This window comes from Abramis brama, assembly GCF_963993115.1.
Source record: "Abramis brama genome assembly, chromosome: 15".
Lineage (NCBI taxonomy): Eukaryota > Metazoa > Chordata > Actinopteri > Cypriniformes > Leuciscidae > Abramis > Abramis brama.
In genome coordinates this window covers 7288160-7350501 of record NC_139977.1, presented here as the reverse complement: position 1 = coordinate 7350501, position 62342 = coordinate 7288160, and the positions used below count along the sequence as shown (strand labels likewise).

The window sequence follows — 62342 nt, the reverse complement described above, 5'->3', positions numbered from 1 at the left end:
ATCCACATATGAAATCACTCGCATATACTGATATACATACACAAAGCATGCATCCACGTTTTATTTATGCGCGAGTGTTTTATGGATGTGTATGCGCGCATCGAGTTTATATGTATGTGCGAGTGTTTATAGATGTATATGCATGGAAGTTTATATGTGCGAGTGTTTATAGGTGTATATGCATGGAAGTTTATATGTATGTGCGAGTGTTTATAGGTGTATATGCATGGAAGTCTATATGTATGTGCGAGTATTTATAGGTGTATGCGTGCGTCAAGTTTATATGTATATGCAAGTTATTCACAAGTGTATATGCATTCATGACTAACATAATATGTATTGGTATGGATTTCATATTAGTGTGCACGTGTATTTCATATATGTATTTTTGAACATCCAATAGTATACATGTATATGCGAGTAATTTATAGGTGTATATGCACGTGTGTTATGTATGTATTGATGAGCGAAGTTTGATTTAAATCCTACGTGGCGCCTCATAGCGCGTGCTGCTCCTGCACCGCATACACACTGCACACGGAGTATGTGTGAAACGGGCGTGAGGCTATACATGTGTTACTGTATTTGTTAATCTTTGTTAACGTTAGTTCACAGTGCATTAACTAATGTTTTTCAAATTTAAATGAATGTATTAGTAAATGTTGAAATGAACATTATTAACAAAGATTAATAAATGCTGTTAAAGTGCAGTTCATTATTAGTTGATGTTAACTAACGTAGTTAATTAATGTTAACTAACGAAAACTTATTGTAGTGTTACCATTATCTTTAAGTTCCCTTTGTCTTTTAGATGTTATTGTTTGAATATAATCAATTTGAGACAAATTGTATAACTTAATTAGGCTACCTGGTAGGATGATGCAAGGGCAAAACGGGCAACAGGACTTTGTAAGCAACTGGTTGGCCATTTCTCACACAGCTGGAAAAAGAAAAAATGCACTGAGTGAGGCACAAAAACGTTTGAATCTGCTATCACTCGCTGCAGTGTTTGTCACATAACACTCAACACAGTGTCATCTAGTGGCTTTCTTGAGTAACAGGCACAATCAATAAATATCTTGATGTGCTGCCTTCTTGACCAGGGCTCACTTGTAAAAGAGATTGTAATCTCAGTGTGATTTTCTTCCCTAAAATAAAGGTAAATAAATAATATCATACAAGTCCAACCTAAACCTACACCAAAACCATTTGCTTTATGCCTCAACACTTCATAGACATGAGTCACACAAGCTCCTCATTTCCACCAACAACACAACAATAATAAAAACAATACATACCAGATTGCAATAAAAATGTAATAATGTACATTTTTTACAACACATTCTGTCTCAACGATGGTTGATTTTGTTCATGATATGATATGCTGAAGTAACTTCGGATTCAGAAATTGATCGCTCTCTGGGTTCAAAGCAACCAGTGACTGCACAAGCTGTGTTGCGCTCACCAAAGCGATGGTTGATTTCTCCAAGAAGTGTGTCAAGTGCACTGTAATAAAGCCTTCGTAGCTCTGACTTGCCGTTGTTTCTTCAACGAAATACTGGTGTAAATTCTTATTTACTGTTTACTAACATCCAAAGCGGTGACCGCATCCCACAGCTCTGTGAACTTGGCCTCACAGCGAAGTTTACTCACACACTCAGTACCAGCACTCACGACCAGTTCCAACCCAGTCAACAGGTCCAGGTCCTCACTCTGCAAAAGCTTGTTAGGGCCATCCAGCAACACCAACACCTTCTTTACAAAGTGTGCGATAAACAAACGCAGGCTGAGAAATTCCCCTCAAAAGCCCAATGGCCTCCATCCTCACCTCAGCACCATATGTCCGCTCTGCGTTGACCTCCGAAAGCAAAGAAATGATCTTCTTATAAGACGTAATGAGATGAAAAATCTCTGACGGCTCTCTCTGCTGTTTTAATACATTTTTGAAGTGTTCAGTCCGACTTTTGCCAGTTCTTCCATCATTTTGCTTGTTGGCATCACCGGCATCCACTGTAGCTGTTGTGAGAAGACGTTCTGTTGTTTCATTTAATGCAGACACGAAGTGAATAACTATGGATATGTTCTCACATCCACTTAAAAAGTATATACCACGAATCGTCCACTTGTACAATGGCATTAGTCACAACGTTACTCATAATGGCTATCAGTTCATTTTGCATGTCCTTGTGTAGCTTGCATTACGGGGGATATGTTTCATTATTTCAGACAATGTAGGGTCTTTCTTAACAGTATAATTCAGAAGGGAGAGAAAAAGACCACTACCATCCTCTGCCATGTCATTAAAAGCATCGCAGGCTCCCTCTGAAAGGTAAATGAAGCTCTAGCATAAGTTCTGCCGGGAAGACTCAATTGTTACGTCACTTATTACCTTCTCATCTATCCAATCATATTCCTATATGGTATAAAAGATTGGTACTTACACACGTCTGAGTTCACAGATGCTGACGCTTCCATTCACCTCCATCCTCCCCACCACCTCCAAGACGGGTCTTTCCCTCCATCCTCCCCAACACCACCAGGATGGTCTCTTCCCTCCATCCACCCCACCACCACCAGGATGGTCCCTTCCTATACCTCGCAGGGGATCGGCTGCGCCCCTGCCTTCGTCTTCAGGCAGGATATGCAGATCCGGACCCTCGGATTGCAAGCTACAGACGAGGCCTACGCCAAAGAACTTGATTGCTTGTTGGGCTGTTAATAAATGTTAATTGTTAAAGTATTTATTCTCCCGAGTCTTTCTGGTAGAACTGATTTTCAGCGAGAAATCCCACAACATCAATGAGAGCAGACACGTAATAACGATTTCAGAATTAAAGAGTGCCAACGGGCCAAAGGGCCTAGCTCGACAGGAACACCCTTCCAGGCTGTCGGACCTGGACAAACAGCAGTTGCTGCAACTGTCCTGTTGGTTTCGGCTCTCCGATCCATCACCACTCCACCTTCATTCGACGCTGTACGAGCCTCTGCTGCTCAGACTCAACGACTCTCCACAGAACCACCGCTCGACATTGACCTCAGAGAGGGACAAAGCTGATGATGACATGATGCCCAGAGAAGAATCTGTGCAGTTCTCCAGGATCTGGAGCGGCCTGAGGCTGGAATATTTCCGACATGACATTGTTAGTAATGTTTCAGTAATAATTAATAATCAATGTCAGTGGTCAATTACAACTTGTTACTATAGTTACTCTAATTTAAATGTTTATTTCATATGCAAGAAATCAAATACATGTGATCACTTAGCTGGGAAAATTGGGGGATCAAATGGGTTACCTCGCACAAGTTACTTCTCATTCATTTAGTCAATCATTGTACAACGTCATAACACACCATAAACAAATGAAACACTAGAGCATCCTCTTTCAAACAGCAAAAAAAAAAAAACTGCAAAAAAACAAACAAAAAAAACAATGACAATGACAATGATAACAACAATAAAAAATAATAAAATTCAACTCTCCTCAGAAATACTTCTCCCAAAAAAATTGTAATAAAATAATAATTAAAAAAATAAATAACTTCAAACTCCTTATAAAATAAGAAAAGAACAATACAATAAAAGTGTCCTCAGAAATAATATGAACTCTTTATTTCAATCTCACCTGTTGAGCTCTTGTTTACAGAAGAATCCTACATGGCAATTATTTCGTGTGTGGGACGCAAGGGGGCGTTCATGGTCTTACATTTGATTTTACTCAAGCTTATGTCTGAATTTCACACATCGACATTGACTGAATATGGAAAGGAAAAGTTCATTTGCATTGCTATTAGCCTATAAGAGACATGAGGATTAGTTTTCTTTCGCGCTGTTTTTTTTATTATTTTATTTTATTTTTATTATTCATATATTGGTAGCGTAAGCATTTTCACCACTTAATTGTCCCGCACCGTCGCATTTTGAGAAAATGTCCCGCATTTGCATCAGTCTATTGTTTTTTTATTTTATTATTATCATATTAAGGAAACGTGCATGCGTCATTTTGCCTTTTTAAAAAAGCATTTTATTTATTCTTTTTGCGTAGTTTTTCACCTATATTTAATAGCACTTTGTCAGAAGTAAGGCAACTAAAACTTTGAATGTTTGCTAATTTTTTGGTGTTTTTGTATAAATATTTTATTATTTGTATTATTATTATTTTATGTTTTGTGGGGAGAATATTTATTGATTTATTTTTTAATTGATACTTCCTCATTTTGTAATTTAATTTGGTTTATTTTCTTGTAGTTTTTATTTTTTTTCTTTTTCTCTTTCTTTTTCTGAATTCAAATGTGATGTAATATTTATCAGTCCCTGAACCTCTGGCTTTCTTCTCTGGTTTATGATTTCTCACTCTTGTATTCTGTAAGTAAATGTTTAATAATAATAATACAAAATAAAATAAAAAAAATATATAAAAAAAACTTCGTCAGAAGTACAAATACAACAGCCGTTTTTTAAATCCTATCCAATGGTTGAAAAGAAAGGAGTAACCACGGTCACAAGTAGGTTGTGACGGCTGTCAATCAAAATGTGGAGCGGTGATTCATTCCATGAGTTTCCTGTCAGAAAACAAATGGATAATTCGGTCAATTAAAATTTTAATTTAACAGAAAATTTATCAACTTGTTGCCTGCTGTGTTTGTTTCAATTCACATCCTTTCTAAAAATATTTGTTTTTGGTTTAATATATTCTTAATATATAAGACTGTCAATGATCTAATTTCATGTTGTTTTATATTTTATTTGTTCATTGTTTATTTTGTTGGATTTTAGTCCTGTTTCAAAAATAGTTATCTGCATGATGCCTGCTGCATTTGGGCTCATGTAAAATAAAGACATGTGATGTTACATTGTGATGTAATGGTGTTTTCTGAAAGGGACTAAAGAACAAATAACTTTCATCAGCTGAAAGGCAGAATACAAATGCTTTTATTAAGTTAGACAGACATTATATAACAGTTTCAGGTTATGTTTTAGTGTTGGTAACATGTCCCACATCCCACACAAACTTATAATCGTCCCACATTTGGTTTGTTTGATGGTGGTCACCCTAATTGGTAGGCTACTAGGAAACACCACTGAACAACAAGCTGAAAATTCGTTGACTTATGACATTTTCAGTTCCATATGGAAACACAAAACTGTATTTCGAAATACCGCCAGCTAATTTTAAAATCCTATTACGGAGAAGGCTTTGCTCATTAATATTTCTCGAACCGTCATAGAGAATCCAGTCACATTACCTACTTAATATTCATGATCCACGCCTTCAATAACAGGATTCGCCAGAGAACTGGCGCCCGCCCACTGACGCTGTCTTTCAGCCAATTAATTTGGACCATTCGCGTTACGTAATTAATATTCATAATTTTAGCCTTCGCCGTAGTAGAAATCGCGTGCGGTTCCTCGCTACGTTCTGTCAGGGACAGTAACTACGCAAGTGCGCACTCTAAAGGGAAGCTGCAGTGTTCCAGCCCCCTCCTCATACTACTGTTTATGTGCTTTGTCGGCTGTGTCTTGCCTCTTGCGCAAACTCCGGACTTCGAGCCCGAATCTCAAGCTTTATCTTCAACTATCTCAAGCTTTCTTATCACGTCGTGTCGCTCTACTGACCCACCCCTTTCGGACCTTGAGCAGACCCAACGCGGTCCACACTATTTTCCCTTTTTTTTCTACCCCCACCCCCTCAAACTGTGAAACATGACATTAAATTCCAATAAAAACGAACCTGCTGTCACTCTGGAGCGTGTGAACAGTGCGCGCACGGCTCTCTCCGATCTCTATCTGGAACAGCTGCTGCAGAATAAACCCAAGTCTGACAAGGTAAGAGGATTCGCATTAAACAAACACGATCTAGAACGCGACTCATTTGCTTATTTCAGCATTTCCATTTGACAGTCGGATGTTGACCGTGTCTGTCGATAGTTTTTTATCAGTGTCACAGATATACGAGTTTCTTCTTGTGTACATGATGAGGGATGAAGGTGTGCTGGTTTAGACTGGTCTGGTGCAGCCCGGTTTGACATCACACACCGCTGCTCAGAACAACTTTCCTCTTCATACCATTAGATGTTTTGACCATTAGATGTTTTGACGATTTCAGCCTTGAAATAGTTCGCAAATTTTACATGACTCACATATACAGGCTTTGAATACATTATAGAATACATTATAGAATATTATTTTGCATGACGCATCGTGACGTCACGTTAATAGTGGCTGGGAAGTCCGATTCATTTCTGCGAATCGGTTCGTTCGAACACTATTAACCGATCTTTAAAAAAAAGTTACGGTGATTATTTTTAATGACGTTTTTCCAATACTTTTACGTGTTTATTTTTATTTATTTTTTCTGTTTAGCTATTAAGGCCTCTGGAGAATCGCTCAGACAGTCTGCTTTGTGAACAAATCTTTCATAAATCTTTCAGAACGTTTAGTGAACCGGTTCACCAATTCATTGAAAATAAATGATTCATTTACGCAATAGCTACTGGCAGCTGAGCTGTGTGCGCGTCGTTTCTCTCTGGAACAAATAAATTCATTTATACAAGTATGCAATTTAATGGTGGTGGGCATTTTTCTTCTCTGTGTCTGGAAACATATTCTCATGCTCTCAGATAATTTAAGACAGGCCTACTGTTTCTACTTTTTGTTGATGTCATACTCGAATCACCGGTCATATCAAATGACTAGTTTGCAAATAAATAAGGAATTTGTATTGCTTAAAGGTTGCTCTTTTATAGCTCACTACACCAAATAGAGTTCAGTTAAGTTTATCTATGAACTTTTTTTTTTCTGACACAAGTCTGTCAATTGTGGATATATTTTTATATAAGAGTATATAATTGAGTATAAGAGTTTTAATATTTAATGTAGATATAATATAAAAAATCCTGAGCAGTGGGTCTGGGGTCTTTTTTAAGGAGTAAATAGAACTCTGACACTTCAGGTAAAGTCTTAATTTAATGTTGTTCCTTTCTAGGTTAAACAATAGAGACAACAAAAGTGATCTCATTAATTATTCCTATGGCCTAGCAAAGATTATAATCACACCATATAACATTTATCTTAAAACACAATACTTTGACTGATAATTTAATCAATCATCATAGTAATGTCTCAGATTCACAAGTCAACTCATCATTATTACCAGTCTCTCTACTCTTTACTTTTATGAGTTAACGTCATTAACTGCTTTTCCTTTTATTATCAGCAGTGCTGGTGATTGTTCAAAAGAAGTTCATAGACCTGGGATTAGGGATGATCCGACTGTGATTTTTCTTGTTCGATTTCATTTCCTTTATGTATATATATATATATATATATATATATATGTATATATATATATGTTTTACAACCAAATGAGCTGATTCCAATACTAATTGCAGATTTTTTTCTTTCTTTAAGCAACAGGCAAGAAAGATTGCAAATGGTACATGAACATGAATTTGAAATTAAATTACAAATGAAATTTTATTTTATTATTATTGAGCAAAAAAAAAAAAAAAAGGTCTAACGTTATAGTAGCTTTGTAAAATTACATAAAACCAAAATAAAATAATTAAAAACATTATTAAATGCAATCAGAGGATGTCAATGTGATTTTAAGATACAATTAAATTCCAATCATACACAGAATAGCCTATATTGCCTTTATTCATGTCTTTTCTTTCAACAGCTTATGTAAGCTTTTTTTCTTTTCTTTTTTTTCCCCCAAAAACAAGCATTTCAACTTTGTCACAAGCTAGACATTTTCTTTTCTCATCCACCACGAGTCGAGCTGAACCAACATTCACGGTCTTGTGCTGGGTGCACAGTTACGTTCACAATTGTGCAGCAATTGACCAACTCTAGTTCGCTTCTTGGTATCTGCGTATGTTTAGCATCATCAACACATTTAAAATACTCATCGTGTTCTTCTGGATGATGGACTTCCAAATGTCAGATCAAATCAGATCAATGTGCGTAGGAATGTCTCAAAACGTCGGACACTACGAGCTAACGTTAGCTATTGCTAATAAACATGTTGCCCTCCTGGACAAACCGGTCTCTGATGTCCCAACAACTACGGGTTTGACCCGGCCTGCATCGGCGTTTTATAGACAAAAAACGCTTGACTTGTGTGTATGTGTGTGATGGGTAACTTAGGTTTAGGGGTCAGGTTAGTGTGTGTGTGTGAGAGAGAGAGATGGGTAGGTTTAGGGGTCGGGTTAGTGTGTGTGTGAGAGAGAGAGAGAGATGGGTAGGTTTAGGGGTCAGGTTAGTGTGTGTGTGTGAGAGAGAGAGATGGGTAGGGTTAGGGGTTGGGTTAGTGTGTGTGTGTGTGTGTGTGTGAGAGAGAGAGAGAGAGAGATGGGTAGTTTAGGGGTCGGGTTAGTGTGTGTGTGTGTGTGTGAGAGAGAGAGAGAGAGAGATGGGTAGGTTTACGGGTCAGGTTAGTGTGTGTGTGTGTGTGAGAGAGAGATGGGTAGGTTTAGGGGTCGGGTTAGTGTGTGTGTGTGAGTGAGAGATGGGTAGGTTTAGGGGTCGGGTTAGTGTGTGTGTGTGTGTGTGTGAGAGAGAGAGATGGGTAGGTTTAGGGGTCGGGTTAGTGTGTGTGTGTGTGTGTGTGTGTGTGTGTGTGAGAAAGAGAGAGATGGGTAGGTTTAGGGGTCGGGTTAGTGTGTGTGTGTGAGAGAGATGGGTAGGTTTAGGGGTCGGGTTAGTGTGTGTGTGTGTGTGTGTGAGTGAGAGAAATGGGTAGGTTTAGGGGTCGGGTTAGTGTGTGTGTGTGTGAGAGAGATGGGTAGGTTTAGGGGTGGGGTTAGTGTGTGTGTGTGTGTGTGTGTGTGTGTGTGTGTGAGAGAGAGAGAGATTGGTAGGTAAATAAATAAATCAAAATTAAATCTTGTTTACAATAATCATTCCTGTGAATATGTACATGTAGTGCAGTTACTGCTCCTGTATGCAAATTAACAATTCACCATTAAATGTGTTATTTTTAAAAGTGTTTTTTTTTTATATATATATACTTTTGAGTTTAACTTGGAGTGAGATTTGGGGAGATTAGGGGGGGTTAAAAAAAAAAAAAAACTTGCATCACAGTGTATTGTGATTGTCAAAACATTTTAGTAACTAAACTGAATTTTATTAGGTTTAGTGACAACATGTTACAATGTTTATATGGTACAATTTCTGGTAAGCTACGTTTTTTTTTTAAAACAAATTTCTTGAAACAAATTTCACGATTTCAATTCAATTCTTGTGATTTGATTTAATATTGACTCATTTGGATAAATATCAAATAGCCCTATCAGCTGGTAGTATTATTTAAAGTTAAAAATAACTCACATTAAATATAATGCGTTTTTTATTATAATAACAACTTTATTTAATGATATAAGTACAAATATAATAAATATGTAATATAGTACACATATTTAGCAAAATACTCTCTATAGCTCTTTTTCTAGCCAACTAACGTGCCTATATTATGGTCATTAAATGGCTTTCCTGAGGTAAATGTTATGTGACATAATTGTTCTCCAGCTGTTTTATTGACCCCTTTGTTTGATTGATTGATCGATATTATGTATGAAGAATATACATTTCGGTAAGCTGTACTGTTTCTTTCAACAGTGTTCATTCATGTGTATTTACTATTAGCTAGTAGAGATGATCGGGTCACGTGCCGCTAGGGATCTGTCGCGTCACAATTACAAACGCCAAAACGGTATTTATTGTTTGAATTTCGTAATAAAATTGACATAATCTGAGAGCTGAGATTTTTTTCATATCATAAGTAACCTGCTCTGTCTAGTCTGTCGGTCTCCGTGTCCTCTTTGCTTCGCGATTTTTCTGTGCGTGAGAAAATGGATGTGTGGCGTGAGAGCGTGTGAAAAGTGTCAATTGCGTGAGTCTCACGGTGAATGCGTGAGAGTTGGCAGCTCTGTATATTTTGGCTTAATTCTATTTGTTATTCAGATTTTACCTCAAATATTACATTTGAATTGGAACAACATAATGAGAAGTAATTGGGATGTTAATGCTACAGTAGAAGTCTTCTTGATAATCTTATCATGTTTACTGTCCCTAGATAGCAACTTCAGGTATATCACACATTTCAAACTGGTTTATTTTGTAGGCTACTTCAAGTGGTAATTCGGCATTTTTGGGTTTATATGATAAACAGGTTTGAAAGTGCAAAATTCCCTATGTTTTCCCTTTTTTTCAAAATGGGCACCTTTAGCATCATTTTTCTCAAAAACTGCAAGGTTGTGTGTGGAGAACTTTTTCCCAAGGAATCTCTATATATTTCTGATGTTAAATATAAAAAAAGTAGGTAGTGCCCCACTTGGTGGAACGAAACACTATTTCTAGGCCTCTTTTAGGCTACCAACAGCGGCCTAATTGTGTTAAGACTGTGACAGGTTTATTGGCAAAATCTACAGACTTTCAGCTGTTTGCAATGAACAAATTAAACAAAAGTAATTGAAATAGCTCAACACAACAAGTGGTTTCCCCAAATTCAAATGAAAATGCAAAATTATTCAACACCCTGAATAGAATCCCTCACAACAACACACATCTGCAAAAATTAGTAGCACCAGATGTGCTTGAGCTAGAACACATGAAATATCTGAACTGGAGACGCTGCGTCAAGCGCTGCGGGAACGCCCTGCGTGATTGCGTCGTGAAGCTCATGTGTAATCAGTCCAATGGAAAGACGAGACGTCATAGGCGGGTGGCCGGTTTACCGGTTTATTCCACGATCTCGACACCTCAGTGTGGAGATAGGGAGAACACGGCACTCCCCGACGAGGAGGCTGAGATATAGAGTTTTCCTTATATTTTCACTCTCATATATGTTCGGCTGGCCAGTAATATTTAACTTAGCAACAGCACTAGATAAAACCTCCTTTTATAAGCTCCTCTTCATTCAACAGAGTTATGAGCTGACTTATTTATTTATTGAAAACTCATAAACATCTGCCTTATTTATTTTTTCAACAACAAACACTAATACCAATTCCTCGGAACTGGAAATCACAGCATGAGTGCCTCATCCCGGGGAGGAGAAACCGCGGAGCGTGCTTCTCCCCGAGATAAAGCACTGGATCTAACAGGTGAAGGCAGAGATAGGGCTGGGTCCGTCTCAAACCCCGCTGTTAGAACCATTTGCAATCCCCAAGATGAGCGCGCCTCGGGGAGCGCGCACCTAACCGTCCTCCTCGAAGAACGGCCGGCGGGAGCGGAGTGTCCTTCGGACAGCTTCTCGCAATGCTCACAGTCAGCCCCCTCGAGAACTGACTGTTGGCATGCTCCACTCCCAAACAAGCAACGCAAAGCTGAAGTGTGTGTCCCCACCCGTGATATAACGTGGGCAGGGAACAACATAACGCTTGCTTGCTCTCTTTTGCCATAATATATATATATATTGCAACTTTGACAGACAACAATAAATATGACAAGGACAGAATACACAGATCGCTTGCTGAAGGCACAGAAGCTGTCACGGTCTGTCTCAGGGGTGCTTTATAGTTTCCTGGTCGATGATGTCACCCGCCTATGACGTCACGTCTTTCCATTGGACTGATTACACACGAGCTTCACGACGCAATCACGCAGGGCGTTCCCGCAGCGCTTGACGCAGCGCGAGTTCCCTTGAAAGGGAATCTCTGGTGGGATTTGAAGAAGGCGGTTACAGCACGCAAACCCAAGAATATTACTTAACTGGAGGCCATTGCTCATGTGGAATGGGCTAAGATTCCTCAGAAATGCTGCCAGAAGTGGTCATAACAGCAAAGCCTGTTCTACTAAAGCCTGAAGTACTAAAGATGCTTGCCATGAAGGGGTTGAATAATTTTGAGACTGCAGAAGACATTAAAAGTTGCATTTTCAGTTGAATTTGGGGAAACCACTTGTTGTGTTGAGCTATTTCAATTACTTTTGTTTCATTTGTTCATTGCAAACAACTAAAAGTCTGTAGATTTTGCCAATAAACCCGATAAATAAAATAAATAAATAATAACCTAATAAATAAATTAAATCTATATTTATGGGCTTTTTCAGTTATTTCTATGCAAATGGATGAAATAAGTTCACAGAACTTTGATTTGCTTGCATAATGAGACAACAGAAAAAGATGAGGAGAGCAGCCACATTTGTTTATGCAGTAATAGCCGCAAGACCCCGTTGAAAGCTGTGGGTTCACGCTAGAAGTCAGGACTGGTGGAAGAACATTGTGCTCGTTAAAATCATTCAAATCTGCTTTAAACAAGTTGGCAAATACCTTGTTTTTTAGATATATTGGTGTAGCGATAGATAGCCAATAAATATTTTTATGTAATAATCAGTATACAAAAATCGAGTGTTTACAATAAAGCCCGACTGTGTAATTTTATGTTAAATCCTAAATTGAAATCAAAACAATTTATTTTACGGTACAAAGATGGAAACCTTAAATATATTCTGATGCTGACTGTCCTGATTCAGTACTAATATTGGCCAATAACATTATGGCACCAGTATACTGTGAATTGTCATCAGAATATCACTTGTAAGTGGATCTTATGACTGAACCTGTAAGCTACCCTAGCATATACCACCTAGAAACACTTTAACTCTTTTTTTTTAAATGAGAATCATGGAGATAATCAACAAAACAGTTTGTTGCAAATCTACTCACCAACATCTCATCAGAATAGCAAACCTGTACAATGGTATTGCTGACAGGGGTGTCTATTGCTGGCACAGCACCTTCTTAGTCACAGATCTACAATGCTTCACTTCACTAGTCAAACTGAAGAAGCACACACTTTCTATAAATAGAAGCCATAACTTTCTCTGCAGATAAAAGGGGGGAAGTCTGGAGAACAGTTTGTAGCTGCTTGTGTAAAACACAGTGTCCCTGTATTGTGTTTGCTTTAGATAAAAGCAAAAGACATGTAGCTTCCCTGTTCACACATGGGTGATTGTAAGTGCTGAGACTCTAGTACATCTATGAGTAGCTGGTCTACCGTGGAAATGGATATTCCCCATGTAAACGTTTTGCAAAATCTTGCCAAAATGTGAGCACACCTTATATAAATATAAATTATTAGCTGGACCATTTTTTTTTTAGGTTAGTGTTGGTGTAATGAGTTTATGGAAACTTTATATGTAAAGGATTCTTATGTAAATACATCTGGTTATTCGGGCCAGAAAAGTAGCTACACTTTATTCCTCTTAAATTGTTACACTGATCGAGCCATATTAAAAATCAAAGTACAAATTACCATATGGGGAGAAAGAGAAAATCTGACTCCTCTGCACTGGCACCATCATGTAAGTGTTAGGGGTGGGCAATATGACCAAATTCTTATTTCACAATATGAGAAATGTTATTTCACGATAACGATATATAACAATATATTTATTTTGTGTTATTTTATCTCATTTATGTTATTAGAAATCAGAAAAAAAGAATCAAATTACAAACAATAGGACAAAAATTTTATTACATAAATACTCTGATAACAGATCACTCTAAATTGTAATGTGAACTCATGAATTTTCTGTAAAGCTGCTTTGAAACGAAGTGTATTGTGAAAAGTGCTATACAAATAGCCTACATGTGAATTGGATTGAATTGAATTGAATTTAAGCGCTATAAGACGTGAAAGACAACTGAAATTGCTATTGATAGACTGACAGACGCGGCTTTCCGTGCACGTGCTTACGCTGTGTGTCAGTCAGTATGCACCGCATTGAGTTATTTTTCACTGCTTATTGTGCTTAAAGGGTAACTAAACCCCTGGTCAGCAAAAATGCTAGAAAAGTGGGCAGACCCCAGCGGAGATATAGGGGACGAACCGAGGGCGGGGCTGAGCGGGGGTGCGTGCACCTGAGACCCGCAGTGACGGATTAATTGACAGCTGCTGTCAGACTCTAAAATGGAGAGTGACTCACAGGTTCGCAAGACGACGTAAAGTACATGCATCTGATGAGTTTTACCGAGTTGATGTCAATAGCGTGCGCTCTCTGTAGGCATATTCATATTTTGCCGCTATGTGGAAAAAATCCAGCAAAATGCGCTGGCGCATTTGTCGACCCCAGAGGATTAACTTTAGCCTAACCATAAATTGTGATTATATATATGATCACTCATATCAAGACGCCGCTGCGTTGGTGGAGTCCATGCAGGAGGAGCAGCGTTTGGCACTGCATCGCTTTTCAGCGCTAGCTGTGTAGAGAAGCCCATTTCCACCTCTATTGCGTTGGAGAAGCAATCCCGCGTAAAATGCAGGTTGCACACTTGAGCTCCACTGGCGCCTAATTTCCAAGTCTGCTGGAAAGCTATGCAGTCCAGCAGTGCTGTTGCAACCAGCAACACTACACCTACGTACCCTCCTGACCACTGTACAAAATACAGATAAATCTGCGCTAACTTGAAGCAATCCTAACTGATGCAATACTATGCGTGGTAGCTCATACCAAGGGAGGGCATGGTGAGCTGGAACCTGCTTACATCACGTACCACCGCAAACGTCCAATAGGAAAATTCAACTGCAGTAGCCACCGTTCAACCTGAAGAGGGCAGCACTCAGACGTTTTTACACCATATATTGTAGAATTAAAACACTTTATACCCAAAAGTCAAAAAAGTTACTCGAATCAATGAACAGCACTAATAAAGCCCCATTCTTACAGATCATTAACTAAAAAAAGTTGGTTTAGGGTTTAGTTACCCTTTAATAACACTTTTTAACATCGAGAACATCCCAAATTCGTGATCGCCTTCTGAGAGGCAGCTTTCTGTGCGCGCACTTTGGCGGTGTACCAGTCAGCAGGAGCACCGTACCGAGGTTCTTTCAGGAAATATTGCGCTCATAACTCTTTTTAACATCAGACATCTCCCGCTCTTTATATTCTCATTCATGCATTTCATCACTCTGAAGTGTCAATAGTGCTATACATTTACAAGCCACGATATAGCAAAATCTCTAATGATAAACATTTATACTTTGGTAACGATATATATATCATCATACTCATACCACCCAGCCCTAGTAGGTGTTATATTTATATTGTGAATAAAATATTGTATTTATATGCGTTCTGTGGAGACCCATTACAATTTTTTAATCAGATAGCAGTCTAATCGAACAAGATTTATGAAGTGGCCCTTTCAGGCAGGTTGGTCTACATGGTTTGGAAGATGACACAGCTAAATCTCAGTAGTGTTGTTTTAGCTTGTGTTCGCTCAGTGCAGACGTCATAGATCAGCTTTGTCCCCCGGGCTCAAGACTGGAGAGTCAACACACTGCAGATATCAGCAGAGACACCCAGTCTACCACACTGGTTTTGGTGAAGTGCACTGCAGTGCGTATCTCCAGAGCTCTTTGTTCTCTTAGATTTGTTTGCTTGCTTTAGATGTAGAATAAAAGACTGCAGTTTCAGAATGAGGTGTTTGAAGTGATTATTTACATAATAAATTATTTCAAATATTTAGGAGTGTCTTGGTTATTGCTGCTGCTCCATTTTGTGTTCAGCACTGAAAATCAGGCCCAAGCCATGCGATGACACTGCCTTGAAAGCAGATGGGTTTTTCTTTGTCTATTGAGTCACATGACAGTCCTGACACAGTGAAACTCTAAAGTAGGAAGTGTATCGAGCTGAATAAGGACATCATGGCGCAGACCATTATTTTGACACTGGGAATGAGGATGTGTTAGGGCCTGCCACAGATTTTCATCTTCCTCAAATCCACCACAATTTTTTGGGAGTGTACAAATAAAGTGCCCAATTAGCATTACAGTCAATGGTTGGATATGGGATTTGCTTCCAGAGAATATGACCTCTGGCTGCTGTAAACTGCAATATCTGTAGTTATGCCAACACTGAATTCTACTTGAAGTGCTGATTTCACAAGACCTGAGTCAACAAGTTTCTTTGCATGGACACGCATTAGGTTCTCTTTAGCTGACTCATGCATTGATGTATTATCAGCCAAATCATGGCATGCAAACTTTGCTCAGGATGTTCGGCTGTTTCCTATGAACATGTGACTTCCCTCTAATGACGACAGCTGTGTCAGCAGTATGAAGCAAGTTTACAGGAGGCTTTACTAGGAATGGGTACCAAACTTTACTTTCAAGGGCACCGACCGAATTACGTCGGTACTACAGAGTACCGATTCACATTAAATCAACCGGAACGCATCTGGGCACGAGAGTATTTAAATACGAATCCTGCATGTTCTGCGTGTCTCTGTGTGAATGAATGGCGTATGCGTGGTTTCATTTACCACACACTCACACATTGTGGAAAACAAAACATTTCATAGAAAAAAAATAAAAAAAAATAAAGGTTGTTTTTATGAATTAAATTAAGTAGTTGGGAGCCTACTATTTACGGGTAAATATTATAGTATACAAACATCACAGACAAGCAGTGTGCACTGACAATTGTCAACTTGTGTGTTTAAGAGCATTGAGACATGATATTAAACTTGCACCTCTGCCTCTGGTCTTAATGTGTTCTGGCAGATGCTATATTTATACTGAATTGAATTAAGTGTAAACGTATATGAGTAAGCACTCATTTCAGGATTATCATACAGTACATGTGTGTGTGTTATGTGTGTAAATGGGTTTCCGCAGAGAATCCATACGATCGGGAAACACTAGAGCCCTGATTTGATTTGCTTAGTTTAGTCTCCCAGACTTGGGGCTCCTCTTCTGTCCTGTTATCTCACACTAATGGACCCGGTCATAATACCTTTCACTGCCACTATCCTGTTTAGGCAGAGAAATAAATGCAGAGCATTATCCAACATGCTTTTATTCAATTACTGACTTCAAGTTTTCTTATGGAGGTTTAGACAAAAGCATCTTTTGATAGTTGATTATGACCTAAATGTCATATAATGTGTCAAGTCAATTTTATTTGTATAGCGCTTTTCACAATACACGTTGTTTGTTTCAAAGTAGCTTTACAGAAAATCATGATGTTAATATTTATAACATCTTAATATCCTTATGCATATAGACTATATATCGCAGTCTAGTCAAATGTATTTGTTCCATTTGTTAAACAGGTTATTGCCAAAAATTGTCTTGTGTCAGGGATTTCAAAGAATGTTTTTACACTGCTGTTTTTCACTAAAACTTTAGGTGTGTCAAGTTCAAACCGAAAAGATTCATGGCTAGACCATGACAAGCGAGATTTTGTGTCATTCTTTGCTTTCAAAAACAACCTCTTTCAACAGACATGTTAAAGATGTTAAAGGCTGCAGTAATCTAATCCTAAGAGTTTGTTCATATGAGTCTAATCCTCTGTTTCTAATAATTGCCCTGGTCCAATTGAAGGGGCCAGCTATAATACATGTTGATGAATTGCCAATTAATAAAACCATGAACCAAACTCTCCTGTCTCAGCTACAACTAATGTTTGAGGACGGGTCAAAGTAGACGTAGCTCACTGGCAGCCAATGAAGACGTGCTGGTATTTTGCAAATTTGTTACAAACCTACATAAGTTCAAGCAGGAAGTAAGACTGTAATTACTGATGAAGAAAAAAAGGTACACTTTAATTAAGTGTTTTAGTTCTGCCCTTTTCTCCTTGCCTTTTTTGTCCATACAATGGAAGTCAATTGGCACCAATACTTTGTGGCTACCAACATTCTTCAAAATATTTTAATAATAAATTTTGCTTTCCACTGAAAAAAGAAAGTCATTCAGTTTTGGGATGACATGAGCGGGGATGATATCATATTTAAATTATGGGGTGAACTATGCCTTTAAGGAAAAGGTATCACATCTTATCCCACTGCCGCTCATGTGGATTGAAACATGTGAAACATGTGAAACATAGTGGATTTCACAATGTGGGAAAACATCATACTTCATCACAATATCTAGCTGACACCGGATTATGCTGGTTATCAAAACCTGACATCAGCCAATCGTCAGTCATCATGTCTTAAAAGCCAAGTTCCAAAGTCCTGATCGTGTAATACTAATGTGGTGTAAACTTTGCCCTGAGCTCGGGTCATTGATACACTGTTGATATTCAGCATGTAAGAGCTTTTCTTATATCACTGCTTGAAGGGTTGTAAAATGAAGACATGGCATTTTTATGCATGTCTTCATAGAATGATTAAAATGACTGACTGCTGCCCCCTAGATCCACTTCTGTGTCTGTGAAAGCAGATGATTGACCAACTGAGCATCTCCGTGAGATCATTTTGCTCAAAAATAGGCTAATGCATGAGGGCAGGTTACCAGAAATGGTTTTACCATAGTCCTGAACAATAAATAATTACAGAAGTTGACCTGAAAAGAAAACTGTCAATAAAAGAAAAAAATTACTGAGAATGCAACATACTAAGCTTGTTATGAATTATTGCATCTGTGCAACAACATATAAAATCATGCTTTTGTAACTAAAAGCGTTTGTGTTAATGTGCTTGAGCAAAAAAATATTTAAGCCTAAAGCTTCGGTCACACTATACTTTCAGCACTTCTGACACTGCAATGAATAAGATATGATGTCACGCTCTGTGGTGTCTTTTGTAAAAGCATAAATTCAAAAACAAAAAAATAAATTAATACAAGATGTAAAAACACACAATCTATTCCACTTTCCTGCAATGTAGAAACATTTGAATACATCGCGTTTACACCAGACGCAAGCGGCACGACGTGGCAAAAGCAAACAGAACCCATTATAATCAGTGATGCTGTCTACACTGGATCTGGCGCGACAACAAATACCCGATGCTAAACTGATGCCCCATTCTATTTCGGATGTACTTTAAGCGCTCGCGCTACTTTTGACACAAAGAACAAATTGATTTGCAACGGCTGCTTTGTCTCGTCCAGTGTAGACAGCCTCAAGCTGACTCAACAACTGTCGCGTCCTGTGTAGACACGGTGTTAGAGATCACGCTGAGATGTCTTGTTCTTCTTTTAGTCACACATCTTCATGCAGGTCAGAGTTCACCAAACTTGAATTTTGGAAGGCAGCAAAATGCATTCACATGGGCATTCGTTCCTGTGCGGTATTTTATTTAGCAGGTTTAGGTGTCTAGTTTGTAATACATGTGTTTATTCAAAATAAAGTCATTAATTTTATTTGAAATTAAATTAATTAATCCTTTTCTAATATAGTCACATTCAGTTGGAACTTCACCAAATGGATCTCGTTTGTGATTTCATTGACTTGAGTAACTGGATCTCAAAGTTAGGTAATGAACTGGCAGTTACCTGAAAACAGGCTAGTTTGTTAAGAACCTGACTATCCAGCATAAAGGTAAATACAGAGATGATTATGGTCATTGTAATTCATGAACAAAATTAACGAAGATTTGCAACTTTATTCTTATGTGAATAAAAATAAATAAAGATGGGAGTGTTTCTATCAGTATGAAAATACATTTTGAACCACTAATGAAAAGTTGGATATATATATATATATATATATAAAAAAAAAAAACTTGCTCTATTTAACATATTAATAACAGAGCACTATAGAAGGTACCATTATTAAGTTGTGATGAAGTTTGTTTAGTCATGCTAGTCAAGCCCCCTCATCAGACAACATAACCATGCCAACCTGTTCCCAGCATTGCAGGATTTAATGAGGTGTTAAAATGTGTCCGTTTAATCGTTAACCCAGGACAGATGTCCACAATGACTCCTTAATTCTCCTCCTCCATCATACCACTTTATTTTATGCCAAGACAAAGTTCTTATATATGTTTGGTTACACTATATTTGAAGGTGTCCTTTTTACAGTATAATTATACATTTAAGTATCGAGTAATATTAATTAGCAACGTACTCACTATAGGGTTAGGATTAGGGATAGTTGCATGTAATTATGCATAATTTGCTGTTATTACAATAGTAAGTACATGTAACATTTATAACAATGTTATAAATGTGAATGTTATGTTCCTTCCTAATATCTCGTCACAGATACATGGATTCAGCTAAGACAAAGCTAATTATTATGATCTCAAAGGTTTGGTTCCTGTAATACAGAGCTTAATGTGCTCCTGTTTGCATTCCCAGGCCGCCATGCAGACATATGACAACAAAGGACAGGAAATCTTCACCAACGGCAGCGCGGGCCACATGAACGGCAAAGACGTAACCAAGATGAGAGAAGTGGCCTTTGAGAAGAACGCCTCTGAGCCACTGGTATTATACCTTTTATTTTTATGTGTAAATAAATGTGTTCTTTTGTATTTACAAAATTAAACTCATTGAACTCATAATTTCAATTATCTTTAAAAGAATAATTCACAGATTCATTCTGTTATTATTTACTTGTGTTGTTTCATACTTGTATGCTGTTATTTCTTCAATGGAACAAAAAAGGAGTCTTATCCAGTTCATAGTGACCATGTCTACTGAGCTCCGAAATGAAAAGAAGTTTTGAAGTCTCCAAACAGCAGAAGTGTAAAATTGTGTTCTGTGTCTATTCAGGGTGTAACTCTTAAGCTGAATGAAAAGCAGAGGTGTACAGTGGCCAGAATATTGCATGGCGGGATGATACACAGACAAGGTACAGTGTATTCTTGGTTTGTTTGTGAACAATTCTGCAGTTTCCATAAGGGATGTCCCGAGCAAAATATGTCTCAGACGGCCAAATCACAGCCAAAATCGCACTGTGTGCTTAAGCCTGATCCTTTATTTTATGTCAGCTATTACGCAGGTGTCGTGCAGTAGGTGGCAGTATGCACATTCAAGTGAATTTGAATTAGAATTTTCCAACCACTGTTAAAAGGAAAAGAAGCAGCTCAACTGAACCAATGAGATCTGTTCTAGCGTGTCAGAAACTTATCAACGCTTTCCCATGACTTTTAGCACTAAAATAGCTTCGCTACTGAATCACTAAGTTATATTTCTCAGCAAAAAGGGGCTAACATCGCTGGTTTTGAAGTAATTAAACTCACAGCTTCATTGTTTATAGAGAGAGACGCAGAACCAGTGGCGGAACTAGAGTTTTATACATGGGGTGACCAGTGGGTGGCCACTGCTATTATTGGTGGCTACACACACACACACACACACACACAGTGGAAGGAATTGGGTCATTCTGTTTGTGTCTATAAGTGTTGAAAAATCACTGTATGACCTTCTTCTACGGAACAGAAAAGAAGATATTGGTAACCACATAGTTTTGGTTCCCATCAACATCCATAGTATAGAAAGAAAAAATACAATGGAAGTCAACGGGAACCCAAAACTATTTGGTTACCAACATGCTTTAAAATATCTTCTTTTTGTGTTCAATTTTGGGTGAACTATCCTTTTAATCGGACAAAATCATCTCAACTTAAATTCCTGAATTCGGTATGTGATTGACCGCCTGTGTCTGGTAGATGTTCCTGAAGTCTGACCACACTGACTCTGAGGTAGGGAGCTGCTCTGGGGTCCAGTGGTGATGCAAGGGCTGGGGTCTGTTTGCACCTGGTCTCCCTGTTTGTGCTTCTTTAAAAATAACTCTGATATCTCTCCCTTTCTTTTCATGTTTAATTGGTCCTGTGCAAAAATATGGCAACCTGTGGTTACATCTAATCATCCAATTTCCAACATTTTTATCTTAACTCTTTCCCGCCAGCATAAAAAAAACACACAAAAAAAACAGTTGTCAGCCACCGCCAGCGTTTTTGTTCATTTTCACAATTTCATGGCACCCCAGAATATTTTGATATATGAATATCTGAACATGCAATATACCAAAAGAAAGAACAGACCCTCTGCTTTTAAATAAACAAACAAACAAAAAAATTAGTTTTATTCTAGCTTCGTGCATCCTTTTTTTTATGTTGGTAAGTTTCATAAAAAAGCAACATGAGCAAAAAGCTGAGAAAATCACATTTTTATCAAAGACTACATCCAGATCAGATTCAGAATGATGATCAAAACACAGACGAGTAGATCGAGTCCATCAACACCCTACACCTCCAAAGCTTCACAGTCCTATAGTGATCGCATTATGATATCGCTTGTTTCTGCTTCTTCTTTGCCTGCATTTTGATCTGGAGGTACTCGATCAGGAGATGCGAACAATAGAGCAAACAACCCTGATGTTAAACCTTAAAAACTTCAAATATGATGTTTTCTTATTCTTTGGTGTTTTGCAACCATATTCTCTCATCCTCTGCTCGTCCGTTTGAAAACTGTGCGCGCTGCCAGCGAACGTAAAAAAAAAAAAAAAATCTGCATCAGCAACTGCCAGTAGCGAATAAAATTTTGGGATGGCACCCCGGACACCCCTCTGGCTCCGCCACTGTGCTGAACAGATGCAGGTAATTCACACACGCATCTGTCAGCTCTTTCGAGATAGGTCTGACTGCAGAACCGCAGAACCATACGTCATAGCAGTGTGAGGACGACAGCGCCAGCCTGACAGTCTGATGCCGGAAGTGGGCACAGCAAGGCATTTAAGCGATTTAATTGAAAATGTAATATCTCAAATATGATAAAATATAAGAATTATGTTTTGCCCTATTAACAAAATACAATATACTACTATTAACAAATGTTAATAGTTTTTTAAAAGTTAAAATTATACTTTATCCATTTGTTTTGTTGAGTCAAATGATTAACAATATAAATTGAACAAAGGTTGAGCGTTTGAACATTTGATTTAATTGCTCCAAATAAATAATAGTAATTAAATAAAAATACAAAATCGAACTAAATAATAAATAAGTTATACAAAATAAAATCAAACCAAATAAAAATAAATCTTATAAGTTATGCAGGCACACATTTAACAATAATTCTCAAGTGAAAAATAAATCAAATAAATAAAAACTCCATACAAATGGAGTTAATCCTGAGGCGCCTTTCATCTCCTTTAACTCCAACCCTACTCAAACTCATCCTATGTGTTTGCATGTTTAATGGGATGCATTCATAGATATGAAATATTATAACAAAATATAAATACAGAAATATATAATGTTTGTGTTTTGTTAGCTTAAGTTTCAGTCTGGATTGTTTGTTTAACCTTTAGACGTTAATGAATATAATTTAATATTTTGTCTAAATCATGCAGAAAACCCATCTAATTCCAAAGGGACTACTATTAAATATGTGTACCTTGAAATGCAATGCAAGTCGCTTTGGATAAAAGCGTCTGCCAAATGGATAAATGTAAAATAATATCTATTGCCACTGTATATTAAAAAATAACTCCAGATGTTCATACCTCCATGAACAACAGCCTTTTTAAAGTGGATTTTAATGTGATTATTCAATTTGTCCCGTTTTGTCTGTTTAAAAAGACTGCTATCACAAAAAGGGCAGTGAACATTTCTGCAGCATGTTGTGCATTGCTCCAAAGGTGTTAGCGCTGAACCTCTCTGAATTATGTGGTTCTGTAGGTGAAATAAAATACAATTAATGCAATTCTCATGGTCAGAAAATTTAACAAATGCTATAAAATACAACGCTTAACAACAAATTAAATCACAAACCATAAATATGTAACCTAACAAAGTGATACAATCCAACTGTAAAATAACAATACATGATCATGTGCCATCGTCACAATTCTCACTTAGTCACATTTATTAAGTCAAGTCACCTTTATTTATATAGCACTTTTTACAATACAGATTGTTTCAAAGCAGCTTTACACGGATCATAGGAAAATAATGCAACAAAGTTTGTCTCGGCAGATCTAGAACAAAATAATCATCGTGTCATAATCCAGCTTAAGTAGGTTCAGTGTTGATTCATTTCTGTTGTAAAAAAGTTATTCATTCAGTTAATTAATCTATATAATGTTACGTTAACCATTCTGGAGAAAATGTTATCATCCAGCTCAGTTCAGTTCTCATATAATGGTGTCAATGACAGATCAATAATATTGTTGAATATTAACTTACAAAATACTTAGAGCCGTTTCGTATAAGCGTAACGTTAAGTATGTTGTATCCAAAGATATAACTTATTTTTAGCTTCTTCTCTTCTTCTTTTCCTTGTTCTACCGTGTTAAACATGAACTCCGTCCACTTCCGGCATCAGACTGTCAGGCTGGAGCTGTCGTCCTCACACTGTTATGACGTATGGTTCTGCGGTTCTGCAGTTGGTTATTATTGGCTCTTTCTCTATCTTGATAATGAATTCAAATAAATGCTAAGATTCATTCATTTAAATAAATGTAATCTTACTCACTACTTAATCTCTGTGTCTGATTCAAAGCGGCAGAATGCTAGATCTAACAAGCCGTAACTAACTAAAATATCTGCAATTTTTACCCTTCTGATCAAATATTGTGCAGCAAACATCAATAACAGCTTTAACTTGTCAACGTTGGCAAACGGCAATGGTATAAGCAGGATGATCCACGGCTAGCTGTGCATTCAATTATTTGAATTCACTCAGCTTCGCGTTGTGCACTAAAATCGTTTAATGCACAGCTAGCTGTGGGTTATCCCTTATGTATTTATATACAGACCTATAAATTTAACCAAACATTAGGAAAATATAAGAATCGGATCGGTATCGGCAGATACTCAATATGCAATGCCTCGGATCAGAAAAAAACTTGATCGGGACATCCCTAGTTTTCATAGAGCTCAATGGATAACTGCTTAACTCTTTTTTTTTTTTCTTTTTTTTTTTTTAAACAGGTTCTTTACATGAAGGCGATGAAATCGCAGAGATCAATGGGAAAAGTGTTGCTAATGAAAGTGTAGACCAACTGCAGAAGATTCTGGTGGGTTGTTGTGTCTGCACACTGAAAAAGAAGTACACTTTAACATTAACTTTTAAAAAGTGTGCTTATTACAGAAATAACACTTTAAAAAAGAAAATGCTGAAGTGGAAACTGATTGTAATGTCTTCGTACACTTAATTGCATGTTATTGTAACTTTAAAGTAAAATTGAATTTAAAAATACAAGTGTACTTGAGTGTGTTAAGAAACGTAATCAGTGGCCTTTTATTTAATTAATACTATGTTATTGGCAAGTACAGTAATATATATATATACACATTACTGTATACATAAATAAGAAAGATAAGTTTTTTGCATTACACTAATTAGAATTTGCTGTGAAACTGAGCAAAGAAAGCATCAGTGTAAATTGCTACTATCTGTTAGTAACTTTTTGTGTAAATACTTTATTAAAAGATTAACTTTAAATTGTGATTTGCTTGTTGCTTGTCTAGCTACAGTTTCAAAGCAGCTTCCCCAACACTGGCACATTTTGAGCAGTTTGTAAGAGGAATTGACACTCAGAGATGATATTTGTGATTATGTTACTCTTTATTGTATGTTGTTGGATGCTTTTTAACATTACAGAAAGACACAAACGGTGTTGTCACATTGAAAATCATCCCCAATCAGCAAAGTCGCCATATGGCATGTGAGGTGAGTAAAACAGCAGCAAAATCAATCTCACATCATACCTTTTTCTTGCTTCATTTTATTATTATTATTTTTTATGATCACAATCAACTCATCTCGCTTTGATCTGTAAATATGCGCTCAAATGTAATTTGATCACTTCTTTCTTTGTCTATTCTGTATCCTTGATTAAATTAAGGTGTGGGGTTTATCATGGGAATGGGAAACCAATGAGAGACACAGGTGACTATTTAAGCATCAATAGCAGATAACTGTACACTTACTTTTCTCATTAGATGAAGTAACTTCAAACCCTCTTCTGCCATCTTCTGGTCACACAGCGTCAAACTGCACTGCAGTTGATTGTGAAACATAGTTTGACGTTGTGATGAGCTATGGCAGTTTTCTAAATCCTCTTTCACCATATACAAGTAGCCGTTGTGCTACGTTTAAGTCAGAACATCTAGTTCCATCTAGAGTTTTGCTTATCTGTTTTAGACTGTATTTGCACTAGCTGTAGATATTGTCACTAAAATCATTCTATCTATCTATCTATCTATCTATCTATCTATCTATCTATCTATCTATCTATCTATCTATCTATCTATCTATCTATCTATCTATCTATCTATCTATCTATCTATCTTTCTATCTTTCTATCTGTCTATCTGTCTATCTACAGTGCTATGCATAAGTTTAGACACCCATGCTAAAGTTGACTAAAAAGAGGAATAAAAAATCATCTTTTGGAAATTGAACTTAATGCCTTAATTAAAAAAATTAGGAAAAATCCAACCTTTAAGGACACCAATTTTCTTTGTGAATGAATAATGTATCGTAAATAAATAAATGTTCTTCCTTAAAATACAGGGTGCATAAGTCTGGACACCCCTATGTTAAATTCCCATAGAGGCAGGCAGATTTTTATTTTTAAAGGCCAGTTACTTCATGGATCCAGGATACTATGCATCCTGATAAAGTTCCCTTGGCCTTTGGAATTAAAATAGCCCCACATCATCACATAGCATTCACCATACCTAGAGATTGGCATGGTTTTATTTCAGTTAGCCTAATAGCTGGTTTGATTTGCATTGAGAGATGATCTTATGGAAAGTACTCCATGACATTATTCATTCACAAAGAAAATTGGTGTCCATAAAAGGTTGGATTTTTCCTAATTTTTTTAATTAAGGCATTAAGTTCAATTTCCAAAAGATGATTTTTTTATTCCTCTTTTTAGTCAACTTTAGCATGGGTGTCTAAACTTATGCATAGCACTGTATCTGTCTGCTTTCTGTCTATCTGTATCTGTATCTTATAAATAAAATCAGCGTATTAGAATGATTTCTGAAGGATCATGTGACAATGAAGACTGGAGTAAATCACAGGCATAAATTACAAAATATATTAAAGTAGAAAACAGTTATTTCAAATTGTAATAACATTTGCTTATTGTAACAATATTGCTATTTTACTGTATTTTTGATCAAATAAATGCAGCCTTGATGAGCATTAAAAAAAAATCTTAATTATTTCTTTAAATCTTTAATGATAATTAAATTAAAAGAATAGTTAAACCAAAAATGAATGCATTACATAAGGGGAAACTTATCTATTTATTTATTTTGAAGATGCTAGTTATAGCTTCAACTTAAATTGAACTGAATTCTACAACAGGATGATGTTTATATACACAACATGATTTACTCAAGTAGGACATGTTCCTGGATTCGTTGACCCTGGAGAAACCGACCGCTAAAATTGGAAGGCACTGATTGGCTAAATCATCTTTATGAAGCACTTGTGATGGTTTTATGAGAGAGTAATGTTTTCCGGATAATGTTTTTGCAGATGTATATGAGAGCACAGTTTGACTATGACCCTGCCAAAGATGACCTGATCCCATGCAAAGAAGCTGGCCTGAAATTCCAAACGGGTGACATCATTCATATCATCAATAAGAAAGATCCAAACTGGTGGCAAGGAAAGGTGGACAGCTCCTCCACAGACTTTGCAGGACTCATCCCATCTCCAGAACTTCAGGAATGGTGCGTTCTGACCTGCATTCTTTTCCTGCATTTGATGACTGTTCAACATCCGCAAGTAATTAGTGATGTACGTTTAAGATCTCCCTCTCTTTCACACAAGCTAAACATTTCTGATGTTTCTTCAGGCGAGTAGCAAGCAAAAGCAAAGCGACACGGGAAGCCGGACAGTCCTGCAGTCCTTTTGGCAAGAAGAAGAAATGCAAAGACAAATACCTGGCCAAACACAGCTCAAGTTAGTGAAGCTCACCTCTTTATAATTTCTAAAGCCTGTTTTACATCATTATTTTGAGAAAATGCTCTTATAACACTCTTTTGAAAAATAAGGCTTTCATAAAGCAATATAAAATTCTAGCACAAACTACTTACCCATTGTTTGAAAATGCACTTTCTGTGCTGCACTAAATGCAGGTGATTTAAGCTGTTGATAATCTGCACTTTAAATTTGTGTACCATTCCATGTAGATTCATTTTCTTTCTGGATATAAAGGTGACAGACACCCCTACTAATGTAAATTTGATTTCACAATGATTAGTTATTCTCCAATGCCATCTCCCAATAACCATTTTATGGCTGTAATTAAAAAAATACTCATTGTGGTAACCCAGAAATCATTGTGTTTTCTGTATAGAGCTTCAGCTCTGTTACGCAGCTCAAATGGTGTCTGAGTTAAAGCAACAACATGAGTCTGGTCCTGTAAAAAAGGCCTTACACAGATGCACTTGTCAAGCATTAACTGATGATTTTTTTCTTCTTTAGTCTTTGACCAGCTTGATGTAATATCCTATGAAGAAGTGGTGAGACTTCCTGCATTCATCCGAAAAACTCTGGTTCTGATCGGTAAGCATTATCATACCCTATTAACTTTAAATATTGTGCCTCCGTCACCTTTGACACAGCTTAGACCAGCAGGGAATTCTTGGGAATGGAGGATTTATGTGTCACATCGTGGTTTCAAGAGGGTAGAATAAAACTTTTTTATTTTCCAAAACACTGAAAACTCTAGATTAAAAACATTAACTGAACAATCAACTAACTAAGATGAGATAGGAAAAAAAGGAACAGAACTAACACAGGGCTTAAATACACAGGTAGATAATCAAAGAAACTCAGAACAGGTGCGTAACTAAATCAGTAACCATGACAACCAACTCAAAGCACTGAGACAGGCGGACAGGCAGGTAAAAACAAAACTAGAGCACAAAGCAAACAGACGTTATGGGAGTACATATCATCGTGGGCTCTTTCCACAGTTTTGGACTGTGATGACGTGTCTGCACTGTTATTAACATTGTAAATCTAGCTCAAAGTATAGTGTTATAAATATACATAAATAAAAGAAAATCCCAAAAAAAAAAAAAATTGTGTAATATTACCTTTAAAGACATTAAATTTAACATTTAATTTAATATTCAAATCACTGAACTTACTTAAGCTGGACTGTGACCCTATTTTCATCTGGAAACAAACTTTGTTGCATTATATTCCTGTATAATCTGTATTGTATAAAGCGCTATATAAATAAATGTGACTTGACTTGACTTGACCTTGGCATTTAATTCCAGAACAAATAGTTAACACTGCTATGTGAGTGTTTCCAATACAACTGCTTGATGGCTAATTTGGAGTGATGGCTAATTAAAGAGGGAGTGATGGCTAATTTGTCATGTTCTCTCTTCTGACCAGGCTATTGATATGGTTTCCTTTTTTTTTTTCTTTTTTTTTTGCTGTTTGAGGAAATGGGAATACAGAAATATATAGATTTATATAGATTTATATATAAATAGATGGTTAGATTTAGATGGTAAATATCATATATTAAGTTGGGTGTCCACCTTAGAGATAATCACCATATTTATAATGAAGCCATCATTCTTAAAAAATATGACATTAATCATATCATATAATAAAATATTATTTATTATTACTACTGTACATATATTTAATAGTTATGGGATCTCCTTCAATGCTTTCAGAATCTTTACTTTTTTTTTTTTTTTTTTTTTTTGTTTCTGTATTTATTAAAATGAACATTTTATTGAACAAAAATCAATTATTTTATCAAAATAAACCAAAAATAGTACAAAATTTGCTGAAGTGATTGTTTTGAAAAAGTATTAACTTTGGCTAAAATAATATGTTTTTAATAATGTCTAAGTATTTGTATCAATACTGTGTGCCTTTTGCCCCATGCTGGTTTTACCCCATGTGTCTGTGGGGCAAAAGCTCCACCTCGCCACCACATACACTTATCAGATTTTTAAACAAAATAAACCACTTTTATGGTTATTTTCACACAAAATCTGTTGCTCCATCAATGTTCAATACAAGCATTTTTTTTTTTCTGCAATCATACACTATGGGAGAAGTGAAAAGCTCATTTTTCTTAAGAAGTGCCTTTAGCCCCTTTGTACCCTACTCCAAATAAAGCTTAATTATAATATTTAAATCAGGAAGTCTCAAGTTATACGTCAGTAAATATGTTAATGGTTTTGTAGTATACTTATTATAAATATAATACATATATAAATACATTTTGGTATAGTTTTTTTTCATTAAGGTAAATTACCATGTAGATCCACAAAAAGGAGAGCTTAATATTTGAAAATGTGCAGCTAAGTTTACAGGCTAAAATTTCATATTCAATGTTTTGCTCTTGTTTAAAGGTGCACCTGGAGTTGGAAGGAGCCATATTAAAAATGCACTGCTGACCAAATATCCTGAGAAGTTTGCCTACCCAGCACCACGTATGTACAATCCAGCTGCATAGCTCCAAAGTCTTCCACCTGTATTTAGGAATTTTAAACAGTGTTTAGGAATGTTTAAACATAGCAAAACAATTACATACGGTCGTAAATCCATGTATGGATACCCTGCTGAAAAATCCAGTATTGCTGTTCACCAGCTGTTTGCATGCTTGGACCAGCCTGAGATGCTGGTTTCTGGTTTGCTGATCCCTTGCATGGGAAGCAGGTGTGCTGCTGGACCAGCTAATTTTTTTTATTTTTTTTTATTTTGTGCTTGATAACAGCTTGACTATGCTGGTTCACCAGCTAGACCAGCATTATACCAACTCGTAAAAAGCCCGGACCAACATGGATTTCACGCTGGTTTATTTAGGAATTTTCAGCACAGTAGTTCACCTAAAAAATTGTCATTCATTACTCACCTTCATTAGCAATGTCAAGTTGACATGCCACACCATTTTTATTGTTTATGTACTTCAAGCGAAATCGCAAAACAAATGGATACAAGGTCATTTTGAACAAAATCTAGCCAAAACAAAACCATGACTATTTGCATAATAAGGAAGGTTTACTCTGGGCCCCAGCAATCTTTTCAGGTTTCTTTCTTGACTCAATCAATTTCTTCATCAAGGTCAGACATGAGTATAAATGAACACACTGGAGTGCTACTTTATAGTTGAAATTCAATTCAAGTTGTTAGTCAGTGGCTACCGCCAATTTTCTTGTTACCAACATTCTTCAAAAAATCATCTATTCCCTCTTTTTGTCATTATTTACTAACCCTCATGTTGTTCCAAACATGTATGAGTTTCTTTCTTCTGTTGAGCACAAAAGAAGATATTTCTAAGAATGTTGGAAACCAGACAGTTGACATTAGCCACTGACTTCCATAGTAGCTAAAAGAAAAAAAATATATACTATGGAAGTCAATGGGTGCCATCAACTGTCTGGTTTTCTATGGAAGCATACCCTGGAAATCCAGAGTTCTCGCGAGAGCACAATTTGAATTTGCTCAGCGAGTTACTCTGGCATTGAGTAATGATGCTCATTAACTATGCCCTTGTAGCCAAGCTGCACCAATCACATCGGTGCATCTGATATAGGCGGGCCAGAGGCGAACTAAACAGATGACGGCAGCGCTAGTGACAGCGCAATCACGACAGTGATTGGTGTTATCCAATTGCGTGCAGTGAGATTTTCAAATGCATGCTTGGTGCCGCCCTCGAGTTGGGCGATTTTCATTACTCAATGCCAGACCCTTAATCTTTCAGATTTGGGTCTGGATTTCCAGACTAATGTAAGCATACGCTAGATGGACATCTTTGTTTGTTTCTTTTAATGCAGCACTCATGTTAAACAAAGCTCAACTTTTAAAAAATGTGTCACTACACCTTGCACCTTTTAAAAATGTTAATTTTCAATTTTAAAATGCAAAAACATGTTTAAAACACTTAAGGCTGTTTTGACAACTTTTTGCTGCAAAATTATTTTCTTAATTTATAGTTTTATTTTGTTTTCCAGTATCCTATCATCCTTAAAACAAGATCAATTTTACTTGAGAAACAAAACAGATCTATATAAGACTATAAGATGATATATATTTCAAAGATTTAAAGATTCATATACATTTATTATGTTTTCTCTGTAAAAAAGTTATATGGAGTTTTGCTTCTTAAATATATATATATATTTTTTTAAATTGTTCACTGGAAAACATGACAAAATAATGAATCATAAATAAAAAATTTCTTTGCAGACACCACTAGACCTCCAAAGAAGGACGAGGAGAATGGCAAAGAATATTACTTTATTTCCAATGATGAAATGACCAAATGTATCGTCGGGAATCAACTACTTGAATATGGCAGTCACCAGGGACACATGTTTGGTACTAAGATCGAAACTGTTGACAAGATTCACGCACAGGGGAAAATTGCTCTGCTGGATGTGGAACCACAGGTAATGCCACACTGTTGAGTCAGCTATTAAATAACCATAGCATTTGATCCCCAGCATTGTGCTGTCAAGTTTTGCACAGAAAACACCATTCACATTTTCTTAAAAAACTAGTTTGTTTTTATTTTGATGAACCGTCACTATTTCTACCCTTGTCAGTCAATTGCTTTCTGAACTCTTTTTGTTTTTTTCCAGACGCTGAAAGTGCTCAGAACGGCAGAGTTTGCTCCTCTTGTGATGTTCATTGCTCCTACTAACACTGGCAATCAGGTTAGAAACTGATTCATTCAGGCTTTAAGCCCCAGGGGCCAGATTTTACAAAACTTTCTTAAGAATAAAATTGTTTTTGTATTTCCAAAAAAAAAAAAAAAAGTATTTCCAAAAATACTTCTTAAGAATGTTCTTAACATTGTTCTTAAGACAAAACTTGAAAAGAAATCAAATTCGTGAAAATAAAAAAGAGCTTTCAATAATGATTATTTTGGTAATAGAGTAATTGGCTGATTATTTTGATGACTAATCGGATATTTTTTTGTGGTAATAATAAGACTAAGTGAACAATAGCCAATAAAATGAATTAAAATACAATATTAATTATATTATTAATATAATAACAATGAGGCAATAACAGTTGGTTCAAATAAAGTATCAAAAACAAGTGATCATATGGTTTTGTTGAACAACACTGTTACTGTGAATACAAAATGTAATATACATAATATAAACAATCAACTTATGCGCCACTTCTGGTATTTTGCCACTTGATCGACATGGGTAAATTGCAATCAAGGATTTTTTTAAATCAAGTACTCAAATTGAATCAAGAAATCATGGAAGGCCTATTAAAAACCATCGTAAATAACTTTTCAAAGTTAGGATAACCTCCAACTTGTCTTAAATCCTCCATATATTTTATGCTTTTATTAGGTTATTTCAAATTTATTTTTGCACTTAAGCATTACAACTTAACAGTAGCTACATGTATTGCATATTACTGCTAATAGGGTTGTGCATGTTTCCTTTGAAGTTACACCAATGTAAACAATAATTTGATCCTGATTATGCGTGACGTTTGAAATTCAGGAACAATCAATTCAGCACAAATGAGAGGGATCGTTAACCAGGACTGAAAACTACTACTCTAGAGAGAGCCAAAATACAGCATTTAAGAAAATATTTGAGAACATTTTATCTCAAGTAATTATTTCACAAGAAGATTTTTGTGAATCTGGTCCAATAAGCCCACCCTTATGGCCCACCCAATATGCCCACCTATCCATGCTTACGACCTGAAGTTTATAATAAAAGTAATGTTTCCTTTGTACACTGAAGATTTGTAATCTATGCTTTTCTACTTTTCAGTCAGAGGCAGTGCAGAACATCCAGAAAGAATCCGATGGCATCCTCAGTTCATACCGCCACTTCTTCGATGAAATTCTCGTCAACAATGATGTAGATGAGAGTGTTAAGGGTGTAGAAGAGGCCATCGAGAGAGCCTCCTCGACCCCACAGTGGGTGCCAATCTCATGGGTGTACTAAAAACCCCAGTCCCTTTCCCTAATCTCCCCTCCAAATATACCATAAGAGTAAACCACACTGACACGGTCATCAAGACAGTTTGCACATGAATAAGTGGTTTATAGAATGTTTTAAAAAAGCAATAAGTTTGTTCTTTTTGTTTAATATGTGAATGATTTTTAAATGCCAGAGTGCTATAACCATACCAGTACAGTATATATATATATATATATATAGCAGTAAGCGATGACATTGTTAGTGATGCAAAAAGGACCTCTACTGTGATTCAAAATACCACTCAGTTCATTTCTGATCTTCCCTGGAGTTTCAGTGTATTTTTTATACCATGTACCATGGTGTTCTTCTTAAATATAATTACGTTTAAAAAAAAAAAAAAACTTTAAAAACACAGGGAAATTATATCAATCTATATTTGAAAGCAGGTTTGTCTTGTCCTGAAATGTTTCTCATTATGATATATGGATTTACCTCAAGTCATAATGTAAGGCACTTTTAAAAGAACTGAATAAACGTCTCCCCACACTTCATTTGTGACTCTCTGTGTTAAAGAATGGAAAACGTTTCGGTTACTAATGTAACCTTAGTTCCCCGAGATGACGGGAGTGAGCATTGCGTCAGTTACTGATGCTTATGGGGAAAACTCTGTTTTTCTCCAAATACTGAAGACAAATGGCATTTCAGCCCACCAGGGAACCAAGGTTATGGACCCATGGGGCATGACACCACTAGGAAAAACCCTGCGTTTGGGGACTGGTTAAGCAGATAATATCTGTGCCTGAAGAGTAGGGCCTTCCAAGTTGTAAAACCTGGCGGTGTAAAAACAAGTCAAGTCACATTTATTTATATAGTGCTTTTTACAATACAGATTGTTTAAAAGCAGCTTTACAGAGATAACAGGAAAATAATGCAAAGTTTGTTTCCAAAAGAAAATAACATCACAGTCCAGCTTAAGAAAGTTCAATGATGTTTCATTTTTGTTATAAAAAAGTTATTAATTTAGTTCATTTATACATACAGCCGCTCTTGAGAAAAAGTGACGTCATCATCCAGCTCAGTTCAGTTCTCATATAATGGTGTCAATGCAGGCAGATCAATATTATTGTTGAATATTTCATCAAATGTTAAATTTAATGTCCCCAACTAAGCAAGCCAAAAGCCAATGGCAACAAAGGTGAAAAAGGTGATAGTGGCAAGGAACCAAAACTCCATCAGGGCAGAATAGAGAAAAAAACCTTGGGAGAGCCCAGGCTCAGTCGGGGGGCCAGTTCTCCTCTGGCCAATGAACGAGCAGTGTATGGTTATGATTCAGGCAGCATTATAGGTCAGAAGTCAGATTGGATTTGACAATCAGAATATTATCAGTTCCAACAAGGTGGATGGCGAGGACCAGTCGGCCGCTGTACAGATATCCTCGATGGACACTCCGCTAGACCAAGAGGAGGGCATACCCCTGGTGGAGTGGGCCCTCACCCCTATAGGGCACTTCAAGTCCATGGACTTGTAAGCTAGTGCTATTGCGTCCACTATCCAATGAGAGAGTCTCTGCTTTGTAACTGGCAGTCCCTTAGATCGGCCTCCAAAGCACACAAATATCTGCTCTGACTGCCAGAACTGACTTGAGCGTTCAATGTACTCCCTAAAGGGGAGGACAACTCAGTCAACTTTTTGGCCAGCAATATTATTATGTTTAAGGACATTATGAAACTAAGATCATGTCTGTACCATGTTATGATTGTACTGTAAAATTAAATACAATCGTTGCTATGGGGTGTAACGATACCCTTGTAGACTTGAAAATCATGCTTTCCCCCGTTATGGATGAATCACGGAAGCTACACCAGATACTTTGCCAAGAGATTACTTATTTATTATGTTATACATGCATGAGACAGAGAGAAACAAGCATATCAGAATAAGGCTACATGAGAGGTGGTCTTCATTCCAGATTTCTCTGTTCCCCATTTCTCTATCCTCTCATCCCATCATGCCAGCTGTAAATGGTTTCTTGGTGTTTCTCCTTCCTCACCCCCCGACGTATCCAGACGTGTACCATTATCTGGTTGAGACCGAGTGTGTCTACACGAGAGAAGCGCTCAAGGCATATCGTAGTCTAGATGCTTACAACTACTTCCATAGCGGAAAAGTTAGAAACATTTGTTCTTACAATGTGGACGATGTTTGTCTTGTATTTGGTGAAGTTGGAGCTCTGTGTGGTTCTAAGGTGACCGGGGAGGTTATTAGTGGGCATTGCACTTGCATGGCCGGGCAAGTCAAGTCACCTTCATTTATATAGCGCTTTAACAATATGGATTGTTTCAAAGCAGCTTTACAGAGATAATAGGAAATTACCGTAACAGATTGTTTAGGCTTCAGCAGCTCTAGAATAAAGTTATTGTCCAGCTAAAGTTAGTTTTGATTGATTGATTCACTTCCGTTGCGAAGATCATTAGTTATTAACTTAGGGGCCGCTAACACAATCGTTCTAAAAGGAAAACCCTTAACGCGCTCCGGCCGCCCATCCGCACAAAACAGTGCCTGGTGTCTCGAGAACGCACTCCCTGAAATAGATTCGAAGGTGCAAACGATTATCCGTTATCTCTGCGCAAACCTCAACACTAACACAACACTGTTCTAACAGGAAAACCCTTAACGCGCTTATACGTATGTTTGTATATATATATATATATATATATACACAATACATACATACAACAGAGGACTTCCACACTCAGAAAGTAGAGTTCTCTGAAGAGTACTGGGCTCAGATCTACGGAAGAGGATTAGGGCCAAGCAATAATAAAAAAAATAGCCTACTGATAGAGGACATGGCAGAGTTGGATCACTTAGTCAAGCTATATTTTAGACTTTCTTTCAGTAACAAAGAATAGAACATTCTTAGGTCTAGGTCGGCTAGGTCTTTTTAGAAGAAAAAATCAGTCCAATTTGTGCGATGTACTCGCTTTTGTCCAACATGAAATTCATCGAGGTTTCGTGGTTTCCCAGGATACCATAAGACGCATTACTAAACTTGTTGATCATCAAGGTGTGGAATTTCGACGAAGGAGACGCTTGATAAGACGCCAGTACACTTGCGCTGGCCCAAATGCACTCTGGCATATGGACAGCTATGATAAATTAAAACCGTACGGCATTGCCATTAATGGCTGTATAGATGGTTACAGTCGTTACATTCTGTGGATGGAGGCGTACACAACCAACAACGATTAATAACGCATCTTATGGTATCCTGGGAAACCACGAAACCTCGATGAGGTTGATATCAGTAGACTATGCAATGAACACTGATCGAATGCGTTATTCTCTACATTTCATTTCGACTTTTTTTCTCAAAACACAACGACTTTATTCTCGAAATGTAATGAGTTTATTCTCAAGATTGTATTTCGACTTTTTTTCTTGAAATTTAACGAGTTTAATCTCGCATTATAGTGACTTTAATCTCGAGATTTATTTTTTTATTATTGCTTGGCCCTAATCCTCTTCCGTACAGATCAGATAGATTTGAAGGTGCAAACGATTATCCGTTATCTCCGCGCAAACCTCAACACTAACACAACACCGTTCTAACAGGAAAACCCTTAACGCGCTTATACGCATGTTTGTATATATATATAAACATTTTTGTCATTTGAACAACAGGACTGCCACACTCAGAAAGTATGCGACCAAAGGCTCAGGTCAGACCAGAACTGCATCTCTTCTACAGACAGCACATTCTCACAGGAATTTACACACACAAACTGAGGAAACAATTTCTGATCGCAGAGACTTCCTGTTTGTCTAAAAGTAGGTCTAAAACATGTGTCACACAGTGCTCTGTCTGTCACAAGGTGTTTCATCTGAAATGTGTAGGCTTAAAAAGGCACCATGGTGAGCAATGGTTTTGTTCAGTGTGTTCTTCATAATCCAAATAAATGTGAAATCATACACAGCCTTTTAAGTAATCTGTTAAAATTGTTAATTTTGTTGTGAAATACATTCAATCAATTGCAGAACAACAAATGTTCTCATTAACAAACAAATGTTTAATAATTGTAGATAGTTAGAAAAAAAAAAAATTAAAGATCAAACAAACCCAATAAAAACCTATATACAAAGGATATACACAATGCAATATTTCATGTGTTAAATCTGCCACCAATGTTAATTCTGTACATTCAATAACGAAATAAAAGGTTTCCAACCACTTGCAGGGCTCGCAGAATTTCAAAATCGCTGGTAGCCCTTCGGGCAGGCACTCTTCAGATTTTGGTAGCCCCGAAATGAATGTTACTAGCCCAGATAAAAAGACAATTTTTAATGTAGAAAATTGGTTAGGAGTCAAAACAATGAATCAAAAACTTTTTCAAAACACAAAATATCATATGCATCTGGTTCTAGCTAAACTGAAATGTGTGTGATCAGTGTGGAACATGAATCAGTCTGTGTCTGTGGCTCAGCCCCCAATGAGGGTATGATAAAAAAAAAAAAAGATTAAAAAAAAAGTAACACTTTAGTTTAGGGTCTAATGCTCACTATTAAGTTTCATTAACATGCAGATGGCAGGGTTTTATCATCACTGAGGTCCCGAATGTGAGGTAGGCTAGTTTGGGGGGTCCGGGGGCACCCCCGAGAAAATGTTGATTTCTCTGATCTACATATGTGCATTTTAAGATGTTTTGAAGGCCAAAAAAATTGGATAACAATAGATTTAAAACCATGCAAGTGCAGGGGCAGCTGATTATTTTTCTCTCCTCATCAGCATCACTCCTATTCTCTTAGTTTTTCTCTTGCTCTGTCTCTTCCCCTCCTAAAGCTGAGCTTTGACTGATATAGGCTTTTCATTTTTGTCTGTCAGTGAAGAAAGTAAACAGGGTCAACTGATAGGTTGATTTATGAATCATTTTCTCAGACGCGTTCATTTACTGAAAGCTACTAAGAAAGCTAGGTAGCCTAACTAAGTTTATTAAATTCATTCACAATATGTACACATTAATTATTGATCGTATTCCTAATACAGAGCCGTAGACAGGGCTTTATAATCAAAGAGGTCCTACATTTAAGGTTATTAGGGGGTCCTATTTCTCTGATATGTCCATTTCAAGACGTTTGAAGGCCAAAAAAGGATAAGAAATAGCTTTAAAACCATGTTAGTGGGCAGTAGATTATGTGTCAATACCTGCTCTCACTTCTTATCCATCACTCTTTCTTTTTCTCTCAGTCTCCTCATCTTGCCCTGTCTCTTCCCCTCCTAAAGCTGAACTTTTTTAATTTACTGAAGGCTACAAAATGTATATTAATTCTCAACATGTACACATTCATTATTAATCTTCTGCCTAACATGATGAAAACGGCTTTGTTAATGCTCTGTTAATGTCCCCTCACAATGACAGTAATTATTGGTCACGTTGCATAGGCCTATTTTCAGTTCAAAATGGCGAAATTCGACAAAAGTATATTCGATTGTCTGATTATTTTTGTCATTTGTTTCACATGTATGACCTAAAAAAGCTGTCAAATATGAAATATTTAGTTTAGCTAACTTACATCTCATCTCGCACTCGACCGTAAACTGAAGCGTCAGTCGCTCTGCTCAAATTCGCGCTCAGCAGCTTCTGTGTATATAAAGCCCGCCTACTTTGATTTGATTGGTCATCTCAAATATTCTGACATTAACAGACCCATGAGACTCACACACACACACACACCCTATCCTCTGTTTCTGACGTGTGCTCTGCTTGGCGCCGCTGCGGATTGAAGATGAAGAACGCGCTGAATCTGATTATAACAAGACTGAAGCGAACACTATTTCAGATAGCCCGTCGGGCAGGCCGGTTATGCATTTTGGTAGCCCGACTTGAAAACACAATAGCCCCGGGACGTCGGGCAGGCGATTTTGCGAGCACTGACTTGTCAGTGTCTACTGTCTAATGTATTTTTTTTTACTTGATTAGTGACTTGTCCAAATTAGATAATGCAGAACAAACCAACAGAATTTTATCAACAGTTGCCACTGTGTCTTTTGATCTTCGCTTCACCAAGTTCATGGGGAGCGTTTGTCGCAAAATGCAGTACTTTTTAATGCGACCAATAGCTCTTTCCACATGACCCCTCAACCTTGACATGTGACGTGACTCAGACACTTCCCGTCCTGAAAGCGGCGTCTTTCCACGGGTTGAAGCTGGTATGAGTAGCTGGACTCCTTTCGCAGCAAAATACTCCGGGAAACTGAACCCTCTGTTAGCCATGACAATGTCTCCCTCTTCCAAAAGATCAATTAATCCAGATGATTTGGTGATCGTTTCGTCACTGGATCTCCCACCCCAAGACTTGGAGAGGAATGTGATTGACCCTGTTGGACTGGTGCCAACCAGGAATTTGATGGTGTTGTGGGACTTACAGTTGGAGTATGTCATTGTTCTTGCACTGAGTGATGTTGGTTGTTCAATAAAGATCTCGCTGCAGTCTATGATACATCTCACTGAATTGAAAGGGGGGCTTTTGAACAGGGCAGGAAGATTCTTCCTAATCTCTTCCCTAGAAGGCCACTGAATTAGAAAGCTGAAGCGCTGTGTCATTACGTTCAGCCAGTCATGAAATATTGCAGAGACTGTTGCACAAGTGCAATGAAACCTGAAGGCAAGATCATTATGAGTGAGGCCAAGTCTCAGTTTCATTAAGACTAAGTAAAACTGGAGAGGTGTTGGAGGACTCTGTGTTCTCGGACTCCAAGAAGTGGTAAGATGTGTCAGTAGGGCGAAAAACACTTTGGATGAGCGAAGGCCAGTGTTGAAGTGAATGATTTGATCATCATTTAAATCCACATCAGATTTCAGTTGATTCCACTCACAGGTGAGAGTTTGTACCTTTGACACTAGGCTTCTCACTTGCTCTTTGTAAGATGTGTTCAGTTTCTGCATATCTTCTGTTACATTCATGTCCATGTCCTCTACTTCCTCAGTAGGCTGAACTCCAATGCTCATCTCAGAGACCTCTGATGCTCGTCTCAGAGACCTCTGATAACGGTCCATTTTCCTGGAGGTTTCAGGTCTGTGTAGAAGCTTTGATGGTGTGTAATCTGGATTTAGAGGGTCATTTGATGGCTTTCCTAAAGACAAAAGTAGAAAAACATTATTGGGATGGTTATAGCTTTCACACATCACTGGTTGAAGATATATGATGACAAAGGCCAAGACTATTTTTGATAATGTAATCTAGCAATAAAATAACTAGCTAGCTTTCAATATGATCACTGCATACTGCACTGTATATATATTATATAAGACACTGTCTTATATTCGAACATATTTTAGGTATCATAAACAAACAATTCACATTTTACAGCTTTTATTATTAACTCTAATTAATACATTTACAATTGTAAATCATTCACAATTCATTTTATGGCAGAATCGGGTTAAAATTTTATAACGCTTTTTAAAAAGATTTTTAATAAAAAAATATTTATTTAATATTTAATTAATTAAGTTGATTTGACTGCTTTTATTGCTCTCTTCATTTGTAAGTCGCTTTGGATAAAAGCATCTGCTAAATGATTAAATGTACTTAATATTTAACTTAACCAGGTTAATGAGCAATGAAGAAAAAAAAACAATACTGTTATTGTTTAATCCATTAGTGCATGTTGGAATTAACATTAAACAAGCTTAATAAGTGATGTAAAAATGTTGTTTATCGTTATCTTTTCTGAAATAATGCAGTTAAGTTGTACACAATGTACAAGTAGGCTATAAGTAACGTTACACAATGAAACATTATTATAAAGTATTATACACTGCATCCGTCAGCTGAATAGACAGCTAGACAACTAATGCACGGCTACTTTCCTAATTACAGCATTTTAGAAATCAAACTGAAATAAAAACCTGGCTTTTTCACTGCAAACGTATCAAAACACAAGCTATTTACATGCTATATACACATTTGAAAACAATGACGGAGCCACACTGTTAGCTCAAATAATGATACACCATACTTAACTACTGAACGTATAGAAATAGAAATAATTCAGTAACAAAAATGTCGTTTACTTACCAGAGATAAAATGTGTGCTACATATCCTAGAGTTGCTAGTTGGTATCCAGCCTTCTCTCTTCACTGCCGCGACCCAGGCGTCACATTGTTTTTTGTTTCTCGGAAATCTAAACGCTTTGATTTCCGAAAGCAAGTTAGTTCCAGCCCTGAGAGAACATCCAGCCACTGAACAACATGGTCCTAATTTTAATTTTGACATGATTTAATCGTATGAAGAAGTAAATTATGAAGTAAACAAAGCGCCACCGGAGTCTGCCGATGTTTCGAACGTGCGCGCTAATTAACCGGAAGCGTCTGAGGGCCAAAGACGTCACTTCCTTACATCTACAAATAGCCGACCGTTGAATAATAATAATAAAATACATAATAAATACATATTTCAATGAATTCCTGCTTAGCTTCAATGGGCAACCAGTCTTGGGCTACAGGTGATTTGGACAGTGGACAGGTCCCAGGATGGGGCCGTGCGGGGACGAGGAAAAAGTGTTAGCATGTTGCTAAATTCATTTTCTTTGTATCACACATCTCTAAAGTTTAGTAACTTAATAACCGCCTTGCATTCTGCTTTTGTTAAACTGAACATTTCAGACCACTAGATGTCAGTATAGGATCGTGTTAAAGTTGATAGAGAATTAGCGAGTGAACTATGTAGTGCACTTGCTAAATTAAAATATCCTTATTAGCATACAGCTTCTTACATTTTCTGCCATATAAAGATAAGGTAAAACTTGTTAAGTATGTATACACTAACGTTAGTATGCTAGCACACGTCCTAGTAAGAACAAAAGTTCTGGCCTGATCTGGTGGATGTCTAGGAGGATTCTTAAAAAAAAAAAAATAGTCTCAGAATAATAATAATAATCTAATAATCTTAAATAGAGGAACAGAATATTGGTTTTCTCAAGCCAGCACAATAAAGCAGCTCTACAGAAGACAATAAACACAGTGTAGTTAAGCGGGCTGGTTGCATAAACTGCTAAGACTAGTCTTAAAAGTTAGTGGTCACATTTTTTTTCTCTCTCTTTAAGACTGTTCATAACTGTTTTAAGTCAGTTATAAAATTTAGATATTGGTCTAATTTTGTACTAAAGTAATACTCGACTACCCCTTGATTAAGTTGGTCATACTAGTAGTAGCCTACTAAATTGTCTTAACATAATGCTATGATTAATACAACTGGCCCAGGTCTTCTTCTTTTTTAATTCTCATTCGATAATGTCAGTAGGCTACAGTCAGCTCGATGGTATATTCTGAATATTATTAATAATTTGGGGTGTTTTGTTCTCGTTTTTTCCTGTGATGGCGCTAAAGATCACAGCCGTCTGACTGAGATCACAGGAAGCTCTAAGGCAAATCTGATCTGATGAGGGCTGTGGCTTCTGGCTTTGCCATTAACTTGTTAAAAAAATTCATTTAGACAGTCTGTTGCTTGAATTGTGTCTTTACGGGAATTTTCGTTATCTTCTCAAGCTCGCTGAGGATGGTTGAGCCAAGTGGGAGATATCAGCAGGTGAGTGAGTCCTTATTTTTAAAGCAGACCAGCGGCGAGCGCGTCCACGTCGGAAAGCATTTTCGGGAAACACCGAGGCTCTGACAGGATGCAGGCCGCAGTATTTTGAAATGAATAACACGACCATTTAAATGATTGTGGCATGACAACACATAGACTGCATTTGTGAACGTATTGTGTTTAACCAGTTTGTTATTTTAAAATGGTTGGTAATACTATAGCCTAGTTTCTTGCTTACGTCAAAGTTTTCATTCATGCAACATAATCCTCGTATCTCATTTACCATGCAAGCAAATAAAATGAATGCAGGGAGGGTTAACGTTACTGCAGATTGGCTGATATTTATGTAGTAGGAACCAGCCTTGACAAGTTGACAACATATCTGGTTAGATTACTGATAACTTGTAGAGACCAATGTAATATAATATTCCACTACAGCAGACACGTTTGATCATATTTTTTATTAAGAAACAAACAAATTACTCCACGACATCTTGTTTCAAGGTTATTACAATGGCCTTTTTGTGGTACTATGTTGTAGTTCTGATATCAGATGGTAATACCTTGGTAACGTTACTTTGATACTATAGAATTATTATCATATTCATACTTTGTCCAAGCTTCTTCAAAAAGAATATGTGCATCATGGTAAAAAAACATGATTCTGGACATTTAACATGTCTCAAAAACCATGGCATTCCCATGAGACATGACCGCAAAACACTGTATTACCATGATGTTACTATGGTACATGTCTGGAAAACAGTGTAACTATTATAATACCTTAGTACATTTACCCCCGGTTTCACAGTCGAGGCTTAGCCTAAGCCTAGTTCCAGCATGTGCTGTTTTACTGAAAGCAACTTTTCTTGCACTGTCATGTGTCTTAAAATATGCCAGTGACATTTTGTCTCAAGATGCACGCCAGTAAAGTGTTGTTTTTTTTGTTGTTGTTTTTTTAAGGCATATTTCTACAAGTTAATTAAATTTCCTAATTTAACTCTGGAGTAATCCTTGCTTAATCTAAGCCTTGTCTGTGAAACCGGGCCTTAACCATGTAGCTAAAGCCTGACATAAAGCCTGGAAATAGTCAACATACATTTATAATAAACTGAAATGGAACACTTTATTGAACCTTTATACAAAATATATGCATGATATAACATCTGAAGCTCAAAAAAATTATGGTAATGTAAATCAATGAGATTTGTAGCAGTATAGCAGACTACATGCCAAACATCTCCCAAATAGTGTATTAAAATGATAGCTTTCCCAAAAAATGAAATTTCTGTCATCATTTACTCACACTCATGTTCTTCCAAATCTGTATGAGTTTATTTCTTCTGTTGAATACAAAAGAAGATATTTTGAAGAATATTGGAAACCACACAGCACCCATTAACTTCTTTTTCTACTATGGAAGTCAATGGGTGCTGTCGACTGTGTGGTTTCCAATATTCTTCAAAATATCTTCTTTTGTGTTCAATGGAAGAGACTCATACAGGTTTGGAACAATTTGAGGTTGAGTAAGAAATGATCATGAACATTTTCATTTTTAGGTGAAATATCCCATTTAAGATATTTAAATACTCAATAGTTTTATTATCAAAAGCACTGTCTGTGAAACCAGGCCTATGGATGGATGGATGATCAAGTAAACCTAAGTTTCTTAAATGTCCATCTTGAAATATTACTAACAATATAAAGGTTATTCCTACATTACTTTATAAAAAACATTAAAATGTCACAGCAAAGAGACATGTGAACCACAACCTGAACCATTTTTAGAATTAGGCCTATGCTAAAAGGCCTTTTACACATTACTTTATAAAAAAAAACATTAAAATGTCACAGCAAAGAGACATGTGAACCACAACCTGAACCATTTTTAGAATTAGGCCTATGCTAAAAGGCCTTTTACACATTACTTTATAAAAAAAAACATTAAAATGTCACAGCAAAAAGACATGTGAACCACAACCTGAACCATTTTTAGAATTATGCTAAAAGACCTTTTACTTACTAAAAAGTTAAACCACCAATCAAATGACAGAAGGCAATGTGATAGATTTTGTTCAACAGGTTTTTCTGCAGTTTTGATCATGTTGATAATTTAAAATGAATGTATCAAATTTGATACAGTATTGTAATACAGGCTTTTTAGGTTTAATATTGTTATTAGGCCTACTGTTTCTACAAAAATTGTCCAGATTCCTTGAATGTTGTTTTATGTAATGAATATTTCTGGTCATCATTAATGAAAGGCGGTTTGGTAGCCCAACCTTTACTTTATTTATGAAAGGCTGAAGGTGAACTCTTTCTTGGAACACATGTGAGTGTTAAGTGTATGGAAAGTCATGTGAGTTTCAGCTTCAGGTTACACTTGTCATGGTCTTTTACGGTTTCAGGAAGTACTTCAGAATAGTATACAGAACCCATTCATTTAGGCTTGACTTGAACCAAAAACAATGATCTCATATTTTCATCTGCCTTTATACCAGGATCATGTTTACATGTCAACCATATCACAATGAAACTGGGCAGGCAAAGTTTAGGATTTGTTGCAGCCAATGAACTGTCTCTTGTGTCTCCAGCTGCCCAATGAGGAGGATCCGGAGGAGGGGCCTCAGCTGGCCAGTGATGCTCCGCCCCCTTACAGCAGTATTGCAGCTGACAATGCAGGTATGAAACACTTATAAGGCTCTGTGAAATTTTTGTCCCAAATTCAGTCTTATTTTTTTTTCCAAAATGGTGGATTAAACTGATCGCTATTGAAATTGGGGGGTGGAGACTAGAGGCGCCATTGTGTATGTTGTTTCAAAATGGCCGTCCACTGACTTTGACTTTGAAAATCCCTGAATTAGATTATGACTTCAAAACTCCTGAAGTGTTTCACATTTTGTGTGCTCTATGCATTGGACGTTCAGCCAATGGTCCATGACGTCTGAGGCTGAAACTAGTAAACGTTTAATCATCAAAAAGGATGTCTATCAGTTGAACTCAAAAAATGCTAACAATTTAATCATTTATTAAAATTGTAGTATTCTATGTACACAAAAGGCCTATTTCTCTCAAATATTGTTCACAAATCTGTCTAAATCTGTGTTAGTGAGAATTTCTCCTTTGCCGAGATAATCCATCCACCTCACAGGTGTGGCATATCAAGATGCTGATTAGACAGCATGATTATTGCACAGGTGTGCCTTAGGCTGGCCACAATAAAAGGCCACTCTAAAATGTGTAGTTTTACTGTATTGGGAGGGTGCGGTATAAAGACGTGTGAGGTGGATGGTAGTGTTGCACGGTGTACCGATACTTCAAAAGTATCGCGATACTCGGAAATTAAAAACGTCACGATACCTAAATTTATCAGTATCGATACTTTAAAAAAAAAAAAAAGCCTCCCTATGGACGTCTGTGTTTTTTTCCTGACGCACGCAGCAAAGAACCTGCCGCTGTCAGTGTCATGTGACAAAACACTACAGCGAGATGGCTGCATGTGCGAGCACAAGTGGTCCACGACTCGTAGAAAAAGATGACGCGAGGAGTGACATATGGAAGTACGTTGCCTACCTTGCTCTGTTGCACGGTGCACCGATACTTCAAAAGTAAATCGAAAATTAAAAACGTCACGATTCCTTAATTTATTAGTATCGATACTTCTAAGAATGACCGCGTTCCAGATTTGTAAGGCCGGCGACACACTGGCTGCGTGTCGTGTCCGTTTTCATTTCGGCTCCCATGTTAACTGCCTGCGTGACACACGCGTCTGGGTGCAGCTCGAGACGCGCGGAAAACGCGTGCATGCTAGAAATAGAACCGACGCCTATTTTTCACGCGACACGCAAGCGTGTTGGAAGCGTTTCCAGGCAAAATAGAATAGGAAAAGATGTTTCTATGTCATTTTGACATGAATACATATTAATAAAGTACATTTTGATGTTTGAAAGTTTTGACATAAATACAATATAAATGTAATTTAAAAAAATATTATCGATTTTCAAATATTGCACCTCTCAATACAGAACGAATTATTCTGTAGCCTATTTTGCCGTCAACACTCCCGACGTTGTCTTTGCTGCTATATATTTGTTTAACATGAAGTATAGGCCTTCCACAACTCTCTCCCCACATGTCAAATATATCACCAGGCGTATCATATGTTACCAATATTAAACATTGTTTAATATAATTGCTGTTCATATTTTTATTCAAAGTTCAGAATCAAGATAAAGCTCTTATGTTTCTTATGATAAATGAGATAATGCTGCTAAATTTATATATTTTTTTACCTTGAATGTCATTGCTCTAATACATTTTTTATATTTTTATATTTCATATTTTGTTCAAATGTTTAATATATCTGCTGTTCATATGTTCATTTATTAGTGTGTTATATGATTAGAATGTTGTCCCGGTTTTAAAATAAAGCACAGCAATGATATTTGAGAGTGTTTCTCCCTTTTCAGGAAAAGTATCGAAAAAGTATCGAAATCGCAATATTTGACTTGGTATCGGTATCGAAACAATAATTTTGGTATCGTGACAACACTAGTGGATGGATTATCTCGGCAAAGGAGAACCGCCTAAGCACAATAGTAATATTTCTTCATGTTATACAAATTATTATTTTTTTTTTCTGTGTGTATCTTAAGATAGTTTAATCAAATGTAATGGTGAACTGCTTGTAAAGTGAACTCTCAGAGCAGCTGTGGAGATGAAGCTTGTGTGTAGTGTTCTCATACAGTGAGATGGAAGATGCTGGAAACACCAGAAGCGCCACGTGTGCTTGAGTGTGTGGTAAAAGAAACTGCTCTGTGTGAAACGTGTCTCTACACAGAGACTTGTGATAGATTTTAGATTAGCAGTCTTTTTGAAGTTTAATATCCACAGACACTAGTCCGTATCATGATTTGATTAAGTGTACAGCCCTTCATTTGAATTTTTTTTCATAGAAAAAAATCTGTATTGTGGAAATCATAGTGCCCTAATTAAAGGAGCCCTATAAATGTTCAGCATGCTTTTTCATCACATTATGCTATAGCATATGTGTAAGTAATCACTATTCATATTCTTTCCCTCTTCTCAGCATATTTTGATTACAAAGACGATGCATCATTTCCCAAGCCCCCATCTTACAATGTAGCCACCTCACTTCCATCGTACGATGAGGCTGAGAGATCCAAAGCAGAGGTTACCGTCCCACTGGTGTCAGGTCGAGTAAGTACCACAAATCTCACTCACGAATCCAACAAACGTCCTTAACAACATCACCACAGGAAATACTGTTTTAATGTGATGTGGTTTCTCCTGTTCACTGCTCTGTTTCTCTGCCACACACTGCTTGCGTACAGCACAGGGAACGTCTGGACACACTCGATGATGTAACTCGCTGTGCGCTGGAGGTACAGTAACATAGTGTGTGAGATTGTAAAGTGTGATGGTGCAGGTGAGGTCCATGGAAGACCCCAGGGCTTGAACCTCGCTGCATGTCTTGACTAGAGAGAGGCATACAACATTTTTTTGGAATGTAATATATAATTTGCTGTGCAGAAGAACAACAGTAATAACAGCAGACTTTGCATGTTTGATCAAATTATTAGCATTAGGAGAACAGCACTGTTTTGGTGCTTTTCAGGCCATGAAATGTTGCCCCTTTTGGAGTGTTAGATTTTAGACGTGATGATTTCTATAGAGTAAGTGCTATAGAGTATTTTAAACATTTATTTCTAGAGGTATTTTCCTATTTGAATTTATAATTCTGCTAAAATATTTTGTAATTTAGCACAATCACCTTCAAAAACGTGTATATATGACATTCAGGGTTTTTTAGCCTGAACAAGTCTGTCTGTCTGTCTGTCTGTTAGGGGTGTGCATTGGCACTGCCCTCACAATTCGATTCGATTACGATTCACCAGGTAACGATTCGATTCAATTCGATTCTACGATGCATTGCGATGCATCAGAATTCTACTGCACACAACAGTCATGAGGCAATACAAGCAGTCAGATATTGAACAACAGATTTTATTGGCTGCTATGTGTGTATTATCACTCTCCTGTATCTTTGACATAAATGTCATTATATAAAATAAAATTGAATGGTACAGGGTATGGATATGGCATTTTCAAACCTGAAAAAGAAAACATAAATCACTGCTTTCAGTGCTTTGAATGAGAAATGTTTCTCTTCTCTCTGCTTGAGAACCATTTGAAATTAAATTTCAACTTTATTGTCCAACTCAAGGCCAGAAAATAAACAGTGTAGGGGTGTAACGGTTCACAATATTCACGGTTCGGTTCAATAGGATACACTTGTGTCACGGTTCGGTACGTTTTCGATACAGCAAAAAGAAAGAAATGCCAGAGAAATTTCCTTGATTTTTATTTTTTTTTAAATTCTTTTTTTATTAAAACTAACATCATAAAGTATGACTTTTTTTTTCTTTGAGCAATGATGGAGCTATAATTGACTCTTCTTAGGAGCATATAAAACAAAACAGCTCCTTGGAAAAAATTAAATGTAATATTTTGTGCTTATAAACAAATGTTTATTTTAGTTCAGATTAACATTTGAGGGCAGCAATGTTATTCATAATCTCGAAATAAATCCGACATAACGTTACTTGAAAGCATTATAGCCTACTATTCCTGGCAAACTTCCAAAGTTGCAGTTACTGTTACTACAGTAAATCCATGGTGAATATTGCAGATCTGTGGACACCGGATAGTTCATTCATGTCACAATGTTTCTTCCTGGTTTCCACGTCAGCGCTGTTTGATCCGTTAATAACGGAGAAATGTGAATGTTTCTCACTAGATCTCGCAGCGATGTTATTACTTTAGTGGCGAGTTCAAATGCTTTCTTTACTGGATCTCTTATTAGCGCTGTGTAGTATAAGATCGGCTCGCGCTGCTTTGGTCCAAACTGATAAACAGTCCGTCACGAGTAGCTCAGTTTCGTTCCGCTTACATTGCGTTTGCCATAATTTGATGTTGTGGTCGCACCAGCGTCTGCATTATGAGCGCGCTCGCGACGCGCTTACATTTGAAATAATAACCGTTCGGTTTGAAAATGCGTGCCTTGTACCAAACGGTTTAATACGAATAGGCTACGCGTACCGTTACACCCCTAAAACAGTGACATAATCGATTATGGCACTTTGCCGCATCGATGCTGAATCGTGCATGCCCCGCATTGCGATGCATCGCCGAATCGATTATTGTTGACACCACTACTGTCTGTCTGTCTGTCTGTCTGTCTCTATCTGTCTGTCTCTGTCTGTTTCTGTCTATCTTTCTTTCTGTCTATCTTTCTGTCTGTCTGTCTGTCTGTCTGTTTCTGTCTATCTTTCTGTCTGTCTCTGCCTATCTTTCTGTCTCGCTGACATGGCATTAAATAAAATAATCTGTCTGTCTGTCTCTGTCTCTGTCTTTCTGTCTATCTGTCTTTCTCTGTCTATCTTTCTGTCTTTCTGTCTCTGTCTTTCTGTCTGTCTGTCTTTCTCTGTCTATCTTTCTGTCTGTCTATCTTTCTGTCTGTCTGTCTCTGTCTATCTTTCTGTCTGTCTATCTTTCTGTATGTCGTGTCTCTGTCTGTCTCGCTGACATGGCATTAAATAAAACAATCTGTCTATCTTTCTGTCTATCTTTCTTTCCATCTATCTATCTATCTATCTATCTGTCTATCTATCTATCTATCTGTCTGTCTGTCTGTCTGTCTGTCTGTCTGTCTGTCTGTCTGTCTGTGGGGAAAATGTCTCCATTACCCCAAATTAATCCTACATACTATAACTATGAAAACATATTACCTTGATTAGTTAGATAATGTGTTGAAGCATTGCTTGAATTAACAAGCTCAGTGCTTCTTGTGCTTTAGCTCTTAAGGAGCCGTCACAGACCCTTGTACGGTGAAAATGTCATCTCGGTCATGATCTGGAATTTCCCATGAGGGTCGCATGCTCACTCCTCATCCTCTGCTATTTTTGCTGATGCGTTTTGTTCATAGACGTGTTATTTGTTGCTGTAAAGTGACGTGACTGGCGGTTGTTTTCTGTGTATATTGCGCAGATGGTATTATTCAATAATCAAGTTTGTTGTTTTTTACTTTCATTATCAAATCATTTTTATCTATTCGTTTTTGCAGCCCTAGATTTTGAAACTTAGGTTTTAAAACCAAAGTACAAAAGTGAGGTGAGCAAACACTACATTTTGCTGCCTTCAGCGTACCCATTATCTCGCATCGGGAGCAAACGGGGCGCTTTGATGCAAGCGTGCCACTGACCCATTATATACAGTGTGAACAGAATCCATACGAGGAAGGAGTGAGCAGTCAAACTCTGGTTTTGATCAAGCAATCAAACAAGTTTGAAAGCACCATTAAGGCCCTGATATACTCACAGAAAAGTTATTTTCGATTTTTGCTTAGGGGTAAAAAAAGTTTGCAGTATACTGTTAGCGATCATGCTGACGCTGCTTGGACTAGCATATGAATGAATTTGTAAATGTTTGCTGCTCACTTATCTCTTGATGATAAAATAAACAGAACAAAAATAGCATCAGAGAAAACATCAGATAAGAAAGCATCTGATCATAGCGATGTGGATATGTTTGCACGAGCTCTGCAATTTGGCTCGTTTGGCTCGACCAAAAGTAATTTATACCACTTTATACAATATTGCTTTAACGCACGCAGCTTTACAGTATTAAACATGAAAAAACTGTCAGTATTTCTTTGTATTGAAAACTTTAACTTCAATTTCTACTATAAAGCAGCATCCGGTGTGTCCACGTTTTTACTCGTGGACGTCTGACTTTGACGGACTGAACAAACATGTCAGAGAAGGCGGAGCCTCAGAGCTACACCAACCTATTACGTATTCGCCATGGACCAATGGTAGTACGAAGGTGTTTACAAGCATCCGGACCGAACTTTTCCAGCAAGTTCGCTTTGGCAAGCTGTTTTGAATTCTTGAACCAAACTCCAATTGAACTTCATTTTGGCCTGATTTTTGTTCGAAGTTTTGTTCAAACAGATCGTTATTCAGTTTCACTTGAAGTATGTCCGGGCCTTTAAACTACATTTCCACCAAGTTCGCTCTTAAAATGTTGCTTTAGGCGTCACTTATATGTATGTGTGTCTGTGGTTTTTGTTTCTGTGAATTTTATGCACTGCATCCAGTCACGTTTCTTTTCTGACATTATGAAATTCTCTGTTTTCTCATTTAAACGATCCCATGATTTTTCCCAGTGTGTTGTTTTAGTCTTGTTTCGTTCTCTGTTGATATGCATCTATGTCTCTGTGTTTTCCTCCAGGATGATGACTTTGTGGCCAGAGATGACTTTGAGGATGCTGACCAGCTGCGGATAGGCAACGACGGCATTTTCATGTTGACGTTTTTCAGTAAGTGTTTTCAGCGATGGAGGATTCAGAAACAGTTTTTGCACTTTCTCTTTGTTCTTTTATGTCCTTATGATCAAGTGGGACTTTCCATGCATAAGTTAAAGGAATAGTTCACTTCAAAATGAAAATTCTGCCATCATTTACTCACCCTCAAGTTGTTTCAAACCTGTATGAATTTCTTTCTTCTGCTGAACAACACAAAGGAAGACATTTTGAAGAATGTTGGTAATTAAACAGTTGATGTAACCCACTGACTTTCATAGTAGGAAAAAAATACTTAAGGGGCTACCGGACCCTCCCTTCGCCAGCAATAATTTTTCTATGACCTTCCAAAATGATTGTGAAAAAAGGCATTCCAGGAGCGGTGCGTATACAGCAGTGCCGCGATCGTTTCCACACGAGTCTATTTCTGCTGTGCTGCACGCGCTGAATTAAAGTGACAGCGCATGGTTCATGGTCAAAATGAACACAGATTGACCTGAAAATATAATTATCTCACCATAAATGCATTTAATTAAATAAAATGTAGTAATCTCACCATAAATGTATTGAATTAAATACTACTATTTTTCACTTTTTGTCATCTTTTTACTTTAAGACCGGGGTAAAGCAAGGACAAATACAATTTACCTCAACAAGGCGACATAATGAACAACACTCGTCTCATTCATGGAGGTGGAAAAACAAGTTCTTTGTGACATGCAAGATTTATTATATTAAAATTTAAATGCAAAAGAAAAGGCATGAGAGTCAGCTGTTTTTTTTGTTTTTTTAATTTTAAGTTTTAATTTAAAATGTTTGCGATTTTAATATATGTACATGGTTAAATATTTTACCACTTGCTTGGGCAACTTAATTTATAAATCTATATAGAAGTAGCTTAATGCATTGAATAATACGTTGTTTAAATTGTGTTTAAACGTGAATACGTCTATGAAAGTATGTGTATATGTGTACAAAGAGAATCGCAATGCTGACAAAACTTTTTTTTTTTTTTTAATTGCTGATAACTTCTGGATTTGAAATAAAAATAGTGAGTATGTGTTTGTGGTACAGTCATGGTTCAGTTACGCACTGCAAACACAGCATATGTGAAACGGGCGTTAACCTCTGCTTTCTCATCTTGCACATCACACTCCACTGTTATGGTGGCCATTTCAGTAGATTTACTCACTAACATTGTTGTGGAAACACAATAAGAATGGAAACTAAAATATGGTAGTATCGTGCAACAGCGCACATTCTATCAGCTGCAGTTCTGGCGCCTCCGTCTCAATACTGTAAAACTCGACGTACGTTCACATCACATGTTAATGCAGCGGTAGAGTTACACTCACAAGACACTGCACTTATTCGCAATCACAAAAGTTCATTATTTGCTGGTGCTTTAAAGCTTTGCCGGGTAAACGTTTCATTGGCGGTCTGTTCTGACATGATGCACTTTTTCTGAGTGCGTACGCCCGAAGCGCGTGCGCGCACTATCAAACAGCGCCAAACTGGATTTTTCTTGGGTCAGGCCCATCTGCTAGCGAAGGGGGTCCGAGACTGAGAGAGCCACATGGAACAAAACAAGCTACTTTGAAATTTTGCTGTTTTCATGAATACAAAAGTTGGATGACCCTCCCCTCAACAAAGAATAAAAAGACATGACCCTCCCCTATTTTCCTCCGTTGGTCCATTCCATAAATACTGAACGGTCCCTTACTGACATTCTTCAAAATATCTTCCTTTTTGTTCAGCAGAAGAAAGAAATTCATACAGGTTTGAAACAACTTGAGGGTGAGTAAATGATGACAGAATGTTCATTTTGAAGTGAACTATTCCTTTAAGGCATGAATGTTGACAACCAAACAAAGAAACAAAAAGGAAATTATGGTAATGAGGGTCATGTTGATTTTTATTTCATTTTTTTCTGGGAATATGATGATGGTACAGGAAAGATTCCTAGAATAAACAAAAAAGAAAACAAAACAAATCTGATGTAATTGAATATATATTATTGTTCCTCAGTGGCGTTCCTCTTCAACTGGATTGGCTTCTTTCTATCATTCTGCCTTACAACCTCAGCAGCCGGGCGTTATGGTGCCATATCTGGGTTTGGTCTGTCACTCATCAAATGGATCCTCATCGTACGGGTATGCCACCACCTAGACAACTGCTGCTAATTTTACACATTTCGTTTCATTTAGTATATCTATTGGTTAACCATTTTGGCTTGGCTGGGTTTGTGAGAACATTACAGAAGCACATTACAGCGCATTATGATCTGACTGAATGAGTTAAAGGCTGTGATTTATTGTAATGTGTTTTCTTGACATTACAAGCCTGAACATGACTGGTGTTTTGTTCTTGCTTCTGATTCTCACTCTACGCTCTCTTTGCATTCTCAGTTTTCCACTTATTTCCCTGGTTACTTTGATGGCCAGTACTGGCTGTGGTGGGTGTTTCTGGTGCTTGGTAAGTATAAGGGCACTAAACACAACTAAGTTTTTGCTGCTTTCCAGTCGAAAGACATTGAATGATATCAGTTGATTTTCTTGTTGATCTAAAATGTTTTGGTTGTAAAATAGGCTTAAGTTGTGTTTCAATAAATACCAAAACTTAGTTTGAGTTAAGAAATTGTCCATTGTTGGGCTAATTAAAAGGCTGTTTAAATTATCGAGAGGCGCAAGCGCTGATGTGAGTTTCCATGACCTACAGGCTTCCTGCTCTTCCTCAGAGGCTTTATCAACTACGCAAAGATCCGAAAAATGTCAGACTCCTTTTCTACTCTTCCACGGACCAGAATTCTCTTCATCTAGGTTCATTTTTGTCAGCCTGTTTTATGAAGGCAACTTGTCTTAATTGTCTTGGGATTTACCTTCAATTGTTCATTCTGGTTATTATTGTGCAATTACATTTTAAAGACATGAAATCAAAATGTATGCCCTTTTTTTGATCCTGGTCTTATTGTGTCAAGTATGACCACCGTGTGTGTGTGAGATATTAAAAAATGTATGCGATATTAAATTAAAAGCCCTTTTTCCTATACTTTTATGAACACCCTTTTTTCAGGATCTAATGAATCCCTGATTATTTTTTCCCCATATATAATAATAATAATAATAATTGTGTTTTTGTATATTAGTGCTGTCAAATTGCGATTAATCGCATCTAACATAAAAGTTTTTTTTGTATAATATGTGTGTGTGTGTATATATATATATATTTATATTATATATTATACATATACACACATTATGTGAACAAAAACCTTTGTTAGATGCAATTAATCATGATTAATCAGTTGATTTGACAGCACAAATATATATATATATATATAAGTTTCATAAATTGAAAATAATGACTGGCCAGTCAAGTAAACGCATAATGAATGATATATACATTTGTTTAATCTACTCTAGTCACTTGCTGGAAATGAAACCGCATGTATGGGCCTGTGTTGAGCCATTGACCTGGCGGGGAAAATATCTTTACAACAACAAAAAAACTTCCTTCTGTAATCTACCCATCTGAATGAAAGACTGCGGGATTCCAGAGCGATGGAGGAAGAACTTTTCTTTTCCACCCTCTGCTTCTGAAAATACTGTTTGTGTGTCAGATTGCAAGATGCTCTTTTTACGTTTCTAGATGTAAAGTAGTGGATGCTAACAGCTTTGTACCTGTTCTGAAATCATTCGTGGTTTGATGTTGAGTGCTATTTTCTATTTTCAGTCTGTAATGTATGAGATCTTGTTTGTAGTAAAGGCAATGTGCTATGCTCCCTGTTAACCAGTAGGGGGAAGTCTTGCTTTTATATTTCAGTCTTCTTTTTTTTCTTCTTTTTTCCTCATTCAGTCACGTTTAACAAGACAGCAACCAGTCACTGCTGGTCACCATTCATGAAGAGCTTTTCTCTTTGTGAATGGCCGTGTGAAATGAATTGAATCTAAAACAGTCAATGCTTTTCTTTTCTTCTATTCTCTTTACTGTTTCTCTTTCTCTCAGCCTCCCTACATGACATGAAATTAAAGTTACTGTTTTTAAGTTGTCACTTTTGATGTGGTTTAGACATGTTTTATTGGCTATGTAGTTGTTTGAAATGGCTTATTAAGACCAAAGTTAAGATCCAGAAGGCATATGAATAGCATCTTGCATCAGCGAATGCAAATAGTTTTTTCACTGAACATTTGGCGTCCACAAAGGGGCTCTTAGAGCACCATGGTTGACTACTTGCAACTTTGCAAAGAAAAAAAAAAAGAAAAAAACTGATATTATCTGCGTTGCAATTCAAGCAGTCAAACCTTTTTCCTTTTATACTATGGCATTGCAGATTTTTCCTTTGAATGTACATTTAGCCGGATGCCTCTCCCCCTTGTGCAGTGGCCATGATAGGGGCCGTTTGATCTCTCTCTGTCTAATCATGCATGATTCTGCTTTGGCTTGTCTGCTCTTGTCACCTTGGGTCTCGTCCATGACACAGGAAGTTACTCTTTTGTGCTCTGTTTTCCATACAGCTTTGCGGTCACCCTTCAAATTCCAGTGGATGTGCACATGTATTTGCTTGTAAATAAGATACTGCTATTAAATGTGTCTTGTGTTCAACATTTAGTGGTAATGTTTTTGGTGCATCTTTGTCATAGGGTTGATGTATATCCAAATATGAGATAACATTTTATGAACATTAAATGCATAACTAATAACTTTTACCATATATATATATATATATATATATATATATATATATATATATACACACACACACAAAGGTTGAATTTAATAACCCAGCATTTGTGAATCAGTAATTATGATTAAATTAAAATGTCTACACAATACTTAAAGTAAACTTAATTACTTTTTTTGCTAGACTGGTTGTTAAAGTAGTATAAAAGATATTCAAAACCATGTGAAACAAACAAAAAAAATCTAAACATCTGGCACCTGCATTTTAAAAAAGATTTTTCATTTAGTTTTTCTTTGCACAATCTTATTTGTCATTGACCATTTTCTAACAGCAAAAGCCTTTGCAAACTTTGGAAAGAATTATCTGTTACCAAAGGTTTGTTTTCAGCTGTTAGCCTGAGTCGCTGAACCTATAAAACTAGTCTGACCTGATTTCCTTGGTCGGATGTAGAGGAAAAGTATTCATGTCAACAAGGGCAAATTTCTGTTGTGGTTGCAGCTGGAGACTATTGACAGGCAATATATCATGTCAGCGAAATGAAAGTAATGAATCATGTGGAATGTAGAACATAAACAGCTGGTTTTGAATACAATGATATTTTTTGTGGCTTGTGCATCGGTGATATTTGCCGATGTTCGTCTAATAGCTCATGAATGCAGTATAGTTGAGTATGCGAGTGTGGGTTTGAGGAGCAGGCACAGGCTGTCTCCTGTTATTGCCTGTTTGTGCCGTCCATTTGAGGTGTGAAGCCAACAGCTCTCATTCCTCCTTCTGGTGTGACTTCCTGGGGGAAGCGCACAGCATTTAATAACCTAACACTCTCCTACCACTGACAATCATCTCCGCAAACACAAACACACTCATGCTCTGGGGTCCTAAATATATCCCAGGATAGCTTTCCAAGAAGGTGACCAGAGTCCCATTTGAATTTGGAGGGAGGTGTTTGCAGGGACTAACAGATGACTGTTTGCAAAAATTAAAGTTGTCATGGCAGTAATTCATTATTATTATTTTTTTGGCCTGATCATGCACCAAAAGGGGTGTTTCGCAGTGATGCCATAAGAACAATTTTGGGTTCCCCAAAAGAACCTTTCAGTGAACCCTTAAAGGCAGGGTAGGTGATTTGCTCCAGAAACATTTTTGTTATGCTGGTTGAAAGTCTGTTCACATCCTGATAGCAATCACTAAGTGAAGTGGTCTAAATGTATTTATATGTAAATATCTTGTCTATGGAAGGTGTAGGGCCATAAAATGTTTGTCCAATCATTGCATTAGTTCCGAATGCAATGATATGATGTCCTACCTGCCTGTCAATGTACAGTTGTAATCGAAATTATTCAACCCACATTGCATCAGATTTATTGGCAAAATCTACAGACTTTCAGCTGTTTGCAATGAATAAATCAAACTAAAGTAATTGAAATAGCTCAACACAACAAATGGTTTATGTGGTTTCCCCAAATTCAACTGAAAATGCAACTTTTAATGACTTCGGCAGTCTCAAAATTATTCAACCCCTTCATGGCAAGCATCTTTAGTACTTAGTAGAACACTGTTTTGCTGTTATGACCTGCTGAAAACAAGATGTATAACCAGACACCAGCTTCTGGCAGCGTTTCTGAGGAATCATCCCATTCCACATGAGCAATGGCCTCCAGTTCAGTAATATTCTTGGGTTTGCGTGCTGTAACCACCTTCAAATCCCACCAGATATTTTCTATTCAAGTCAGGTGACTGCGAGGCCACCGTAGAATCTTCCAGGACTTCTTCTGCAACCAAGCCTTGGTGGAATTTTAGGTATGCTTGGGATCATTTTCCTGTTGGAAGGTCCAATTACGCCCAAGCTTCAGCTTCCTCACTTAGGATTTCCTGATGCTTCAATGAATCCATCTCTCCTTCCACACACTGTATGTTTCCAGTATCAGAGGATGCAAAGCAGCCGCAGAGCATCACCGAGCCTCACCATGCTGAACTGTAGGCAGAGTGTTCTTTTCAGCAAATGCTTCATTCTTGTTCCTCCAGACATATCGCTGATCCATAGGGCCGATAAGTTCCAGTTTTGTTTTATCGCCCCACAGAACAGAATCCCAAAACTTCTGTGGCTTATTTATATGATTTTGAGCAAATCATTCTTATGCTTTTGGGTCAGTAGTGGTGTACGTCTTGGAGTTCTGGTATGCGTTTAGCACTTGCCTTAATGTGCAGCTGAACCCTCAGTGTCTGTTGCCACCAAGTCTTGCTGCAAGTCTCTTTGCAGTCACTTGAGGGTTTTTCTGAACCTGCCTTCTCAGAAATCGGGTTGCAGCCATTGATAGCTTCCTTTTTCTGCCCTGTCCATGTGTAACCACTGTTGAACTTGCAAACTATGCTTCCAACGGTGTCTCTAGGAACATTTAGTGCCTTCGCTATCTTTTTGTATCCTGTACCTTGTTTGTGAAGGGCGATGGTATCTTCTCTTAACCTTTTGGACCATTCTTTCTAGCATGCAGTCAAACGTGAACACTCAACAAACCTAGCCAGTTCAGATATTTCATGTGTTCTAGCTCAAGCACACCTGGTGCTACTAATGAAGCCCTTGATTAGTTGCATCAGGTGTGCTTGAGACAACACCTGTTTTGCAGATGTGTGTTGTTGTGAGGGATTCTATTCAGGGTATTGAATAATTTTGAGACTGCAGAAGTCATTATAAGTTGCATTTTCAGTTGAATTTGGGAAAACCACTTGAAACATTTGTTGTGTTAAGCTATTTCAATTACTTTTTTTTGATTTGGTTATTGCAAACAGCTGAAAGTCTGTAAATTTTGCCAATTAACCTGATTTTTTAATAGGGGTTGGATAATTTTGATTACAACTGTATGTATTTTCATATTTTCAGGTGGTCAGTGCTCTTTAAGTTATGTTCTTTATTATTGTAATATTATGTGATTTGAGACATGAGGTTCTTTAACACCGTCTCTTGTGATGCTTTTGTTTGCTCCCTGCTGTGTGCATTCATGTGTTTTGGAGGAGCCGTGGCTTTGGAGATGCTCTGAAGGGAGGGTGGGATCTAATGCTATAAAACCTAGCTCGCTATTTTTAGCCTCTACGAAAATCACTGTACGTAATAACCATTAAAATTGTCTAACACTTGATGGCTGCTCTGTCAAGTCTTCGTCCTTGGTTAGGAACCTGGATGTGCTCTTTGATACCAATCTTTCATTTGAATTCCATGTTTCTAGCATCTGTAAAACCGCATTCTTCCATCTTAAAAATATATCTAAATTAAGACATATGTTCTCAATGACGAATGCGGAACAGTTAGTTCATGCGTTCATGACCTCAAGGCTAGATTATTGTAATGCTCTACTGGGTGGTCGCCCTGCACGCATAATAAACAAACTACAACTGGTCCAAAACGCAGCAGCTGGAGTTTTTACTAGAACCAGAAAGTATGACCGTATTAGCCCGGTTCTGTCACTGTTCATTCGTTGACCAGAGGAGAACTGTCCCCCCGACTGAGCCTGGTTTCTCCCAAGGGTTTTTTTTTTCTCCATTCTGTCACCTGATGGAGTTTTGGTTCTTTGCCACTGTTGCCTTTGGCTTTTGGCTTGCTTAGTTGGAGACACTTAATATTCAACAATATTATTGATCTGCCTGCATTGACACCATTATATGAGAACTGAACGATGACATCACTGTTTTCTCCTAAGCAGCTGTATAGATAAATGAACTGAATTAATAACTTTTTTACAACAGAAATAAACCTTACTTAAGCTGGAATATGACACTCTTTTCTTCTAGATCAAACAAACTCTCTTGCATTATTTTCCTGTTATCACTGTAAAGCTGCTTTGATACAATCTATATTGTAAAAAGCGCTGTATAAAAATAAAGCCGACTTGATTTGACTGTACCATGGTACCGCCTCAGCACTTAGCAAAGGTGGGGGCGGGGGATTTAGTCACTTATGACTCATACAGCCCCCCATCCTCACTCCCCCCCCCATCCTCACTCCCCCCCCCATAAACACACATTTGACATAGATGTTTTGTTGGTGTGTGTGTGTGTGTCTCTGTCTCTGCCTCTGTGCTGATAAAGTCAATCGAACGGTGCAAGGACTCTGACTGGTTACCGTGGCGAGGGCGGACCAGTTACCAGGAGTGACGGCCAAGAGATTGGTGACTCATCGGCGGCTGCTGCTGCTGGCGGTGATGAGTCCAATGTATTCTGCTCACACTTGCTTTCTGCACCTCTCTCTATCATCCCTCTGTTTGTGAATGCCGTTCATTCACAATCTCTGTATTTTTGCAAATCCTATATCACCTGATTTTCCCCCCAGCAATCAATAACCGTCATATAAACTGCTGCCATAACTCTACAGATCAGTGTTTCCCTACCTTTTTGGTTCTATGAGTCCCCACAGCCACATAAATGAAGCTCAATAACCACTTCATAGCATCAACATTTCTATTATTAAAATGACAATAGTTGTGTCCCAAATACACTATGCACTTATATTATGCAGTATGTACTCTACTGTCTAGTGCAGGGGTTTTCAGACCTGTCCTGGAGTACTCCTTTATCGCCCCCTATACCCTCATTCACTATTCCCTACATTGGTCCAGTTCACTTGAGGGAGTGAACTCGGACACTGGGGCCCTGTTTACACCTGGTTTTAAGATGCGTTTTAGTCTAATCGGATCACAAGTAGATGAGGCAGTCTCTTTTTTCCACTTTCAACCATTTCATCCTGATTTCTTTGAGGTGAGGGTCTATGGGCGGGTAAATGTATGGGCTTTTTCAGATATTTCTAATAGATGAAATAAGCTCACACAATTTACATTTAAACGCTCACAGAAACGTTGGAAAAACATACGGAGAGCATCCGCTTTTAAGACCACGCCGAACGCTGCGATTTGTGTGTCAGAAATCAAGAATGGTGAAAGAACATTGTGCTTGGTACATTTTTCATCTTCTAACCAAACTTGGGTCTCCAGCTAACAAAGTTTAAATCCCATCTGGCTAGCGCACTTCCCATAATGTTTGGGCATTAGGACAGTATGCGGAGAGTAGGCGTCATTTGTGGCTGTTCGAACGCATTCA

General features: G+C 37.3%; 3 protein-coding genes across 4 annotated transcripts; 2 read left to right on the top strand and 1 right to left on the bottom strand.

Moving 5' to 3' along the window:
• Positions 1-5431: 5431 nt before the first annotated feature.
• mpp1 (MAGUK p55 scaffold protein 1) lies at positions 5432-34156 on the top strand. The gene is made up of 12 exons (XM_084137906.1): positions 5432-5824; positions 20041-20169; positions 20458-20536; positions 24624-24709; positions 25297-25365; positions 27193-27389; positions 27515-27621; positions 28147-28227; positions 30054-30134; positions 31891-32093; positions 32286-32360; positions 33453-34156. The coding sequence occupies exons 1-12, from the start codon at positions 5702-5704 to the stop codon at positions 33627-33629; spliced, it is 1407 nt and encodes a 468-aa protein (XP_083994032.1). The 5' UTR covers positions 5432-5701; the 3' UTR covers positions 33630-34156.
• A 3432-nt stretch (positions 34157-37588) lies between these two features.
• LOC311097229 (uncharacterized protein) lies at positions 37589-41980 on the bottom strand. The gene is made up of 2 exons (XM_084136784.1): positions 41685-41980; positions 37589-40737 (listed from the first exon to the last, which is right to left on the bottom strand). The coding sequence occupies exons 1-2, from the start codon at positions 41881-41883 to the stop codon at positions 39572-39574; spliced, it is 1365 nt and encodes a 454-aa protein (XP_083992910.1). The 5' UTR covers positions 41884-41980; the 3' UTR covers positions 37589-39571.
• Positions 41981-43012: 1032 nt separating this feature from the next.
• On the top strand, positions 43013-57183 carry ndfip1l (Nedd4 family interacting protein 1, like). 2 transcript variants are annotated; one of them, XM_084137399.1, is made up of 9 exons: positions 43013-43194; positions 45789-45876; positions 48284-48414; positions 48549-48599; positions 52510-52597; positions 54608-54732; positions 54988-55054; positions 55298-55398; positions 56002-57183. In XM_084137399.1, exons 1-8 carry the CDS (start codon positions 43165-43167, stop codon positions 55396-55398), a joined length of 681 nt encoding a protein of 226 aa, XP_083993525.1. In that variant the 5' UTR covers positions 43013-43164; the 3' UTR covers positions 56002-57183. The 2 variants fall into 2 exon arrangements, with proteins under 2 accessions (XP_083993525.1, XP_083993526.1); XM_084137400.1 differs by lacking the exon at positions 48549-48599.
• The last annotated feature ends 5159 nt before the right edge of the window (positions 57184-62342 follow it).

Bases quoted from the DNA above. Each gene is read 5' to 3' on its own strand.
- mpp1 (XM_084137906.1), top strand. From the start codon at position 5,702: ATGACATTAAATTCCAATAAAAACGAACCTGCTGTCACTCTGGAGCGT. The intron at 5,825-20,040 runs GTAAGAGGATTC...TTGCATTCCCAG, and splicing joins ATAAACCCAAGTCTGACAAG to GCCGCCATGCAGACATATGA. The intron at 24,710-25,296 runs GTGGGTTGTTGT...TTAACATTACAG, and splicing joins ACCAACTGCAGAAGATTCTG to AAAGACACAAACGGTGTTGT.
- LOC311097229 (XM_084136784.1), bottom strand. From the start codon at position 41,883: ATGTCAAAATTAAAATTAGGACCATGTTGTTCAGTGGCTGGATGTTCT. The intron at 40,738-41,684 runs GTAAGTAAACGA...TTTTGTCTTTAG, and splicing joins TAGCACACATTTTATCTCTG to GAAAGCCATCAAATGACCCT.
- ndfip1l (XM_084137399.1), top strand. From the start codon at position 43,165: ATGGTTGAGCCAAGTGGGAGATATCAGCAG. The intron at 54,733-54,987 runs GTATGCCACCAC...TTGCATTCTCAG, and splicing joins AATGGATCCTCATCGTACGG to TTTTCCACTTATTTCCCTGG. The intron at 55,055-55,297 runs GTAAGTATAAGG...CATGACCTACAG, and splicing joins GTGGGTGTTTCTGGTGCTTG to GCTTCCTGCTCTTCCTCAGA.